Raw genomic sequence first — 72,089 nt, 5'->3', positions numbered from 1 at the left:
CCTCCTCCTGACCCAAATAAAAATTATATAAAAAAATGGAAGTCAGAAAAGATGACATCAGCGAGTGAGGTTTTATTATGTTATAAAAAAATGGAAGTCAGAAAAAACTGTAAGCATGATGACATATTTAACATAAAATGTTAATTTAGTGACTTAATAGGCAATGAAAATAGTTTTTTAGCCAAATTAATGAAAATGAGACATTTGGTTGCTATAATAATAGTCAAGTAATCCAAGATAAAAAGAGTTAACATCAATTTCACCTAGCAGCCTTGGCAACCAGGTGAAATTGATCATTAAACGTTCCTAGAGAATAGAAGTAGCTTTCTCAATATTTCATTGTAACGTGTAAGGTCATCACCTGTGAAATTAATCATTAAACATTAGACATCGCTTGAATTCTAAACTGAACCATTAACAATTTAATATTATCCAAACTATTCATGAAGTATCATGTGACTTGTGCTCAACCAAACCATTAATCAATCAATATGTGACACTCTACAAGCACCACAAAATTTAGAATTCAGGTGCATGTCGAGTGTCGACATTTAATCATTCATATGACCTGGAAAATAATTATAATAAAATTGTGCATGAAGTTTCCATATCCACACTCAGAAAGGAAAAAAGAAAAAAAAATAATAATAACAAACTTATCTCCTCAAATGAGGGAAAAGTGAACATCTGGAAAGGGTCCTAACGGTTTGAATGGATAATACCTATACTGACGACTTATCAAAAAATTAATATGCTAATATAATCCTGCCATTTTTTATTATTATGAATTATATAAACTAACATACAAAAATATTTTAACAACTTTGGCCAGCTTACCATTAGTTCATGCAAAGGTATATTCACCTTTGAAAGCATGATCTCACAATTGTATGCTCGCCTATGATTAATCTGTAACAAGGTCAAAAAAGTCAAAATTATATATAAAAAATATACATTAAACTATGACAGATAGTATATTACTATATATTACCAGTTGAACTTTTTCTGGTTTATTAGCAATTGGAGCAGATTTTGATTTTGCAACATTCTTGTCAGGGGGGAATTGAAGCTGAGAAAAGATTCTCAAGTTCTGATATATCAATCTATGGTGTCCTAATTAGTAAATTAACAATTTAGATATTTTGTCAATTAGTGCTAGGAAACAAGCACAGATTGACAACCCTAATAGCGAATTATGAAACTATATTGCGCCAAACTTTATACAATTTGTGACTTCAAGAATTTAACAATTTAGATATTTTGTCAACAAGGAAAAATAAAAAAGGAACATAAGTTTCCTTTTACTAATTGTTCAAACTTTTGTGTAAGAGTACATTAATTGTAGCAAGTGTACGACCCATGGAAAATATGAAAGACACCGTTTTGAATATTTTACCTTCTCTGAATCTAACTGATCCGTGTAAACAGTTCCAAATCCACCATTCTCTTAACAAATCAGCAATCATGAAGTTCTACTTAGATGCATCAAGTTGACAAAATGTAAAGCTTCTGGCCACATTACTTCTCTGGCTACACCATGCCTATGTTTTACGATGTGTCTGCATAAATAGGGGTGATAATGTCTTTTGATCATGAAAAGAGAATGGGAATGACTTACATTCAATGCTAATAACTAAGAATACAATGGTGGGAATTGTTTATCCAAAACTAAAGGATATTGAATCACAAACTTGGACCTTTAGTTGTGGGCCCACCCAAAACTACCATTACTCTAGCCCCTGAGCCAGGAACACATACTCCCTAACAAATGAGAAGTTATGGTTAAAGTAGTTCCAGTGAACCTTAATGCCTTTTGGTCTACAGGAACTAGCCATGTATATTTTTGAAACTCATCCAATACCTGATATGATATCAAGTTAATGACCTGAATACCTGCTAAAACGAAAAAGAGCAATCAGAAGAGGAAAAAAGTAGAAAAGGAAAACATAATTAATGACCTGATTTCCTGCTAAAAAATGCAAACAATAAGATACATTTTATTGCTGCTAACTAAATTTCAAAATCGCAACACACTTATTCCTATTTATGGATTATGGAATTAATCCAGAAATAGATACGAATGTGTTGCCCTTTGTTACCTTATATGGGCAGTGTTTAATTATTGAACTGAAATTGGGAGCATATCTGACTTTATAGCCCCAATACATTCCTACTTCTTCCCTAGGCCTGGACCATATAATTCAACACTATAGTTTAGAATATTTGTGCTTAATATTATCTACCAAACATATATAATGATTGAAATCACTTGTTGGAGCTAATGGCCATGCCTGGTATAAAAAAAATCTCATGTAAAGCCAAAAATACATACAATATTACACTTTCTTATTGTTAGGGACTTTGATTTTGATTTCAACTACAGATACGGCCTCAAGTTTGATGCATCAAGATCTTGTTAGAAAACATAAAGGATTTAAGTATTAAAATGTGTTGTTGTCTAATATCTATTTAATCACAACAATATTACTTTACAACATGATAAATTGATTAGTCCACGAACGAGTATTTAGTCATATTTTCTTTTAATTGTCAAGTAATATGAGCAAATAACTAACTTTGTATTCTTACATAGACTATCATGCGGTGAATTTGAACATTAATTCAAGGTGCCTGCTAACTTCCCTACTGTACTTTATACATGGCGAACATATTAGTTCAAAGAAAAAAAGGATGAAGTTAACCATATGCAATGAACTCTTTAAGAAAATTTTACACTTGATACAAACCAACGAAATGATTTCTTAAAGAGGAATAGATAATATAGAAGTTGTTAGCGCAGATGTGAACCAACAGATCAAAACATGGACATAGAAGAAAAAACATGAAAACAGGGGATAACAAGATTGATTGGAGCCTTAGCTTTATTAGGTGGAGAAACTAGTTCTGGAACTAAATTACAAAACAACGCATCTTCTAATTTATACTAACATAAAAAGAAATTGAATCAAACTAAAATATTGGAATAAAAACTACTGAATAAAAAAAACTTCCGAAAATGCCCCTTCCCCTTATTCTAAATTACTCCAACAGGAGGATCATACTCAATATTCAACGTAAATGGATTGTTGTTAACTTAATTAGGAGTTAATACAACTTACTATCACAACGGTTTATTCAATCCAGAAATTAAACAGACCTTATAAATTGATTAAAAAGTAAGGACTTCATAATGAAAGTCATGGATTTCCCATTACGTATAACATTTTACAAATTTACCCTCATTTATTTTTTCCCTCCATTTTCCAACTATTTTTTTTTATCCAGAAGAACAGTGGATGGGAAAATAGAAAGAAATAGAGGTTATACACATAAAGCTTAAGTTAATTTATACTCTTGTTAAATGATCGAGAGTGTGCTAAAGAGCTAATACATAATGTTTTTCCAAAGAAAGCTGCAAACATTGACAGAAAGCCTTATTTTAAATTTAATATTTGGTTAGTGGACAAATGTTTTAAATAACCTTTAATAATGATAAGAAACACAAAAAATATTAAACCTACTTCATAAGTGTGAGGATTGATGTGTAGTAAGCATAAATATTGATTCATACCCTTGTTTGTTTGACAAAATTTGAGCAAAACATCAAGTAATTAAAGATAACTTCAACTGAAAAATAATAAGAAAATAAATTAAACAATAGTAATTTATTTATTATGTAGTTGAAGTTCAAGCTATTTGATTTAAAAAAATTTAAAACTATAACAAACATAGAAAGAAAAAAAGAAACCAAATTTCAAATATTTTATACAAAGAAGTCAAAACTTTGAGGTTGGAAATCCGGATTAAGTTTCACATACCATTTGAGAACTTTCATGTTTTCAAGCTAGCTGGCCTTCGCCACGATTGTGTCGTCTACATCATGTTTCCATCTGTTGGTTAACTCCTTGGATGCCTTCAATGACTCATCAGTGGTTTCGTATCTAGATATGCATTATTAGTGATGTTATGATTAAACAATATCAAATTTATATCACTATGTTATATTAAATATTTTTCAACAAACCATTCATGCATGACAATTTTTGAAAATCTGGAATTGTATTCAGTATATTCAATGGGACAAAATCTGCAAAGATTAAACCCATATAATGAAATAATTAAAAACAAAAATGAAGTCAAAATAAAAAGAAGAAAAAAACCCATTACCATGTTGTATAGATAATATCTGACCATTTGGACTGTTATTTTGGATGTAATCTTGCTCGATTCCAAGTCGTAAGTCCGCTGCAAGTTGAATCCGCCATCACTAAAATCCGTACCTGGTGCAAACCTTACCACATATACTGCACCAGAAAATAAACAATTTTATTTTAGGTTATTGGAGATTTCAAATTTCAAACAACAAAAAAAATATTTTTACCAGATACACAAAGGAAGGGGGAGGGGGGTTGATAAGATTGATCGACATTTATATAGTTAATCAAATTATAAAAGAACTTTAGCAGAAACATCAAGTACTTATAAATCAAATGGAAAAAAATTAACTTTAATGAAACATGAAAATATATTAAGGAACATAAATAACAAGATGTCTTAAAAAGCTACAAAATTGAGAATGAAGTATAAAGATTGGGGAATCGAATTGAAAATCAACTAATTTGATGTTTAGAAAAGAAAGGTCAATTTCAATTTTCACATTGCACCCTGCACCCTGCACTGCACTCAATATCACTCTCATATTTTACAAATCAAGTAATCATAAAACGACAAAAAAGGACAGAGTTGACTCGCCTAAACTGTTGATGATACCCTAGTAAAAGAAGGAAGTTTTTTGTCCACCAGGCTTACTACTAGAGACTTGCAAATTTTCTCAGCAATCTCTTCATCCTGTTCCAAAAGGGTACATTTGTCATATTTAACTAACTACTTCATACTTTATCCAAGAAACTTTATATTGAGAATGAAAAATTTTCAGCATACCACATTCTTGGTTATAAGCCTCTCTTTTAGACCCTTCAAAGCCACTTCAAGATCTGCCTTCTCCAAAATTTCCTTCCCAACAATGTTGAATCAACAACTGTATTGTTAAAATGGCTGAATGGATAACAACATCTATATGGATAAACTGTTGTGTACATCAACTGTGATTCCTTTTGTAGACTGAATGACCATTTTACCCTTACATTCAAAGAAAGAAAATCAAATTTCACAACATTCATCAATTTTTAAGGTGATAGGAGTTAGGAAAAAACAAGTTAGTATATTAATACATTAAACTAGATTAAGCTATTAAGTCATTATGTCCAGATTAAGCAAAAACAACAACCATAAATACATGTCTAGGTTAAGTGCTTAACTCATTAAGCCCACCAACTTGCAAATGCTAAAAATGAAAATAAATAAATAAATAAAATGAACAACCAGAAATATTTGGAAAATGGAAAAGATTTATAAAACTAGGAGCAAGAAAAGCAAAATAATATACTCACAGTCTTATGAGCCTTGTCCAGTTTCCAATAGGATTAGGGGGAGAGAGATGTGTGCGAAGATCATCGATTCAAGACAAAATACAATTTACAATCCAGAAATATTTGCAGAGGCCCTAATGTTCTTACACACTCTTCATATTATCAACAATAGTAAAAAAAATAAAACTTATTACCTGTTTGGGATTGGAGCTGTAAAAGCTAGAATAGGAGGAAGATGTTGTAGAACACCAGCCATAAACTCTCCTTTAATTTTAGACATTCCATGTCTTAAGGACCTATCAGATTCAATAAATTATACCCTACAAGTTAAGAAACGGATATATTAAGAACCAAAAGATGCTTTTAGTGAGTTTAACAAGATGAAGTGATTTCAAAGAGGTGATGTAAGTTTCATCTTCATACTAGACTGTGATCAAGCTAACTTATTACTGTCTAGAAATTAACATATACATATATAAAATCAAAAACGAAAATCAAATAAATTGTGAAGAGATCGAAGACTTACCAACATAGGGTGCTCTTGGTTAATGATGGAATTACTATGGTCGAAGGAAGGGACAACGGTGGCTGGTAGGATTCCGATGACAAGTGAAGAGGTTCCGATGGTGGTTATTTATGCAGTAATTCTCTCAAATCAAGTAGACTGTTTCAGTAACAGAGATTTTAAACAAAGAAAATTAGGGTTTGTTTATCTTCAAAGAAAGGGAAAGAGGAGGATATTAGATTACCAAACGGAGGTTCTTGGTGTTGAAGTTAGAGACAGGGTGGGCGACGATGAGTAGATAATGGTTCCGTTGAAGATGAGGCATATGGCCAATGGTTCTTGTGAAGTTAGACTTGAACGTTAAGGTTTTGTTGGTTGATAGAGATCATTCGATGATGGTGTAGTTGTGAGAGCTGCTGGTGTGGCAAATAAATTCATCGGAAGAAGAATTGATGAGTGGATAGGGCTTGAGGACGAGGAAATAGGGCAGCACCAGTAGGAAAATGCGAGAGAGGGAAGTGAAAATAAGAGAGAGAGAGGGAGAGAGAGAGAACGCGAGTTTTTAAGAAAATAAATTAGAGAACGATTATATGAGTTGTCGAGGTGTATAGCAGAGATGGTATTGTGATTAGGGTTTGCAGATAGAAGGGAAGAAGAGAATGAAGGGGGGTTTAAAGCGGGCTATTAAAAATTTTTAGAAACGCGCGTTTTGTGTAAAAATATAAAGCGATACTCACAAAGGATCCTCATTTTAGATAAAGTGCCCTCCGTGTTTTTAATTTTTTACATGAGACACGAATTTAAGGGCACGTGATAATGCGTGACCTAAATCCTTAAATTTTTTGAAGAGACGACACTTTTCTAATGTCACTCTCTTTTGTGTAACATAGATCAATGAGTGTCGTGGTTTGCGCGTCGTAAAAGGTTCCTTTTCTTGTAGTGATCAAAACAAATTTTGGAGAGTGCTCGCCGTGACATCGAGCCTTTCCCTTGCCCTTAGGCTCTGAAGTACCTGAAAAAAATCAACAAACTATAAGCTAATTCTTAGTGAGTTCCCCAGAGCATACCCCACACAAACCACATAATCACATAGTCATAATAGTTATAAAAGCTACGCAAACCACATAATCCATGCATACAAACATATAAGGAAGCCATGGAAACCCTCCAAGGTCTTACACCTAGTGTCACTGGAACCTCCATGTGGTCTTAACTAACTGCCATGGGAACCCCCATATGGTCTTACTGCCATGGGAACCCCCACATGGTCTCCATGTTGTGGGAACCCCCACACTTTCTTTAAAATTAATGGATGAAATACAAACCATACAAGCAAATATACTAGAATGCCATGGAAACCCTCTAAGGTCTTACATATAAGTGCCCTGAGAACCCCCCCCCCCCCCCCCCCGAGGTATTTTATTAGAGTATCACAAAACTAGCATACATATGCTACAACCAACTAATCATAACTCATAACAATAATGGGTCGGTCTTGGTGCCTTTGACCCATTGGTGTGGTGAGGAGACTCACCTCTCGTAAATGATGAGCTGTTAAACTAAGATCAGATAAAACCCACGTGTTGTTCCAACTCAACCGCCTATAATCAAAATGTAATTAACTTGTCAAAATCCCAAAATACCATAGGTGCCCTTAAAGTCAACCATGGTCAAAGTCAAGGTAAACAGTCCATGTTGACCTTGACTAGTCGAGTGCATCCTAGCAACTCGTCGAGTTCCTCCCGAGTCCATTCCACTGAATTCCATGTCAACACGCCGAGTCACCTAAGTGACTTGTCGAGTTCATCAAGTGACCATAAAACTAAAATGTCATGTAGTCCCAAAACCCTAATCCTTCACTGTACTTATTCCGAATCTTGAAAATGGGTAAACCCTACCCGACTCGGCAAGTCAACTAAGGGACTCGACAAGTTCCTTCAGTCCCTTTTATGTTCAACCATTTTCAGTGGGATCTAAGGTCCCAAAATTCAGATCCAACTTCCCCTAATGCATTTATCACGTAAAGTTGCAAACTTTACGTGCATACAAGGCCTCATAAGGCTAAAACATCAAAAATAAGCTCCCCACAAGGTTTTAGTGCATGGAAAGGGCCTAAGTTGGATAAAGTGAGCACCTTTATGTCATTGGGGACCTAGAGAGGTCCAAATCTGGAACCATATCCTTGTATTAATTCAAATCAGAGTATGACTCCATTTTGCACCAAAAATGGTCATTTACTTCAAAGAAAAGGGATCTAAGCAACTAAAGATCAAGGTAATGAATTTATACTTCCATATGGTTGCCAATACAAAGTAGATGTCGGATCTACTGCTTCTCTCCTAGCTCCTTCTTCTTCAAGCTCCAAAATCCTTCACAAACACACCAAAATTACTCACAAAAGCTATCTCTCTCTCTCTCTCTCTCTAACTCAAGAAGGTGCAAGGATCAACTTGGGTTTTCTCTGGATAATGAAGGGGTAAGGGAGGCCACAAGAGGTGGTTTATGTTCTTTAAATAGGGTGCAAACCCTGAAAATTAGGGTTTTCCTTTACAGTGCCTGCTCGTCGAATCGGGGCCTTCCTACTCGTCGAGTAGGATTCAAAATCCGCATCCTCATAATGACTTCTACTCGACGAATTGGAGCTCCCCAACTCACTGAGTCCATGCACAAAACCCTAGAATTTGATAAATTAAATAATACTTGGAACAGGTGTTACATCGACGATTTTGGGGCCTCCAACTCGTCTAGTTTCTATATAAAAATGAATAATTATAATTTAAATACATACTAAGAACCACGCACTACACATATCCACCCTAATCAATCCTCATAGACCTTACTCCACGATCATTAGGAAGATAAACCATTTAGAAGAAGGGACTTGACTACACCGTTAGGGGCTTCCTTGATTGGTGAAAGTCATAAAGGCACTCGAGCCATCAGAGTATTTGATGATTATGATATCCCATTTCATCTATGTATGTGGGTTATAAACCCATATTAGCAACGTAATTCACAAGACTGTCTAGAATGATCAACTATTGTCATCTTACTATGGGAGATGACCATACATACCGTTACAATTGCCTAATTTGGACCCACCATTTATGGTCATCCAAAAACGAATATGATTTATACTCCGGTACATATTTCGTACCACCGACACCTGAAAGTGTCACAGAACAGAACTCTACTCTCCATTTCGTACTTACACATATTTTCCAAATAATATTATCCAATATCAAAATTAATTGAACTATGCATCCATAATAAGTCTTATCTCATTAACGGGTAAACTACTAGGCTTCCAATACCAACTTTGTTTAGGAAAATATTATCCAAATTCGTTGTATATATTTAACATAGAGTATGAACACATTTTTATCTTTCTCTTTAATAATACTTCTATTATTATTATCACGTAATACTAGATATATATCACTTAACACATACAGAACCATATGTGGTTCGCATCTCATCAAAAATATATTTCTAACTCACAATCCAAGGAATAAGCATATAGCTCATATATAAACTTTCTAACAAATATTTAATATTTTAAGTAATACTTGTATTAAATCATGTTCATGAAAGGGATTATGTACTCACTTGTTAAAAGTGGATGACTAGAAAGCTGGGCAGCGCTTCGCTTCAACATTTAGCTTTTCCTTTGATGTGACCTAGGTTCATATCACTAAGTCTCAGTCTTATATTCCTGGCGAATAATGATAGTTTAGATTCCTCACTAATCTAAATATCTACCTCAAGATCTATCAAGTAAGGAACAACTGGTAGGATCATATCGGATGTAGGGTCCATTTGGTATACAGAGTATACTGTTTGGAAGTCTCGCTTTAAACACCTCACTAAATTCAGCATGGACATCATTCCCATAAGTAGATTAATCATATGACTTAGAATCACCGATAAATCTTATTTATATGTTCATAATAATGAATATGAACATAATTATAAGTTACACTTGAACTAAAATAAGTGTAGCTTAACTTACATAGATTTTAGCAAAAATCAAGAAATTACACAGGCAGAACTCCAACCCGAAAGTTTCTATTTCCCGATGCTTTTAATGCACTAGAGCCTTGCTACAGATCAATAAAACCCTCCTGGCATTGGATCTAGAGAAATTGGGATGGTTTGAGAGTATTTTGGAAGTTTTTTTGTAGGAGAAATGACTTTAAAACGCGAGGTATTTATAATCTGCAAGGGACCCGTCGCGCCCAGATAAGAGGCGCGTCGTGCCTTATGAATGTGCTGGTCTAACATAATTTGGCCACGTGTCACATGCAGAAAGGGGCCACATCACCTCCTTCTAGAAGGTGTCATGTGTCAGCACCTTGTTGATCCATGTGTCTCTATCTTTAGGTCTCTTAGAGAGGGCGGCTACCCAACATGGCCACGTGATGCCACCAGGTGGTACCACGTTATCAGCCCAATGTATATCCTGCAAATATCCGAACGACCATAACTTTTGCATATGAGATTTGTTTTTAAAGTTCTCCCGATGAGATCTCGAACTTTCATTAAGGTCTCAACCGTTAACTCTTACTCTAACTAAAATTCATATTTATATCGGTTTAGATTGTTAAAGTCTGTGCGAAATTCATAACTCCTTCATAAGAACTCCTTTCTCGATTGTCTTTATATCGACAAACTCCTAATCATGAGATCTTCAACTCTCGTTTATATGGTTGTGGCTAATAATTAATTGTTTTGAATTTTGATTTCCTGTTCCGTATTACTAAGCTGAAACTTCAAAAAATCATAACTTCCTTATACGAAGTCAGATTTGGATGTTCTCTATATGCACGCTTTCAGTTTTACGATTACTGCAACTTTTGTTTAGATCGCTTAGGATAATAAGCAATCTATCTAAAATTCACTTTTTACGACACACATATAGCCGTGTTGATTTAATCGTGGAACTTCGAAGAAGCATAACTTCTTCATACAAAGTTGAATTTCAGAGTTCTTTATATGTATTGAATCCTTGTCATACATACTATAACTTTGGTTAAGATTATTTATCTTAAATAATCTTCTATCAAAATGTCATTTTTATTGTTTATTATATCTGAACTGTCTAACCCGAATATGCAGGTGTTACATGTTGAGGGAAAGTTGAAGTTGGACCATTGGGCCATGGGACTTGATGGATCGTTGGAGAGGACAATAGCCAACAATAATATTGTTAACCTTGTGACGACGTCGACTAGGGGTAATACCCTCCCCAATTGTTTTGACTGCAATCAAAGCCACCGCTGTCGGACCTGCCTTGTCTGGCTCTACCTCTGCCGCCATTCCTGTTGGGTTTTGAGCAATCTAACACTTCCTAAATGTGCATGCAACCCTAATAAACCTTGGATCTATGTTTGTCTAAATACATGCAAAATAATAATTTTCCAAGGTTCATAACTATCTAACATGGCATGGCGTACTTTTATACATAAAAGAGTTAGAAGAGATTACATACCTTTTTGATGAGTTTGATTCTTAAGGAGTTTGAGGGCCAAGCACCAATAGTGTGAATGACTCAAATGGAATCACAAATCACCACAAACTCTTGGAAAACTTTGAGAGAGTGTATACACACTACAATTTTCGGCCACACACAAACACACACACTAGTGGCTATTTCATGCAACATAAGCATGCTTATATAGTGTACATGATTAGGGTGAAACCCTAATAACCCATGACCTTTCCTTTTCCAAGGATCCATGGGTTAAAAGCTCCATGGATCATCCATGGACTTCCATACAAGCCTAGCCCATTAACAAATGGGTGTTAGCCCACACCATATAAAACCAATAGCCCACAATCTAATTAGTCTTCCTTTTAATCTCTAAATTAATTCATAATTAATTTAAGACTAAGACTAATTAAATAACATGACTTCATATTAATATATTATAACTTATAATATATTAATAATAATATGTGTATAACTCTCATAAAATTATCCATAAATAGTTTGGATGAAATGCAACCCAAATGGACCATACCGGTCGGGTCAAGTATATACCAAATAAGTTATGGACTTAGACACCGTATCCAACAGACTCCCACTTGGATAAGTCTAATAACTGTATTTGCCTATTACTTCAGGAACCAACCGGCAATCGTAGCTCTCGAAAACTCTGTTGAACTATGAAACACATGGAACTATGTCTTGCTTATTGTCTAGCAGTTGTTTCTCGATTTCCGATTTGTTTGACAAAGAACTCAACTGAACACATCAATTTAGTTCTGACCGAGCCCGGTACATGGGTCAACACAAAATCATCGAGGGGCCCAGATATCGCTTCTATTTCTAGAAGGAACAGATAAACTTTGACTCATATACTTGTTCTACTACTTGTTGAATTGTACACAAAGGCACGTTTTATAACATCAAGTTACTGATGTGTTTACGTGCAATCAATGCACAACCAACTCATAGGTAACAACTCATATCTCTAGGTTTGAAGATTTATATGATATTACCGTCTCACGATCACTCGAGATAAATTCCATGAAGTGATACAAGTGAGCGTGGGTTTATTCCAATACTCATAACTTATGAGTACTCATGAACGTTCTAGCAACCATTGCCATGTCTAAACACCTTTAGCCATCTACAAACCCAATTCATGACAATCTTGATTCATACCTACTTCCGACGTATGACCGATTGTGGAGGTTTGAATAAATTAATTATTCTGGAAGTCAAAACATGCAAAGCTGAAACAATTGTAAATAATTGATAATGATAGCAACTCCTTACTCATAAATAAATCACAATTTTATTCATCATCAAATGTCGATTACATTTTACAAGTCTCAGAGAATCTATCTAATTTGTAAAACCAATATCGTCCGTCAGCCCGATGCACCTCGCATGCTGAAAATGCTTAGCCCTTGTCAGTCTCTTTGTAAGGGGATCCGCAGGGTTCTCATCTGACGATATCCTTTTTGCCACGAGGAGTCCTTCTTCTATCTTGTGTCTTATGAAGTGATATTTTCTGTCAATGTGTCGGGATCTCCCATGATCTCTCGGTTCTTTAGCTAAAGCAACTGCACTATTGTTGTCACAGAAAATTTCCATAGGCTCCTTAATAGCTGGCACAACTCCAAGGTCTCCGATGAAGTTCTTCATCCATATCGCCTCCTTCGTTGCTTCACTTGCTGCTATATACTATGATTCACAAGTCGAATCAACCACCGTCTCCTGCTTGGAACTCTTCCAAGAGATTGCCCTTCCATTTAAGGTAAAGACCCAGCCCGATTGAGAGCGGAAATTATCCCTATCAGTCTGAAAACTAGCATCACTATACCCTAATACTCTCAAGTCATCACTCCCACCAAGGGTAAGGATCCAATCCTTAGTCCTCCGTAGGTACTTGATAATGTTCTTTACCGCAGTCCAATGAGCTTTACCAGGGTTCCCCTGATACCTGATGACCATGCTCAAAGCAAAGGCCACATCAGGGCGGGTACAAGTCATAGCATACATGATCGAGCCAACAGCGGAAGCATACGGTAATTGGCTCATCTCAGCTATCTCTGCCTCTGTACTCAGACTCTGAGTCTTACTCAACTTGGTGTTGCTTTGGATCGGTAAATCTCCTTTCTTGGAATTCTGCATGTTGAACCTTTTCAACACCTTATCCAAGAAGGTACTTTGACTAAGTCCAATTAGTCTTTTACTCCTTTCTCTTAATATCCTTATCCCTAGGATATAGGCAACTTCCCCTAGGTCCTTCATAGCAAAGCACTTCCCAACCCAGGACTTAACCTCCTGTAAGGTTGGGATGTCATTTCCTATAAGTAGTATGTCATCTACATACAGTACCAAGAAGCTAACTATACTCCCACTAGCTCTGACATACACGCAAGACTAATTTTCACTTCTCGAGAAACCAAACTCTTTGACCTTCTCATCGACACAAGGATTCCAGCTACGAGATGCTTGTTTTAATCCATAAATGGATTTCTCAAGCTTGCATACTCTATTAGGGTACTCTGCACTGACAAAACCCTCTGGCTGATTCATGTACACATCCTCAGCCAACTTTCCATTAAGAAAAGCGGTTTTGACATCCATTTGCCATATTTCATAATCATGAAATGCAGCAATGGCTAGCATAGCCCTAATAGACTTAATCTTTGCTACCGGCGAGAAGGTTTCATCATAATCAATACCCTGAGTCTGAGTAAAACCCTTCGCAACCAGTCGAGCCTTATAAGTATGCACTTTTCCTTCCATGTCGGTCTTCTTCTTGAAGATCCATTTGCACCCGACTATTTTACGGCTTGGTACATGGTCAACCAAGTTCCAGACTTGATTGTCATACAAGGACTATACCTTGCTGTCCATAGCCTCCTTCCATTTAGTAGACTCCGGGCCTGCCATGGCTTCCTTAACACTGCTAGGTTCATCCAAATTTACCAGTGTACTATCACTAATATACGTATCACCTTCTGTAGTAATATGAAAGCCATAATAAAACGCAGGTGTGTTCCTAACCCGTGTGGAATGCCTCGGAGGTACAAACTCGTCAGCTGGCTCAACAGGAGTTTCCTCCTCAGGTTGATTGCTAGTGTCTGAGGTTCCTTCACCAATTGATTCTTGAATTTCTTCAAGATCAATTTGCCTCCCACTGTCTCCTTGGCTTATAAATTCTCTCTCACGAAAGACCCCTCTTCTTGCTACAAAGACCACATTCTCACTGGGTCTGTAGAAGAGGTAACCGAAGGATTTCTGTGGGTAGCCGATGAAAATACACCTTTCGCTTCGGGGTTCAAGCTTATCATGAGTTTCACGCCTCACGAAAGCTTCGCAACCCCAAATTTTGATGTGGTCCAAATTGGGAACCTTCCCAGTCCACATCTCATGAGGTGTTTTGGTAACCTTCTTTGTAGGGACTAGATTGAGGATATGGGCGGCAGTCTCTAAGGCATACCCCCAAAAATATATTGGTAGCGAAACTCGACTCATCATGGAGCGAACCATGTCTAACAAGGTTCGATTATGCCTCTCAGCTACACCATTTAGCTGTGGTGTCCTGAGAGGAGTCAATTGTGAGACAATCCCACACTCCTTAAGATAGTCAAGGAACTCGGTACTAAGATACTCACCACCTCGATCGATCGAAGCATCTTAATGTTCCTGCCCAATTGATTTTCTACTTCCTGTTTGAATTCCTTAAACCTTTCAAAGGTTTCTGACTTATGTTTGATTAAGTACACATATCCATATTTACTAAAATCATCAATAAAAGTCACATAATACCGATTAGCATCCCTTGTGGCGGTTTTGAATGGTCCACATACATCAGTATGTATTAGGTCCAACAAACCCTCACCCCTTTCACAAGTTCCAGAGAAGGGTGATTTTGTCATCTTTCCAAGTAGACAAGATTCACAACTATCATCCGATTTAAGGTCGAATGATTCCAAGACTCTACTCTTTTGGAGTTGACCTATGCGTTTCTTGTTTACATGTCCAAGACGACAATGCTACAGTGATGCTTTATCTAGGCTAGTAGAAGAATCAATATACAACACATTATTTCCTAAGTTGTCTACAATCGACACAGTTTCATACACACCATCACAAGGTAATGCTTTAAAATAAAACACATTTTTAAAGAAAGCATTAATACCACCACATTCATTATCAAACGAAAAGGTAAAACCTTGTTTGTACAAAGCATGAAAGGAAATAATATTTCTCGCCATTTCAGACGAGTACACACATTTATTCAAATCTAATTTTAACCCATTATTCAGCAACAAAGTATAAACTCCAATCTTGGAAACAGGTGAAGCCTTCCTATTCCCCATGATCAAGTTTATCTTCCCGTGCTCCACATCCTCACTTCTTCTTAGGCCCTGCAAATCAGAACATATATGAATACCACATCCTGTATCAAGCACCCAAGAGTTAGAATATGGTGAGTTATTATACAATATTGTGTAAATACCTGCGTGGGTGGGTTTCACTTTCCCATCCTTCAGATCCTGCAAGTATTTTGATCAATTTCGCTTCCCGTGCCCCTTGTGCTGGCAATAGTAGCAATCAGCATCCTTGGGAATGGCAGAACCACTCTTGGTCCTTGATGAGGAGCCTTCAAGAGACTTTACCTTGGTACCCTTCGAAGGGCGCTTCCTCTTTTTCCCTTTGCCTTGCCCGATAGCCAAAACATGGGTAGATGTTGGAGTAGGAGTGGTAGAGGTAACAACCGACTTGCCCTTAAGACCGGTTTCAGTGGTCTTCACGAGTCCTTGAAGCTTGCTAAGGGTAACTTCCTCCTTTTTCATATGATATGTCATACGAAAATGGTCACAACAAGAAGGTAAGGAGTGCAAAATGATGTCAATTGTCAACTCCTCAGGGAAGTTTACATTCAGCTTCAGCAAACGGTCCACATACCTTTGCATCTTTTGCATGTGGGCCGTGATGGATTCACCGTCCTTCATGCGGGTTGTTATCATGGAGGAGATTATTTCATACCGCTCTTGACGAGCACTCTGATGGTACCTTTCCATCAGGTCTTGGTGCATCTCAAAAGGGTAGAAGTCCTCATAGGACTTTTGGAGCTCGGCTGTCATCGTGGCCATCATGATACATGCCACCTTAGTAGCATCTCTTTCATGTGTCCTGAATTCAGCAATCTCCTCAGGAGTAGCAGTAGACTCATCAGGTTCTTTTAACTCCTTATCAAGGACATATTCCTTGTCCTCATAACGAGTTACCATCCTGATGTTCCTTATCCAGTCCATGAAGTTGGAACCATCAAAGATGACTCTCCCACAAAGATTCATGAGAGAGAAAGAACCAGTTGGGTTAGAGCCCGAAGCATTAGTGTTGGAAGACATCTGGAAGTAGAAAGTACGTTTAGATTAGATATATAGAGTCCTTAATAAGACGCCCAAATGTAATATTAAGGCTAGGATCCAATCACAATATATTATACTTAGAAGAGGGATGCCGTAATCTAAGTAATAATATATTTGAAAGGTAGGTGAATGATGATTCACCAATTTCCACCACGAAAACGAAATGATTTATTAGGTTTTAATTGGATTTGAAATTCCTAGATTCTTTTGAGATTCATTGAACTTTTCAATGGCATGTTTCAATCTCGATTGTGCCCTTCAAGTTTTGTGACTGGGATGCCGAGGATCACAAAACAAGGTGTGAATAACCATGCCAATTCACTTGGTACCCTTAATATTATCACGTAATCAATGTGCCGGTTAACCACACACGCTCCATTGATCTATGACAAACATTAAGTCACCCTTCGTGATCCTTACTAGTCCAAGTTAGTGTGCAGGTTAACCACACACGCTCCACCAACGACTTGGTAAGGTACAAAGTGTGAATTCCATGGATTAGCACCATGTTCACATTTTTCCTAAAGTAACTAAGATTGGGAATTAAATAAAAGGTTTAGTTACTTTATAATATTTGGTGGTTGTCGAGGCCAACACAAATAATAACCCTAAATACTACACACTAAAATAGTGTATAGTGGTAAAGGGATCGAATCCACGGAGCTTGGTTCAATTTATAACTCTATGAAAAAAAATCTCTTTGTAAAAATACTTGTAAAATGACAATAAATATAAAATGGGGGGGTTTTGGTGTTTTGAAACACTTGAAACAAACTAGAATTAACTATGATTTAAATAGACAAATGCAACAAAAATAAGAGTTTGATGTAAAATCAATAAGGGAGAGAAGGTTGACTTAAAGTTTCGTCACTTTGACTTTTGATGAACATATCATTAGATTCCAATGGTGCAATACTTTGATTTAAATCCTTAATTTGGCTATAGTAATCCAAGGAGCTTGAGATTACCTAGACTTTTCTTAATTGCTAAAATGGCTAGAGAAGCTCATAACAATTTCCTTAGTCAAAGTCACTAATTCCAAATAGCATGTAATTAGTGAAAGTCAACTAGCATTAAGAACCAAAAAGTCACCAAATCCAAGAGGGGTCAAATGCTTTCACCACCATGTTGGAAGAAATGTTTTTATGATTGTGTGAAGCAAAAACAACACAAAAATCATTTGTTGCTTGCTAATTTGAGGATCCTTTACTTAATCAAGAAATTAGCCAACTAATCACCACAAACACATTTAAACTCATGAACTAAAACATACAAGTAATGATAAGATGTTAAAACACAAAACATTCCCATAAAGATTCAAGAACATGTTCATGGATTCTTCAACATTCAACAAAAGTTCAAAGGATTAACCAAAAGTCAACCAAGATTAGCTTAGCCAAGCATGGCTAAACCCAAAGAAACAAAGTTAAAGAAAATTGTACCAAACATTAAGCAAGAATCAAGAGGTAAAAATATGATGTTCTTCAACGGTTCTTGGCCTTCAAAAGTCTTCAAAACTCCAGAGAGAATCTCCAAAAATCGGATGTCTAAGAGTCTCCAAAAGATGGGCACCAACCTTCCTCAAATAGCCTTCCAAATGGATTTCCGAAATTACCCCTGCAGAGCCTTGCGCGACCCGCGTGCTGCTGCGCGGGTGGTGCCTGACATGGGCTTCTTTGAGATTTTGGGCCTCCGAAGCATATCCCACTAGCCCAGATCGAATCCAATCACCTCCTAGCCCATTTTCTTCAAATTTTTCTGCATTTTAAGCCCAATTTGACCTCTCCAAATCCTCCAAAGCTCGTGAACTCGCCCGATTAATAATCTACGTACGCTTGAATATTCCCCCTCATCTTGCAAATTTAAAGTTTATTTCTCTCCAAGCCTTCAAATAATCATCAAGATCACTCCATGCATCATCTCCACTACCCATCAAGCCCAACATCATTTTTGTCTACCAAATCTCATCGCCTCCCATACGTCCCGAACACTCCTGCTCCGCTAGATCCGAAAACCTGCAATTATGCTCACAAGATTTGAAAGTACCCGAAATAGTCATAAAATAACAAAAAGGAAAATATGCATGGAAATTATCTAAATTATGAATGAAATATGCTAAAATAAACTATAAAAAGAAGTAAACAAAACTAACTATCAATATTCATCATACTTAATGAGAATTTATAAGTCTTTGTCTTACCCGTTCGGCTAACGACCCTCCACCAGTCAAGCAAGCGGTGGGTGAGAGTATACACTCATTAAGTCGCCATTTTATAGGCAACAACCTTATACCCACCTTATAGACCGACTTCGTGAATGAGGCCTACTAACGGTAAAATGACTTGTTCTTATACATACATACATATATATATATATATATATATATATATATATATATATATATATATATATATATATATAATTAACCATTAATGTTATAAATAGTATAAGTGTTGAATTTTAACTTTTAAAATTCTAAGTGTTGGAATTAAAGTTTATTAAAGTGTGTGAAACTTTTCCAAATTCCAAAACTTGAGGACAAGTTTTGTAACTCTTCAAAACTTTTCATTTCATAACTTATGAATTAAAGGTTCATAAAAATGAAGACTCTTCATTTTATGTAACTTATGTGTTTTTAATGTGTGTTAAAGAAATGTGACCTTTGGATATCCATAACTTGAGGACAAATTATGGACTCCATTAAAACACATAAATGATCAAGAATTAATCCTAAACAATTCATCAAATAATTCCTATCATCTTCTAAATTCATAAGAACATGAACATGATTATCAAAGTTTCAAAATTTATATGAACACATACAAAGCATGAAATTTTGATATATGCTATTGTAAATGGATTAGAACAACCATTACACCAACCAAAATAAGTTTTAAAACATCAAAACAGTTTGGGGTAAAGTTTCTAGTCCATTTGCAGCAGCAAAAGTCGAAAATCTGCATTCTGAACCTTCTACTCGCCGAGTGCACGAATCTACTCGCCGAGTAGGTTGAACTTTGCCTTGGACTCATCGAGTCCCCCCATGGACTCGGTAAGTCCATCATGCAGACAACAAATATTTCGACCTTTTTCACTATTTTGCATCAAGTATCAAACAAGCAAGCCTAGGCTCTGATACCACTGTTGGGTTTTGAGCAATCTAACACTTCCTAAGTGTGCATGCAACCCTAATAAACCTTGGATCTATGTTTGTCTAAATACATGCAAAATAATAATTTTCCAAGGTTCATAACCTATCTAACATGCATGGGGTACTTTTATACATAAAAGACTTAGAAGAGATTACATACCTTTTTGATGAGTTTGATTCTTAAGGAGTTTGAGGGCCAAACACCAATAGTGTGAATGCCTTAAATGGAATCACAAATCACCACAAACTCTTGGAAAACTTTAAGAGAGTGTATACACACTACAATTTTCGGCCACACACAAACACACACACTAGTGGCTATTTCATGCAACATAAGCATGCTTATATAGTGTACATGATTAGGGTGAAACCCTAATAACCCATGACCTTTCCTTTTCCAAGGATCCATGGGTTAAAAGCTCCATGGATCATCCATGGACTTCCATACAAGCCTAGCCCATTAACAAATGGGTGTTAGCCCATACCATATAAAACCAATAGCCCACAATCTAATTAGTCTTCCTTTTAATCTCTAAATTAATTCATAATTAATTTAAGACTAAGACTAATTAAATAACATGACTTCATATTAATATATTATAACTTATAATATATTAATAATAATATGTGTATAACTCTCATAAAATTATCTATAAATAGTTTGGATGAAATGCAACCCAAATGCACCATGCCGGTTGGGTCAAGTATATACCAAATAAGTTATGGACTTAGACACCTTATACAACAATTCCAACCACCCCTGATGTCGCCTTTTTTATTCCGTTCACCGCCTCTACTGAATGAGTTGATGAATCGAGAGTTAGAGGGCTAATTTTGGTTCTCTGTTGCGAGAATAGTGGGTGTTGATGCATTATCTTGATGTGAAGCTTGAAATTGGCGGGAATGGTCTTTTATCATAAATCATTCTTCAAGTGTGAGCATGGAACACATCTCAAGGAAGGTGGTAAACGACCTCTAATGTCGGATGGTGGTGACAATGTGAGCAAAGTTTGAGATAAGCCATTGATGGCATAAATGACCAGTTTTCTTTCAGGTACCGGGGATCCAATGTTAGCAAGAAGGTCGGGGATGGACTTGATGCGAGTGCAATACTCCATGACTGTAGAATATTCAAATTTGATGGTACGAACTTTAGCATCTAATTACATAGATTTCGTCTCGTTATTTTTGTGAAACAAATCTTCATTGGACATCCATACGTCTGTTGTTGTGGCATAGGGTTTGAGAATAAATTGGAGAATGGTTTGAGTGAGTGTGCTATATAACCATTGTTTGACAATATTGTCAACTATCTCCCATTCTGAATCATCTTCAATCTTAGAAGACCCATCAAGATGACCATATACTTTGTATCCAATGCAATGGGTTTTAAAAATTTCTTTCTAAGAGTCATAATTCAAGCGGTCGAGATCAAGAAGAAGGGGGACATAAGACTTAATGTTGGTTATCCCGTAAATTTTATCATTGGGACTAGGTTTAGGAGTGGAAGGAGATCGAATCATAATGAAAAAACGAGAATAGACAAGCTTTAAGGTGAACGAGATGACGAGAAAAAGTAGAACAAATATAGTAGAAGAGAAGAAGATGACGACCACGGGAAGGCATCAACTAGGGTTAGAGATTGGAGTAGCCTCATACCATGTTACAAAACATAATTTTCCATAAAGAGGCATAAAGCCTTTATGTGTGTGTGTGTATAGTTAGGCTCAATGTACAACATTGGGCTAGCTAATGAACATGAAACTTTAAGGTGAACGAGATGACAAGAAGAGAGAAGATTTAAGGTGAACGAGATGACGAGAAGAAGTAGAACAAATTTCGTAGAAGAGAAGAATATGATGACCACAGGAATACATTGGATAGGGTTAGAGATTGGAGTAGCCTCATACCATGTTACAAAACATAATTTTCCATAAAAAACATAAAGCCTTTACGTGTGTGTGTGTGTATGATGACGTGACCTACACGGAAGAGTCGTGCCCGATCGCGGTAGAAAATAATGATGTGCCTCAGCGAGCACGGAAGGGTCGCGCCCGACCACAACAGAAAACGCCTCAAGGTGTAGAGTGCCCGGTCGGCTGAACCCAACACAATCTAGTGCCCCTCAGAGCAGGGCGCTCCCGAAGAAAGGCTCGGCCCCGCCTGGGTCGACTTTCGCTCTAAGACAAACAAAATGGTAGACGACAAAGCAGATGCTCAGGACACTAACATCGTAACCAATCGTTGGCCCTGACAGATTCAGGAGCATGATCCACCAATTAGCGTACTCGATCATGTCGGGTCTGGCGCCCTTGTATCGTACGGACTACAAGAGGATTTCAGTATAAAAGGCTACTCATGACGCCTTAAGAAGTAAGTCACTCTATTCTTGTTACTCCCCATTGAACCGTCAAGGATACTCACTGACTTGACCGTTGGAGCGTTATCCCAGGAGTCCCTCCCTGAGAACGACTGACGACCTCTTCTTGTTGTGACCTCGCAGGTTCACCAGGGTGATCCGATCTGGAGGACTAAGAGCGGGAGATCAGGTCACACACACACACAAACACACACACACACACACACACACATATATATATATATATATATATATATATATATAGAGAGAGAGAGAGAGAGAGTGTGTGTGTGTGTGTGTGTGAGAGAGAGAGAGAGAGAGGCTTAATGCAAGCCCGTCCTGATACCCGGGCAAAATGGGCTAAGGCCCAGGGCAACAAACATAGAGGGGCATAAATTTAACCCTTTAACTAATATTATATATTTTTAGCCCAAGCATAACTTTTATGTACGTGGCTAGAGTCTACACGCAAGGGAGCGACGACTGTAATCGCCTTGATCGCCTGATTCCCAATCGACCCTTAGAAAAATGAATATAGTAGAATTGAGGAGTCGACTGTGATCTTTAATCCAAATCAGTAATATCTAATTCTTGTTCTAATTTTCTGAATTCTCTTGTTCTTTTGATCCAAGCTAGAAAACAAATGTAATAGAAGTCGACACTTCTATTCTAAATCGAATGTCATCACCTCTCCCTCTCATGGAGGTGATACCACATTTATCAAGTCTCATGGTATTCTTCTTTTCTAATTTGGTATTAGGTCTCTTGGAGGTAATAACACATTTATCATTTTGAATTACAGTATTCTTAATCAACGATTTCTTTGTGTGGGTTGGAGTTCGACATTTGCTTTTAGGTCTCAAATGGTATTTTACTATTTTTCTTATTGGAATTTGTAGCTTTGATATCATATTTATGTGTTTTGGTTGAGGATGTTTGGTTTTTTGAAGTTTTCTGGTTTGCTTTGGATTTTGAGTTCGAATTCTCAAATTTGTTCCGAAATTTGAAACCTAGGTTGAACATCTGAGTAACAGTTTATTATTTTGTACTAGAGGTATTTGGGATTCAGTGTTTATTTTTTGGTGCTATGAGATAAGTTAGGATTTCTTGTTTTGTTTATGGTTGTAAAGTGGGGACATCTGTATGTACTTTAGAGTTTGCAATTATACAAAATTTATCAAATGTTTACTTGCTTTTTAGATTTGGTTGACATCGATTTGTTACGGCAGCATCCATGGAAAGAGGTATGTTTTTGAAGATGAAGTCATATTTACCATGTATAACGACCCCATGTATAACAACCCTAAGAGATGCCTAACAATTGGAAAATTTTAGTATTATAAGTTAGATTTAGCATCTGTTTGATTTGGATCTGACTGATCCCGGTCAGACGTAAATGTCTGACTCGGTCAGATCTATGTGTTTGAAATGTCTAACTTTTGCATCTTACTGGGTCAGCAATGTCTGAATCGGTCATATAAAAAAGCCTTGCTGACTGAATCTGATTGAAATCCATTCCACATTTACCCCTGAACCAACATTACCATCATCCACCATCGTTACATCCATCAATCTGGAAAGGAAAAAAGAAATAAAAACAGACGCATCAAACAGAAAGAAAAGGAGTCCAAGTGAAGCTAAATTACAATTCGCCCCTAAACCCTCCATGAAAACACCATTGGATCGGCGAGTACACCAGCTTCAAGAATCTCTCAAAATTGCTCGAGTCTCCCAAGCAAGCCCACCAACGAGCACTTGATGAAATTCATATCTCCGAAAGGGGACTGAAAACTAGAACTCGAACTCGATCCCGAGCTCGGATCTGCAAGAATCGGCACCATGGACAAGACCCGTATGCTCTCTTTGTTTCTTTTCTTCTTAAATCAAACCGGGTTCAAGCATAAGGGACGAAACTGAAAAGAAATAGAAGAAATGAACGATTTTTTTTCACAAAATAATTAAAATTGAACAAAAACCTGTACATAAATGGGGAAAGTCTTTCGAGATTTATGAATTGAAAATATTACAGCACCCTAAAGGTTGAGATCAAAAGGGGTAGTAGTGGGTGGAACATTTCGTGTGCAAACTACCCACAAAATGTATTTTTGTGGGGTTATGGACTTATGGTGAAGAAATTCAAGGGTTTCTGAACTTGAAGTTCTTTTTACTTTCAAGAGATGAATTTGTTGTACAAACTATCCACAAAGTTCTTTTACTTTATAAAAATTATTCTAAATATTCAAATTTATTATTATTATTATTATTATTATTATAGTTGTATAGAGCATTAGGGTAAAAAGTCATTTTGTATCAGTCAATATATTCAGTCAGATGTACAATTAAACAACATGATTTCTTACCCGATCAGAATTTATTACTCATGTAGACCTTTCCCAATCAGTTCTTCCTCAATTAGAAACTATCAGATGGAACCTTAGTTTGTATCGGCAGATATCATAGAGTCGTTGATATTTTTGCTAAGGAAATGTATTTCTTTAAGTGTAGTATGTGTCTTTTAGTTTGTATAAATATCAATCACAACAAAAAAGAAATATTGTTACACTGTTACTATAAATATTTATGTATTATTCTGGTTTGAAGTAGATCAATGTCATAGTAATGGGGCATTATTATATCGTTTTACCCGGAGCATCAAAAAAACATTGGACCGGCACTGGTTCATTGGGCTAACTAATGAACATAAAACTTGTGCTAACTAAAAATATAACATACAAATACATATTGTGTCTAACACATAGGATTGTTTTTAGTAAGTTAGGAAAGAGGTTGGTGAAAAGCAAGGGATTAGGTAGACCGGTGTTGAGATATCAACATCCATGTGTTATCAAGTCTGGATCGTTGAATCATCTCAATGACTTTTCATATTTTATAATAATTCTCACAGTTCATGAATTTCATTTTTACTGAAAATGTATTAATAATAACGTCTTTAAAAAGTGTTTAATGGAAATCGACGATGCGTCAACTAACATACCAAACTTAAAGAAATATGTATAGTCAGCACCAAATACTACGTACGTCTTTCTTAATTTATTCTTTTGTTCTTTAAATATTAAATGCCAATAATTAAACAAACTACTGACAAAACCTCATTTTTTTTATCAAATTGGGAATAAACATAATTAAACGCCACCACATATTTCAACGGTTTCCTAATCTATGATCTATTCTTAAGAGTAAATTAGAAGAATGGTCCCTGTGGTCTCGAGTAATTTACGTGTTTGTTCCCTAATTTATTTTTTTAACTCGGAAAGTTTCTATTATTTGTTTTTGTTACGTATTTAGTCCGTGTTGTTTTGTTTTTGTTATGCGTTTGGTCTCCGTTTTACCTAAAAATATTATTATTTAAATAGGAAAAGATGATAGGTTAAATAAAAGGTAAGGTGAGGGTGGGGTTGGGGTTGGGGTTAGGGTGTGTTTATTTAAATAAATTAAAAAATCCAGAACAAAATAATTTTTTTTAGGTAAGATAAGGACCAAACGCGTAACAAAAACAAATAGTAGAGACTTTCCGGGTTAAAAATATAAGTTAAAGACCAAACGCGTAATTTACCCTAAACCATAGAGACCATTCGTGTAATTTACTATATTCTTTTAAACCATAATCAAATAATAGCAAATTCAACCTAAACCTTCTTAAACTTCCGACTGTGGTAACAATAAACGGTATGTTCATTACCAACCTATTAGACAAATGATGTCACCTCTACGCCACATCATCTCCGCTACAAGTTTACTACAAGACCACTACCCTTTAGAAATACATATTATTTATCTTTTTATGTTTTTATTTTTATTTTAATATAAAAACACATGCATTCATTGGCAGGTTTTTTACCGTTTGGAAAGAATGAATTATATTGGACGTAATCAAGCATAGCAAGCTCCACTCCTGACTCCACATCACACACACTAGCCTTTGGAGTGGTGTTTACTAGTAGACTCGTATGCCACATCAGCATTTCGTGCGTGGAAATCCTCTCATACCCAAAACCTTACCGAGTAATTGTTCATTTTAAATTGTTATTCAAGTAATACGTTTGTAGTTACTTTTATTTGTGATTTTTTGTATATATATTTTTATTTAAACAACATGAAGTCGATTTATGACTTTTTAATGACTTTAATTCATACAAGATCAATCACGTGAAGTGAATCAACAATCCTCCACATCAATGATGTTTATGTAGCTTATATTCATTAATTTTATTCTATTTTCATTTCAAAATTAGAAAATTATGCCTTCATTTGCAATCATTTAGATATTGCCTTAAACACACATCATCTTTAATGTAATATTGGGTTTTCGTATCCGTTTCCGCGGAGATCTCCAGATCGTAAGACATTATCGCCTTCACGGCACTGGACTAGATTTCCGTCATTTCAGGAAAGTGCACGGACAACCGCGCTTCCCCCTTTTAGTTGGCGTTTTATTTGTAGAAGGTCTCAAATATTATTTATATGTTTTTAACTAAAAAAACAGTAATTGCGATATATTATTATATGTTTTTAACTAAAAAAACAGTAATTGCGATATATTATGTTAGAAAAATATAATACTACATGATAACTGATAATTTTTGTTAAGACACAACTTCTTTTGTCACCAACATGCAATGAGAATATTAACTATTTAGAGAATTAATTGATGAATTTAATATTGTTTATGAATAAAACAGAAGCATAATATCTGAAAAATGGTTAACAATTATGGTAATTAAATCAAGAAAAGACAATTATAAACCTTTGTAAACCACAAGTCATGTGTTTGCTTGTACCAAAGAGAAGGAAAAAAGGGCTCCACTTGACTGAGTCTCACACCTAGAGGCAGAGCTGTGGGCCTTCACTAACATGGTTGAGTGTCGGTGCTACAAAAAGATCCGCATATACAATAGCCACAGCACTTGTCATTTGATATGAAAGATTAGGGTTTATCTTTCTTTATTCGTTTTTAATCATTGAACGTTTTAGGTATGGTTTTTCATTTACAGAAAAGACTATGATGATCATGATAGATGATACTCATAAATAATAACTGCGGTAGATTTCATTTGATCAAAATCTAGACTTCCAATCTCATCTCATCTCAACTACCCTGTCGGCATTTGGGATTTTGTATATTTAATCTCTGATACAAAAGATACCAATTGGAATACAATATCAATATATTATAGCCAAGAAGCACCTCTCTCTTCTCTCTCCGTCTTTATCTTTTGGGGTTTGGGCGTTGTGGTCTATATTATAAGAGGTATTCTTTTAGTCTTGCACAAGCAGAAGCAAGCTCCATTTTCATGGTGGCTGCATTAGTATTAGAACTAGAATTAGAATAAATATTACAGCAGAAGCCAAAAGAAGTGGATCTGAGGCAAAATGGGGATAGATCCGAGGCAGATCGTCGCAGGGGTGCTTACAGTCACCATGTTTCTAATGCTTGGTAACATGATTAAGCGCGATCACTTTGATGCTCCCATTTCTCACCATGTATGCTTCTTTCTTTCACTCTTGCTTTTGCTTATACACTGTATACACATTCGTAATCGATCATTGAATCCATTCCTTATACATTCTGATCCATTTATTTGCTAACTCGCTTCACTATATCTCTAACATCCTTCTGCTATTGGATCTAAAAAGTTCAGATTCTGGTGTACTCCTTTTCTCATTCATGATAATTGAGGAGATTGTCTTTTTGTTATAGGTGAACCATGCCGGATCGACTCAACATTTTGATGACAATAATGATTCGGAGCAGAGCTTTGCACTTAGCAATGGTGGCGATGGCCCTTGGAAGGAGGAATCCGGTGGACTCAAGCGTTGTTGGTCTAAGCCAGACTCAGGTCAGTACAGAACAGACTATAACTAATTCAAAACTCATGTTAATTTCATGTCTGTTTATAACTTTCCTTCAAATTATGCAGAAGAAGTAGATGAATCCAAAGGATTTGTCACTTTCTCCTTAACCAATGGACCTGAATATCATGTCTCCCAGGTATGTTGAGTTGACTTCATCTTGTTTCTTTCCCTCCTTTCTGGATCTCTATCTGGTCTAATGTTTGACCATGGCGGATTGTCAAACTCAGATTGCTGATGCAGTGGTAGTCGCAAGATACCTAAAGGCAAATCTTGTAGTTCCAGACATTAGAGGAAGTGAACCTGGTGATTGGAGGTTACTCATTTACTCCTCATATTCTCATATTCCACTTACCATTTAAAGCTAGCATTTTTCTTGTTATTAAGTATTAAGTATTAACTCACTGACTTGATGCATCTTCCAGAAACTTTGGAGACATTTATGACATTGAGAAGTTTGTAAATAGCCTGGATGGAGTGGTGAAAGTAGTGAAAACCCAACCTTCAGAGTTATCATCAAAGAATCTTGCTGTTCTAAGGGTTCCTAATCGAGTCACAGAAGACTACATTGCAGAAAACATTGAACCTGCTTTTAGAAGCAAAGGAAATGTAAGGATAGCAACATACTTCCCTTCTGTGAACATGAAAAAGTCCAAAATCGAACAAGACAACTCAATCGGATGCTTGGCCACATATGGAACACTTGAGCTTCAACCAGACGTTCAGGAAGTGGTTGACTCAATGGTTGACCGACTTAAAACCCTAAGTCGCAAATCAGATGGACAATTTGTAGCAGTTGACTTGAGGCTTGACATGTTAGACCACAAGGGTTGTCAAGGAAATAGTGCTGGATCAAAGAAATGTTATAGTCCACAAGAGATTGCATTGTTTTTAAGAAAACTTGGTTTTGATAAAGATACTGCTATATATCTGACTCAATCAAGATGGGATAGCAGCCTTGATGCTTTAAAAGACCTCTTCCCCAAATCTTACACAAAGGTGAGATACAACATGTGAATTTTTTTGATTTGATTTGAATTAGATTTGAGTGATATTGATTGATTGATATTTCAGGAGGGAATAATGCCAATGGACAAGAAGTCAAAGTTTCTTGAATCAGAGTATGAGAAGGTGATTGACTTCTACATATGTTCACAGAGTGATGTATTTGTTCCAGCAATCTCAGGTTTGTTTTATGCAAATGTTGCTGGAAAAAGAATAGCAACAGGCAAGACTCAAATACTTGTTCCTGCAAATATTCCTCCTGCTTCTTCTGCTTCTGTTGCCAATTATGTCTCACGATATGTTTCAAAGAAGAATCACATGGCCTATTCATGTTTCTGCTAGTTTGATTTTTTCCTTCTTCTTCTTCTTCTTAAAATATAGTGTTCAAATGTGATTGTCTTCAATTTATGTAATGTAACTATAACTATCTTCTTTTTTTTTTTTTTTTTACATTCAAACACTTTTTTGTGTGTGCAAGTGTTTTCACACCTTTGTATTTCTTTTTTCTCCTTGATATTAAAATTTATCGCCTAGTGTTCTTTAAACATAATTGTTTCTACATGAAGAAATGAAATAAAATAAATGAATGAAATTCAGCGGTTACGAGAAGCAATGCAGTGTTGATATGGTTTGCTGAAGACTTTTGCCAATGGAGTCTCTGGAACTGGAATCAGTTTTCCAGCAATTGCAAGAGGCCAACTGTAAGATCATAATAAGTAATCATCAATAATGTTAATTATTTACTTCTTTATTCAACCATGTTAATGATTCATAAATAAAAAAAAAAAAAACAGAACTAACCTGAAAATTCCAATACCAATAGAGAGAATCCATAGATTGAAACTAAGTCTAACTGTTGATGTGAACTTTCCTAGGAATTGAATAATCATGACCTGTTTTGTTTGCAACAACAATTACCATACTCAAAATTCTGCACTTGTATTATGTAATTCACAAAATAAGGGAACCTTGTCTTTATCTTTACCTGAAGAATGAAGGTTGTTCCTACTATGCCCATAAAAAGATAATTTTTAGTCACTCCAGAAAATACATTCATTTCATCTGGTTTTCGAGCATTGAACTCGTTGAATATCTGTAATTACAAACCGGATTTAGACATTAACAGCTAATTTAAATGGAATACACAGAGTAATAAATGAAGTGAGCTGTACTATTTTGTCATTTAAGGAAGAGAGCTGTCACATGGTCCAAGTGCTTTTAAGAAAATATCAGCCATCTTTTTGGTATATCATAGTTACTGAGATTTGCCTAAAATAAAAATTAAAAACTGATTGTCCCACATCCACATAAATGGCAACAGAAAAGATGGAGTGGGCTCCATTCCAATAAAAGGGATCAATTCTTTGGTTTTAAAGTGTCCGGGATTAATAGTATACTTTTAAGTATTTGATCCTTTCTTCTCTACTCTTACATTAGAGTGTATATGTGTGTGAGTCAAGTGAGTCAAACTTTTGGAGGGCGAGTGTAAGTAATGATTGTAACAATTTGTCATATAATGGATTTTTCTCTATAGGCCTTTGGGATTTTTCCACGTATATTTTGTTTTCAAATTTCCTTATTTTATTTTTCATGTCAGGTTGTTGGGAATCTTTGAGATCATTTCCCCACAATAACCAAAATGAAGGTTAGGAGCACAAGATTCCCATATTCTACATTACTTCTTAAAATCGGATAAATCATAAACGCCTTACTTGACATAGGACAAATCCATTGAATATTAAAGTATTCTTCACAGCATTTCCATGTTCATTGTTCTTTAACTTAAGTATAGCTAGACCACGGAAGTTGAAGACAAGAAGAACTGCAACTTGATATAAAGCCTGTCAAACCATATAATTTCGATCATTATAATGAAGAAAGATGATCATAATATGAAAATGGTAGATATTATGATAATTGTACCTGTATAATCAAGTTCCTCCACATGATATTCGTCACAAGAGGCTCCCTGAGAAAAAAAAAGAGAGTCAACTTCATGTATGTGTATGTATGTATGTATGTATGTATGGATGGATGGATGGATACCTTCGGCCAACAGGAGATCTATGCATAAGATGATCAGTGGGAGGTTCAGTGGCCAATGCCAAAGCTCCAAGGGTGTCCATGATGAGATTAACCCAAAGAAGCTGCACAGTGTTTAAAGGTACATCTCCAGAAGAAATTGCTGCCACAACATTTATCACAAGTGCTGCAACATTAACTGTAAGCTGGAACTGGATAAATTTCTGAATATTTGCATAGACAGACCGACCCCACCGCACAACCTATATATATATGTGCCAAAAAAAATATACATATATATATATATATACTAAATAATTGACACAAAAGTTACAAAAATAAGAAATTCAAGTTCTCCTTTTGCACACACCTTTACGACTGAAGCAAAATTATCATCCAAAATGATGATGTCGGAGCTTTCTTTTGCAACTTCAGTTCCTTGAATGCCCATGGCAAGACCTATATCAGCCTGACATATATATACAAAAAACAAAAAAAAGGTAAATAAATATAAAAACATGTATAAAAAAACAAGATAAATTATTAAATTTAAACCTCATGAAGTGCAGGGGCATCATTTGTTCCATCTCCAGTAACAGCAACAACTTCCCCAAGCTTACGAAGTGTTTGCACAAGTAATAGTTTATCACTAGGGGAAGATCTTCCCATTACCTATATATATAATAATAATAAATCCACATACACATGTCAAAATTAACCACTTTAATCATTGATTATTATTATTATTATTATAACAAGTATCAAAATCTTAGAACACACCGATATATGCTTGGAAGTATATTCTCTTTCTTTCTCTGAATACTCACGAAATGTCTTTCCTTCAATAATATTTGGCTCTGTTGCATCTTCACTTGAATCAAGTATTCCACACTCCATGGCAATTGCTTTTGCTGTTTGAATATTATCCCCAGTCACCATCCGAACCTATAATTAATACATTATACATACATAATTTCTACAGATAAATCACTTGTATTTTTATTTTTTTTTAATTCTTATCTAGAAACATAAAATACGTGTGAGAAACCAAAACCTAACCTTCACACCAGCATCTGTACATAACTTTACTGCATTTCTTACACCTACTCGAGGAGGATCCTGCACAATGTACATTCAGTAAAAATAATTGTTTTGTAAAAAATATTGGCGTAATTTTGTAAACAAAGAAGATATGATGGGTACCTTTATACCCACAATAGAAAGTAGAACAAGATCATCTTCAGGTAAATTCCATTCTGCTAGCTGTTCTTCATCCACAGGAACACCATCTACATCATAGTTTCTGTAAGCAATTGCAACACACCTCAAGCTTCTTGCAGCCATCTCCTGAATAGCTTTTTCAAAATATTCCTGTAAAAATTATACCTCAAAATGTGTGTTGTAAAGAATTATCTAAATATAGTCAACCACAATGACTTAACTTAAATACTCACCATATCATTGTCAATGGAGTGCAAGGAACCATCTGTGTCAACATATTCTTTACATGAAGCCAACACTATTTCAGCTGCTCCCTTCCAATGTATACGAACTTGAGAATCCCCCTGTGTTGTTGATCATAAATCATAAAAAATTAAATTTATTTTTAAACTTTAGTTAAACAAAATCACTCACCCCTTGTAACACAACGCCACCTCGTTTTTTTGTTGAGTTAAAAGGAGAGACGTGTAGAAGGGTGGATTGATTTCTGACAGCATCAAAGTTCATCCCAATCTGCAATGTGAAGTCATTTTTCATTTATATAAACTTAAAACACACACTCACACAGAGATAAAACTTAATAGAAAACATGCAAATAGAACCTTGACACCCCAATGGAGGATAGCCTTTTCTGTTGGAGATCCAGAAACTTCTATACATGCACCATCCTATCAACAAAGAATTGATAATATTATATTAATACTAATAAATAAATAAATAAAGAGCTAGCTACACAAACAAATGACAAGATTTATAGTACCTTAGAGGAGAAAACACTGCCAGCTGTATTCTGTGCAATTCCCTCATTTAACAAAGAGGAAACAGTCGAATGATATTGCAAACCATCTTCAGGAGGATCAATTTTCTTTTGTCCCACATATGCCTCAACTACAGTCATCTGTGACATGTGACATGTAACATTTACTTTTAAATAATCATATAACATTAGGACTAATTATGTTAAATAACATTAAAAAAAAAAAACTAACCTGATTTAGTGTTAATGTTCCAGTTTTATCACTGCAGATAGTAGTTGCAGACCCCATAGTTTCACAAGCTGAGAGTCTACGCACCAATGCCTTATCTGCCATCATCTTCTTCATCGAGTATGCTAACCTGTAAATTCAAGAAAATTTAAATCAAAATCCAAAATATAACTTTTTTGTAAAATTAATTACACTCACGTCAATGTTACAGCCAATGGAAGCCCTTCAGGAACTGCAACAACCACAATGGTGACCTATAAATACTTCAGCCATTAGTTAAGAACACAAAAGGATCCGAGATAATCCACATATATAGATAGATGCATAAGAAACTTACTGCAGCAGTGAAAATTTTTATGGCATCATCAACTGCTTCACTAACACTGGTCTTTCCATGGACAAACTGGATAGTTCCATCAGGGTTTCTTGAGTTACCAGTGAAGAACCTGAACAACAGCTTTCAATAATTAGAAAAAACTAAAAGAAAAAGTATATATAGTCACAATCACAAAATATAAGAAAATAGATTTTAATTACCTAAACAAAAGGACACCAAGTACAAGTAACGCTACTGCAAGCCCAACTATACCTATAAATGTTGCAACACCATTCAAGCGTACCTATCAACCATCATTATTCATTCGTATCTGACTTCATTGATGGAATATAAATTATAGTGATAAGAAAAATTGAGATATATATAGATAGATTTAATTTAAACCTGTAATGGAGTTTCTTCACCAGTATCTTCTGAAATGCTTGCCATTAATAATCCCCATTCTGTATTTATTCCCACACCAGTTACCATCATGGCTCCTGCACCATCTGCCACCTTGCAGCCAGACATCAGAAAAGGTGTTTTTTGGTCCTTGTGAGCCTAGAAAGTGAGAGATGAAATATAAGAAATAATTCAATTTATTGTTTTTTTTATTTAAAAAGGAGGTCTAACCAGCTTACAATCTTGCTTTCCCCAGTCATGCTGGATTCATCAATGGCTAGAGAGTGACCTTTTATTAGGAGACCATCAGCAGGGACCTGTAACAAACATGGAAATTAATTCAACAAATTAATAAAGGGTCAAACAAGTCAAAAGTATCTTTGAAACTTTATGAAAATTTATTAGCCTACCTGATCACCTATTTTTAGAGGTATTACATCACCAACAACTATATCATATATTGAAATCTTCTCTCTTCTCCCATCTCTAGTTATCTGCTTCAATTTGCATATGTTAAGAAGACAACTAATGGTAGAATAATAATATATATCTCACTCATTAACGTAACACACAAACCTCTATCTGTATATTTCTCTTTTCCTCATTTAGATTCTGAAACTGCAGGGATTGTCTATAATCACTGGTTGCTATTATAGTTTACAGCAACAACAATATATATGAGAAAGTACATTTTAAATATCATAACCACTGGAAAAAAATAAATAATAAACAGCCTCACCTGTCACAAAAATAACCAAAAGAACAGCAAAGGTGATGCTTCCTCCATCATACCATCCTTCTTCAATACCCTACAGAAGGAAACCACAAGCCTTCAAATAAAAACTGAAACAAATAGGAGTCATAATGATCACAAACTCCTGAATGACTATATATATATATATATATATATATATATATATATATATATGAGAGAGTATTATTTCAAATTAACTTGCCTCTGTCTTTATTCCTAGCACCAGTGATGCTGCAGCAGCTACTATCAATATAATAAGTGTCAAATCTTGCCAAGCTTCCCAGAGAAACATCTGTGGTCAACATAATTAACATAGCCATGGTCAGCTGCAGCTGTAAATAAAAGCAAAGAAGAAATAGTTTTTGTAGAGATATAACATACAAAGAAGCTTCTTCCTTTTTTCACAGGATAAGTATTAGATCCAAAGGCATTTCTCCTGTTTCTTAATTCATCTTCATCTCTTTGTATTCCTCTGTCCAGATTGGTTTTCAACATCTCAGATAACCCTTGGACCTGAAAATATATATGTATATAAGTATAGATATCAAAAAGAGGTTTTTAATATTGATAGTGAAGAAAAAATATGTTTGATAAGTAATTAGTAAGTAACTTGCCCCTCCATATTGATGAAGAGAAGTTAGATTATGGTCCCTGGTCATGGAAACAAGTTGCTCGAGTGAAATACCATAACCACAACTTGGAGATGCAGGAATCACAGTGGGTCCAAGCACTATATAATATGAAGGGGAAATAGAGTGAAATTAATTATATATAGTAGAATGTAGCTATAGGTCAACATAAGAAGGGATTATATTTATATCAGAAGGGAAGTTGAGGGACCAAATACCAACTGCTTGTTCTCCAGCCAATTTGAATAGCAATGCAGCCTAACAGAAGGTGATCAGATGTTAACTAAGAGGTGATATATATATATATATATATATATATATATATATATATATATATATATATATATATATATATATATATATATATATATATATATATATATATAACCAAACTTGGGATTGGGAAGGTATATATATATATTTACAAAATTATGGACAAGATTACCCTTATGACTTGAGCATGTGACCTGATCATCCTTCTCCTTTTTTCCTGCTCTTCATTCTTTCTCAAGTCCAATGTGTATCGGAAGCGACGTGAAGCATTAAGCACAAGGGCAGCTTGCTGTATATATAGGACAATAAATTACAATGAGTTCAAAATCCCACTTCAATTACTAAACCTATATCCAGTAGTTGTAATCTCAGTATTTCAGCATATATATCACTCCACATTGATCTGAATACTCACACTCTCACAATCACATGTAAATCACTTTCAGATCCAAAAAGGAAAGATAACTAGATTAGATGTTATTAAGTTATTACGGATGCTAAAAAGTATGACCTTTCAAGAGGTAAATAAACTCAAATCGCAACACAGTAGATAGGAACGATTAAGATATGTATATGTTCGGTGTATATTTTGTCAGTTTGTCAAGATTGTGGTTGCATGTGCATCGTTTTGAAGTGAGGATATATATATATATATCCCGATCAGCCATGGAACACAAAATGTAATCTTTTTTAAGATGAATGACGATTGGAAAAAGTTTATTAATTACGTACCCTCCAGCGTCTGAGAGACTCAGTGGACGCATTCTTGGTGGTGGTGATGTCGAAAGGATCATCAAAATCGTCATCGGGGGCGTTGATAGGAGGAAGAACGCCAGTTTCGATGTCGGGAGGAGGAGTGTTGGATGAAGAAGAGGCGTTGGTTCCGCTTGTAGTCATTGATATCTGATAATGCGAGTGTAGGTTGGCTTTTGAAAAACAAAGACACACAGTGATGTGATGTAGATAGAGGTAGAGAGCAAAGGAGATGATTCTGAGAAGTGATGATGGGTTATGATGAGAGTGATATGGAAAAAAGAAAGTAAGGAGAGGACAACCGCCATCTTAGCGGCTTTTTGTTTTTTCTACTTATTACTCGTTACTAATAATAGTTAGTTTACAGTGTGTGTGTGTGCGCTCTTGCTGTACACTGTCAAACAAAACCACGTGGCACCTTATAACCACCTCATACTCATATCAGTTCAAATCAAATGTCAAAAAATTCGTTTATAGCAAACCCAATACTCAAATAAGTACACCCATTCATATTGTCTTGTTTCTTTTTTAAAAATGCGAAGTCTGTTTTGATTTCTTTATTTTTCAAACATAGTGACAAAATCTGCAAGATTGAGTTCAATTAAAACAACTTCAAGTGATACTAATCCATTAATTTTGTTAGTTTGTGGAAATACCCATTAGGATTAGCGATGCATTGCTTTGGTATAAATAGTTGTATAGTCCCTTAGTAAATATATTTGCAAACCGGTGAGTGCATGGAACATGCAAGCAAATGCCCAAGTGCAACAATATGTCCAATAAAATGTAAATTTATTTTCACATGTTTGGTTCTTTGGTTTTAAATTGGGTTAGACGCAAGGTATATGACACCGATATCATCACAATACAAATTATGGTATGAGATAAAGGACAAGATGGATTGAGTAAGAGGTTGCGTAGCCATTCAGCTTCAACGACATTTGCTTCAAATTGTTTAACAAATGAAGTAATTGTAAAAGATGACCTATTTATTGCATGCACATGCAGTGCTTCAACGTTTACCACACAGTAAATAATGACCCTCAAATTGCATGTTATCCGCTTCAAGTATACATATAACTATAAAATATAAAAAATACAATAATTCCCCCTCTCCCGACCCTATATAGAGGGGTAATATGTTGTATCTACCCTGTATCAGTATCACATTCAAAAAAAAATATGGAGAAAAAAGTACATCTCTTTTACAATATATTAAAAATAACAACATATGTGTTATGTTGTTTTGAAAATCCCTATGGCTTGTCAAAACGACCTTCTTTCCTAGCACGTATCCTAATATTATTAGATGATGTACCCTGTTTGGAATTGGAGGCTTCTGGTGAATCAACACGTGTCACAATTCTTAGTGGATGGGCTTCTGTATTGAAAACCCATTCATCTAAAGGTATCACTGAAGGTGGCGAGAATAAAAGATACAAATATTTCAGTGTTTCTGCCAGAAAGAAACTCTGCATCATATTGTCTTTCACACCTGTATTCACCTGCAAAAATAAACACAACAAAATCAAACAAATAATAATTGTATACAATATAAATCCGAGTGTAATTAATTAATTGATGACTTACATCCTTCAATCCAACATATCCGGATTCCACACGGGAATTCTTTTCAAATGCTTGGAATATGTCCCAACCCCATTCTTGGTATGTCTTGTTACCAGTCAAACGCCACAAATAGAAGAGTGATTCAACTGTTTCTGGCCTCAATATGTTCCATGATGTCCCCACACTCATGTCCTGTAACTTTAAACATTTAATAAAGTAAAATACCTCCGAAAAATAAAAACTGCACAACAAACAACAAACAACACATCATCATGTGAAATTACTAACCTGCCCTGAATGGAAGAAGTAGTTTTCTCCAGCCAACTTTGTTGGTGTGGACTGATAAAAGTTATAGCATGTCCAAGCAAGCTGCATATAATACACATCAAAATTATTAGCAACTAAAAAAACAACAAAAATAACACAACAAAATAACAGACCTCTTCTGCCAAATTCAGGAACTTTGAGGATTCATCAGGACCATAACCAGATGATCCCAATGCTATCATTCCTGGAGCAAAGCATGCCAGCTCATCCATCTGAAAATGTTTTCAACAAATTATAATCTCTTAACTGATTCTCAAACTCAAACAATCAAATCTTCTTACCTTGTCAATGAGAGAGCTTCCTATCTTCTCTGATATATATGCAAAAGATGATGGTTCGGTTCTTCGAACCAAGGTTAATAAACCTTTCATTGATGTCTCCCACATGTCTCTGTTTTAATAACTCATTACTTTCTTTCATATATATATAAACTACATACAGTTGTAATATTAATCAAAATTACAATGACTAACTCACCTATAAGGCTTCACAGCTGCAGTTTTGTTTCCTTGTATCCACACTTTAAGTAAATACTCATAGAAACTGCACAAAGTTACATTTTCACAAAACTTAATATATTGAAGATCATAAGAAAACAATTAATACAAAGAATATTATTAAGCACCTGTCCCCCATGGCCCCAAAAGTAATGGTGGAGTATGATGTTGTCCCTTTGTGTGGATTTATATAGATGGGAAGCAATCCATCAGCAGGGAATGTCTTATTCAGCTCACGAATAACATTCTCTACCTGAAGTCAATCATCACCATATGTTGTCAAAAATTCCAATAATATTCTTGTATATATATAATGATAATACATGAAAACAAATACCTTTTGTTGATACTTTGGGTCTCCTGTTCTTTGGCTTAGTGCTATAAACTCCAGCTGCTCTGTGCCTGAATCTGCTAGGATACTGTCACCCTGAGAAAAGAAAAGGAAATGACTAAAATGCCCTCTTGTCTTGTCCTAAATATAATATGCATAACACAGGTCAATGGATGAATGTTGGAACTTACCCCAGTCCAACCAGGGTTATGTGGATTACCATTAACCAAGTTGATAATGTTGTAGGGGATACCAGAAGGAGTATCCCATGCAGGGAGCAACCTATCAGCTATGTCTTTAGCCTTTTCAAGAAAAACATGCTCCCCAGATAGATCATATGCACTCAGGAGCCCACCTACAACTCTGTTGAAAAACAAAGGGTTAGATAGTTCAAAATTCAAACAATTAGGTGCACCTCATCTTACAAAAATAAAGTCAGGAAACTGCCTGAATTCAAGGCAATATTATAAACAAGAACAATATATTAAACCTTACAAAGCAACCTTATGGTTGTTTCAAACACACTCGCATCATAGTTCTTATTGAAATCCAAAGAATTTGTAATCCACCTGTCATACATTATCTTGTTAGACTCAAAACAAGGAGCATATGTTATTGAAAGAGCTTTAAAGAAAAGAGTTACTGAATCTTACTCTTTTGCCCTTTGGAACTCCTCGTCAAGACCCATTATATATAATGTATCAAGAGAGTCAATTAAAGTCGCACCAAGTCCACCAAAGCTATCAACACCATTCTTGGATTGTGGCTAGCCAAAAAAAAAAAGTTTTTTTTTTTTGGAAACTCAAACTAACATAAAAGATAATGGTATATATATATAAAGCCTAGAGATTATTGGATAACACTTGTCTGTCAAAATTAGAAATGATGATGTACCTGAAGTTCATCATGGCCCCATGCATATTTTTCATATGATGTCCAAGCATGAACCATAGCATCTTTTACTTTTTCTCTTCGTTGATTCTCAATGGGATCAATTGGAAGATCATCAAGATTTTTGCTTGTTGTGTTGATCTTCTTAACTATGCTATCATCAGGCTTTAATTCTTCTAGCTGCAAGACGTCAATATAAGCAGTCAATGCATGATTATGTAACTGTAAACCGGAAAGCACTAAAAGGAATTCAAGAAAACAAAAGCCATTTACGAATAATTTGAAGGGTGTATGGATCTTGACAAGAAAATCACAATATGTTACCTGATTTTGCAACTGAAGCAGTTCTTCTTTTAACTTAAAGAGCTCATCCTGCCATTCAGTGGAAGTTTTTATATATTAGCAACAAAGCAAGTAGGTTACAACTAACTAATCCAATAGAATTTAGGTTTAATGCTAATGTCAACGAATTTTGGTAGCATGTTGCATACATCAAGTATCATAATTCCAGAAGTACTGTACATATCAGTGGCACTTAAAGAGTATCTCAGATGCATTGCCTAGTAAAGGGAAATGGGATTCGTGATAATGGAAAATTCCAGCTTTCTTTGCCCATGATTATATCCCAGTGTGTGCCATTACCAAAATTTGCATACCTATCGTCACAACATAGTTGGAAACAAGTTGTGGGCAAAGAGAGATGGAATTTTATATTCAGATGTCATACATGGTACTTTAATGGAGTAGAAGAAAGCACCCGCTTTGATATCAAAGCCAAGGTAGTTCTTTTTTTTGGCAATAGAGAAAATGTATCTCTTCAAATGAGTTGAATTCAAATCACGATGCGTTTTTCTATATAAATAATGATGCGCTGTAACGCTCAGAATGGTGACCCGGGGGGAAGATCTTGACTAGTTTACATTAGAGAAAATTGATGCAGTACTTGTTTCGCTATAAAGAAGTAGATCTGACGACAAATGAACGGAATTCGAAACGAAAAAAAGTAGATAGATACATATATAATTATATATACACCATACCTCGTGTTCTCGGACTAGAGTTTGGCGATCCCACACAAAGAAAGAGACAGAGACGAAAGCCATGAAGAGTAGAGCAAGACGTTTGGGTCGTTTCAAGTAATAGGCCGGATTCACGTACCTCCATGTGTTCGACGATGAGGACGACCTGGTCCTTGCCATTTTTTCTCTCTATCTCTTAACAATGTTCGGATTAGTTAAATAGAACCCTAACCTACAAGTGGTGTGAGAAAAGCAAAACAAATTCCGACTGCATGTTACAGGCAACGGCTGGTTAAAAAGAGAAGTGGGTGGAACAAACGGAAAGATGGATCTGGTTGGCAGCCTCTCCCGAATTCGGATGAATCTGTGTTGTCGCCGGAGGAAACGGAGCAGGGTGGAGATGGAGGAAGAGAAGACGACGACAATGATGACAACGGAACACACCAATTCAATTGACTGATTACCCAATATTTTTTTTATTCTTATTCTTATATATTTACATGTACTTTTACTTTTTCTTATTGTATTTTTATCTAAAGAAAACTGTTAATTTGGTCCTTGTGGTTTGTTGATTTTGTAGTTATAGTACCTGTGATTTTAAAATTGCTAACTTTCATTTTTTTTAAACAGGTTGTGGATTTTGATTCCTGACTCCTCATCCCTCTCTCTATCTCTCTATTTCTCTTTCTTCTTTTCATAGTATACCATTTCTTATATGTGGTATTGGAATGTGGCAAAAATACACCATCATCTTCATATACTAAAATGCCTAAATTATCACCAGATAATTTTCCATTTTGTACTACGTCCGTTTAATTTTGTACATTATTAGACCATAAAGATCCACCATTAACACATTCAAACCCACAAGATGAAGCCTTTTAATCTCCATCGTCTTTGACCATTGTTAATGTATATAAAAATAAATAAATTAGAAAAGGCAAACCTAATACTTTATGAGAAACAAGTATTGTATTTACGATACTAGAACATCACTAAATACTAAACACTGACAATGATTCAACAATCTCAATTTGATTCAGAGCGAGGAACAAGAGTGGTCTCTCAGATATTTTGGTGGTGAAACACAGTGAAGAGTTTGTGTTTTTTCGATATGAACAATGGCATCAACAGTACAAGTTTTTTCGATGCCACTTAACGACAGTAGTGATCAGAGAAAGGAACATAACGACAATTATAATGTTTCAGCAGTACAAGTTTTTTTTTATGTTACTTAACGACAATGGTGATTGGATAAAGGAACAAGACGACAATTATGTTATTTCTTAAACTTTTTTACATTTTATGTTATTTCTTAAACTTTTTTACATTTTCATTAAATCCTTTCAATTTACAAGATTTTAACAAATTGTTTAAAATCTTTTTGTTTTGTTAAGTTTAAAATTGGATTATTAAATAAATATAATTAAACAAATAATTCATATAAAGTAATTAAATTTAATTGTGATATTAATAAAATTAAGATTTTATTAAATAAATATTTTCATTCGTAACATATAAAAATAATTATACACACTTGTTTATAAAAATATTAAGATTATATATATATATATATATATATATATATATATATATATATATATATATATATATATATATATATATATATATATAACGCCTACATTTAAAGAAACATAACAAATAAATTTAAGGAAATAATAAACATTCATGTGGGGATATCTTTCCCACAAACGATCAGATAGAGATTTCATTGATCAAACTGAGATTTTTTTGTCTTCGGTGTGTATATACCAAGCAAAAATTGTTGACATTGGGTATTTTCATTCACCATCGTTTCAACCTCTATAATGACTTTTACAGCTTCGATTGGTGCATAAAGATCATGTACGTCTTTGAATATCATATTATATAAAATAATGCATGTATGTGTTACAAATAATTAAAAAGTGAATTTTAAATATATTTGAAACATTTATCACATTTAAAATATAACAATACAATTAAATAAATACCAAATATATAAAGTCAAAATTAAAACAAATTAAATAAAGTAAATATATATAAATTCAAACTTGACCGACCACATATGAGAAATAAAAGTTAAACTCTACTTATAGAATAGATGAATAATGTAACTACAAATTTAAAATTTATTATTCATAATTTTATATTTGGTTTAAATAATAGAATGAAGTTGGAAAACACTAATTCTATTTTTACACTAAATATAGCATAACTCTACGATAAAACAGGGGTATGAAATGTTATAAGACCTTCAAATCACTCCTACAGAATGCTATCATATATATTCTCCATATCAATGTTCTATATTTTTGAATTATATAGAAGAGATAGATTGCTTGGGTGATCATAGACCTCCCAAATATGAATCCAAATAGATTTTTTAATATTTTGTTTTTTATCCTAACCTAACCCCTCTTACCACATAGACTGCAATTTACCGCACACTATGGTGGTGTGCGGTAAACATACCCCCAATTGAAGAGTGTGGCATGTTTGTCATGAGTCATGGTTTTGTTGCATTTTTTTTTCTTTTTTAAATATTAAATCATATATTTATTAAAAAGTTATAAAATTTATATCAAGATTATAGTTTTTAATTCCTTATAAACAAAATATAATATTATATATTATTTATATATATTTAAAATTAAATAAAAATATGATAAAATATGATATGATATTCATCAATTTTGTAAGACGAATGAAAAAATAACATAACAATACAAACATATGGTAAGGTACATCTACCGGCCTATGTTCTCCCGTAAAATGTGTTTGTGTTTATTTGTTTTATCAATGACCATTTAAAAAAAAACCACACCGACATCTTTTATTAACCAATGTTACGACCGACAATGAAAAAGTAGATCATAATTGTTACCGGAATTAAGGTTTACACTGATGACCATATAAACACCCACGACATTCAAATGCGTTATATAAATTCGTCTTTGATTTTCTCTTTAGTTTTAATAACATGGTGTTGAAAACATTAATAAGTTTGAGTTACTTTGAGTTTGCCCCTCCACGTGGCTCAAAAACACTACTCTAATAAGTACTTTGAGTTTGCCCCTCCATGAACCAAAGAATATATGCAAAAGAAAAAGGATTAAAAAGAATAATCGGTAGCTGCCGACTTAAGTAATATATAATATATAATAAAAAAATTGAATTAGATCTGTAGTTACAGTCTTACAGATATGATGTGAATCTAAGTTAATTCCTTGCCTACAATCCGTGATTCCGTTTCTTCAAAGCGATCTATCTCAGATCTCAATGGGCCCTCCACCTTTCTTTCACCTCAAATTCACATTCTCTCTCATGGCAAATTCGTCTTCCCTACTTTTCAATCTCACTCACCTTGCTTTGCAGTTGCGCATATTAGCAACAGACTCACTCTCCTCACAACTCACACGTAAGTAACCACCAGATCTTGCGCACATTAGCAACAGACTTTTGACTTACGATTATGAATCACGACTGTTTCCTGTAACCACCATTTGTTCAGAATCCATGTTTCCATTCTGCGTTACATTTACAGCGTCAACCTAACGGGTCAACTATAATTCATAATTATAATCTGTATAATAATTATTATTATAATTTATAATTCATAAAATAAAACCCCACCTCATCCTCATGTCGTTGGTTCAAAGAGGGACTCTTTCCCACAGGAGTTGCTGCAACTGCCTTTGACAAATCCCTTAAAGTTCCCTACATATCATCATTCCATCATATTCATAACAATTAACAATTAACAATTAACAACACACGTTCTTCTGTATATCATTAATATATTTGAATTATCCTGTGCAAACCATAACCTAGTTCTTTTTTTTAATAAAGCAATGCAGACGGTTTGTAAGCATTTGAATATAGTCTAGGCAACTTTCCACCCATTTGACTCAGATTTAGGTAAAATGGACAAATGGTATGAGTATGAATATCAGCATATGAACTGAATCAAAAAAGAAAAGAAGCCACCTTATTTGCCCACATCAACCCACATGCATTACAGAGTGTCCTAGGTCCATCAGGTCCTCTGCGCATCAATGGAGTAGATTTCTCATTGATCCCACAATGCCTACACCTGACAATCACATACATATTCACATTCCAAACTCACATAGCATAATAAACAAAGAGTTTCCAAAAGGTTTTGTTTTGTTTTTTTTTTTAGCTGTATATATATTATATGGAAGCTGTCTTACGCGGTTTCTTGATGCTGGGAACCACTACCATCTGAGTGCCAACCACCTTGGTTTGAATCCCAACTTGTAGCTGCAGAATCTTCATGAACACTCTTTGAAGAAGTAAATTGCCCTTTATTCCTTTGCATCCTACAATCAAACAATATCCCATTATAACCACATTTTCTTCAATTCCCAAATAATCACCTATGATTATGATATTACCTGAGTGCCACTTCCTTGCGAACAGTGTAACGAATTTTCTTCTCAAAATTCCGTTCTTTCCTCTTCTCACGGAATCTCATCAGTGATGCCAGTCTCTGTGGAACATTTAACCGTTGTGGAGTACTCCCCAGATCCTGTTAAAAAAGTAAATTAAAAATATAAATTATAATAAAGTAGAAGGTAAACCTGTATCATTGACTCATACATATTACATACCCTGTTACTTTGCAGATAATGGGTTAATGACATGTAAGGCATGCTTGAGGATGTTTCACGCCCACCCAGTAGTAAAAGAACAGCTTGAACCTGATCAACATAACTTCATTTCTTTTATACATAACTCATAACTCATAAGTGAAACAGATTCATATACCTTCTCAGGAGAGACTGAATCAAACACATAAACCTGGCCCTGGAAAGAGAGTGTAAGCTGGTTTGTATCCTCAATGCTGCCACGTGCCATCATTGCATTATGGTTATCTGATGACAGGTTTCCTGGATCAGACCCAATATCATCCTGATCCTCATTCTGAATCATGTTCCCATTACTTAAATCATGTTCTTGCTCTTGTATGTAATGTGTGTGTGGATGGTATGTTGGATTCTTGTTTGGCATCTGCATTGCTGATTCGTTCTCATGAAGCTCGTCCATATCTCCAAACAGTTTTTGTATCCGATTGATTACAGAATTCTGATTAATGAAAGAACATCAATAACTATGCATTCATATCAAATTCAGTATATGATCAATCGTGAAAACACTAGAGATATCAACTGCATGTCTAGTACTTTCCAAATTTCCAATTAAGTTAGATTCCTTCTCACATGTAGCACTAAAATTATCCTACTTCGTGAATCTCATTCTTAAAAAATTAATAAGTCCAATGTGCTTAAGAGTGGCAAACAGATATCGGTCGAGGGGAAGGAAGATTGTCGTAATTTTGGCATTTTGCAAAAGATTATACTTCGATTGCCAACAAAAGAACAAAGTAGCATACAGGAACACTCAAGTAATGTGGACAGTGATACACTTACTCGGCGATCAGGCTAGGCAACTATCCGTTGTGGTTACTTTAATACGAGAAAGGCATTTGCAGGATCCACCAAAAGTCTAGCTTTTTTGTTGGTTTTCCTCGGTTTCAACGGAAGGATTTGAAATGGAGCTACCATGGAATTTCAGGACGAAGAGGATAGAAGGGGTTCGAAGATGAATTTTTTATGAGAGATTTGATTAGGGTTTCTATCGACGCACCTGCGACTGTTTATGATTTCCCCCTTGTTGATGATATTGAAAAATGAATAAACCAAATATAAATCAATGCTTAGTTTTCAACATTATAGTAGTTAATTGACTATTGTTTCTCTATCAATCAATTTATCCGGTGTGAAGGATAATGTTTTAGGTTGTCAAAACTACGAAAATAATAATAATAATAATAAATTACAGGATTCGTCCTCGTCCAAATGTCAAATTTTATTTTTAATCATTACTTTTAAAATTTAACTTTAACTATCTAAACATAAAATGACTAATTTTACATTTATATATTTTTTTATTTGTTTGTTATTAACAATTCAAAAAAAAAAAAAAAACAAACAAACAAACAAAAAATAAGCCCACCACCACAAACACTTACCCTCTACCCTAATCTTACCCACATCTTTCAATCCTCATCATTCATCTTCTTAAGTTCATCTTTGGAGCTAGAGAGAGATAGGTTGAAGCTACCACTTCCATCACTTCACCCATCATCAGTTCATCTTCTTTCTCCTTCCCCCTTTCCTTTATCACTTGCATCTGCAACCGCTGAAGACACCTGAAGTTTGAAATGTTTGTTATAATCTCCCTCTCAAATTCTGGTGTCGTCATCACCATAGTCTCCGATGAACTACTGAACGTTACCATTGTCTTAAATGTGACATCCCCATCTGTTACAGTCATTTTAAACGTTTTGTTTTTACTTTGAAATGTTTGTTATTGCGGAGTTGGTCCCAAAATATCATTTACGTGATATAATATAAAAAACATGGCATTTCAGAAGATTTTAGATTTTATATTTTAAAAGTCTGAATTTCATAATGATATAAGAAACATAAGGATAAACGGAGACTTACAATGTCTCAATATACTAAACGGAGATACATCATTATCCAAATATCTTTATTTAATTATCTGTGACTCAAATAAACTGAGTGGATTAGGTTGGGAAACATGATGAGTACATATGGTTTTCAACCCACAATAATATAATTAATATGTTTAATTATCAAACAATTAACCCGATTACCCATCCTCGTTTTCTTCTTTATTCTTCCCTAATGATCTATCATAAGGGTTATCATAGTCATCGTTGCTGGCAATATTGTTACATGGATTTCTCCGCAATACATGTCAATAGGTTTTCTTTTTGTTTTCATTCCTAAGGATCTGTCCTAAAGATTCATCTTAATCATCATTGTTGATAGCATTATTACAAGGATTTGTCCGCAATACGTGTTAGTAGGTTAGAGTACATCAAATGGGCACAAAGTCCATCACTGCTTGCATTCCACGGGACAGTCATCAAATAGTTTGGTGGTCGTCACCTATACTATTTTAGTGACTACATCGTTGCTATGCTAGTATCATTCCTACATCGTTGGCACACTAGTACCATTTCTACATCCTTGGTATGTCAATGTTATTTCTACATCATTAGTATGCTAATACCATTTCTACATCGTTGGTATGCTAATACCATTTCTACATCGTTGGCACACTAGTACCATTTCTATATTGTTGGTATGCTAAAACCATTTCTACATCGATCCTTATACTGGGGCATCTTATCTTTCATCATACTATGGCCTCATCATACCATGACATCTTATATTTTCATCATACTATGACATCTTTTATTACCATTCATTACCCGATATATTATATTCATAAAAATACATATACGGTATAAACCATATAAAATTGTCTTATACTATTTCATTTAACACATAACATCTTTGCATATAAGCATATATAGCATTTAATTATTTAAATACTTCATATCTATATATAAGATGAAAGTAGCTATGCACTCACCTGATAAAAGTGGATGATTAACGATTTCGGTAGAACTTCGCCTTGGTACTTTATCTTTTCTTCTAACGTGACCTAGGTTCACATTACTAAGTCTTAGTCTTACATTCTTGGCGACTAATGATAGTGTGGATTCCTTACTAATACCAATGTCTACATCAAGATCTATAAAGTAAGGAACAAGCAAGTAGGATCATATCGGAGATAGGATCCATTTGGTACATAGAGTATATTGTTTGGAATCTCACTTTAAACATCTCACTAAATTCAGCATAAACATCATCCCCATAAGTAGATCAATCAGTTTAATGACTTTGGAATCACTGATAAATCTTAATTATAGGTTTATAATAATGACTATGACTATAATTGAAAGTTACACTTGAATAAAAGTGTAGCTTAACTTACAAAGCCTTTTGATGAAAACCGGGAATTCTGCGGGTAGAACTTTGATCAGGGAGCTTCTGTTCACCGACTATCTGACACCGCAGGGATTCGCTAAAGTAATCAAAAACTCAGGAGTATCGGGACTAAGGGGTGGAAAGAGCTCCAGAGGATTCGGGTGGAGTTGGGATAAGAATATGGTTGGAACTTGAATGTTTATATAGGCTGAAATGTGGTGTGCGCCGCACGCAGGATAAGGGTGTGTCACGTCTTCTATCGGACAAGGTTAACATGGCAACTTATGGGTAGTGACATATGTTAAGCAACTGGTGGAGTGTAAATGCGCGCCGCGCATGCTGTCTGTGCGCACAGAAATTTTCATTTTATTAGAAAATTCATATCTTCTTCATACGAGCTCCTTGTTTGACAAGGTTTATATACACATGTAGCTATCAACGAGATCTATAATTTTCATTTAGACTTTGTTGGCTAATTTTGACTTTATTTTTAAATTTATACTTTTAACAATGTAACGCATGTTCCAGGTTTTTATTAATTCTCTAAGTTTTAGGGTTTTGTGCTAGAACTCGACGAGTTGGGGAGATCATGTTGGGTTTTGAGCACTATAATACTCCTATGGTGCACATGCAACCCTAAATGCTTTGGATATATGTTTTCTCTAATTATACATGTATTTACAATTTTTCCAAAACATTCTCCCTAGGTAGCATACAATTGAAGCTATACAATATAAACTTAGTTTGGATGCTTACCTATTGAGTAGGGTAGAGTTCTTGACCTTTGAAAGCTTGATCACCCCAAGTGTGATGCCTCTAATGGTTCACAAACACCAAATGCAAGAGGAGGCTTGATAGAATAGGTTACTTAGCACAAAATCAATTTCACTCTCTTAGAATGAATGTGATGGCCGATTTTAGCTCTATGGGTGAGTATTTATAATGTGGCAAATGCTAGGGTTACACTTTGTAAACCCTGATGACCTTTCATATACTTAGGCTCCATGGGTTAACCTCCATGGACTATCTCAATGGTTTAGCCCATCCTAAATAACTATGGATCATTAGCCCACATGATAGGAATGATTGATTTACACAATCAATCCCCACATATTTAATTAGTCTCTTTTGATCACAAAATTAATTCCAAACTAATTCTTGACCAATACAAATTAAATAATATGATTTCTCAATTAATATATTATACTTATAATATATTAATAAATCACAAATAACCTTATTCTCAAAAGTACATCCTATCAAATTACACTGATGAAGGCAACCCAAAAGGATCATGCTACAATTGGTTCAAGTACATCCTAGTTATAGTTATGGGCTTGAACACCAAATCCAACAGTCTCCCACTTGGACAAGTCTAATAACTATAGCTGCCAATGTAACTTCAGGATCCGACTTAGCAATCGTACGCTTTCAAAAGTCGCTATCAATTATGACACAGTCAGTGACGCATACTTTAGATAGGGGATCATATACTCCGTTGTTCTCAAGATATCAGCCGGACAAATACATTGAACAATGTCATACTTATTGTCCAGTAGTTTGTTTCTCGATTTCCGATTCGTCTGACATAGAACATAACTGAACACATCAATTTAGTTCTGACCGTTCCCATCACATAAGTCAAAATAGAATCATCGAGGGGCCTAAGATATCGCTTTTAATCCTCTTAGGATAAAAGGAACAAATAAACTTCAACATTATATACTTGTACTAACTACTCATCAAATCATGCGCAACGATACGTTTTATAACATCAAGTTACTGATGTGTTTTCATGCCATCAATGCACAACCAACTCGTAGTCAACAACTCATATATCTTGGTTTGAAGACTATATGATATTATCGTCTCACAATCACTCGTGATAAATTCCATGAAGTGATTTAGGTGAGCGCGGGTTAACCCAATACTCAAATCTTATTTCAGAAGTACTCGTGAATGGTGTAGCAAATTGTTGCTATGCCTAACACCTTAGACAATCTACTAGCCAACTCATGATAGTCTTCTTTCATACCTACTTCCAACGTATGATCGACTATGGATGGTTTGAATAATTATTATTATTCTGGAAGTCAAAGCATGCAAAGTGAAACAATAGTAAATAATTGACACAAGACAGTAACTTTACTTATAAATAAAACTCATTTTATTCATCATCAAATGTCAATTAGAATTTAGCTATTACAAGTTTCACTTTATCTAATCACTAAAAGTAATATCGTCCGTTAGCCCAATGCCCCTTGCATGTTGGAAGTGATTAACCCTAGTTAGTCCCTTTGTAAGGGGATCTGTTGGGTTGTCTTCTGACGATATCCTCTTCACCACGATGTGTCCTTCTTCTACTTGATGTCTTAAGGCAACTGCCCTTTCATTATCACAGAAAATTTCCATAGGCTCCTTTACGGATGGAATAACTCCAAGGTCTCCGATGAAGTTTTTCAACCATATCGCCTCCTTCGATGCTTCTCTTGCTGCAATGTAATCTGATTCGCACGTTGAATCAACTACAATTTCCTGCTTAGAACTTTTCCATGTCACTGCTCCTCCATTCAGGGTAAACACCCAGCCTGACTGAGAGTGGAAATTATCTTTGTCGGTTTGGAAGTTGGCGTCGCTATACCCTATTACTCTCAAGTCATAACTCCCACCGAGGTTAAGGACCCGGTCCTTAGTCCTTCGTAGGTACTTAAGAATGTTCTTAACCGTAGGCCAACGAGCTTTACCAGCATTCCCTAGATATCTTTTGACCATGCTCAAAGCAAATGCCACATCAGGGCGAGTACAAGTCATAGCGTACATGATCGAGCCAACTGTGGAAGCATATGATATATGACTCATCTCTGCTATCTCAACCTTTGTACTCGGACTGTGAGTCTTACTCAGTTTAGTATTGCCTTGGATAGGCAAGTCATCTTTCTTGGACTCCTCCATGTCGAAATGTTTCAACACCTTGTCGAAGTAGGTGGTTTGACTAAGTCCTATTAGTCTGTTACTTTTGTTTCTCAATATCCTTATCACTAAGATATAGATAGCTTCTCCGAGGTCCTTCATAGGGAAACACTTTCCAAGCTAGGTGTAACATCCTAATTTTCGAGACCAAAAATTTCATTTTAAATAAATACTTCACAACATAGTTTACCAAAACATTACCAAGGTCATGTCATTTTATAAAAATAAAAAAAAACTATAACAACGTGTTCGAAAACCACCTCAACACAAGTAATATAAATCAGAGTACAATCCCATAAACTCAATGCGGAAACCATGTGTGTGTGTGATGCGTTGCTATACCGCCGACTCCTTCCCATTAGACGAAGAGGTACTTGAAACCAAAACTGAAGCTATAAGCACAAAGCTTAGTGAGTTCCCCCATCATACCACATACCATACAATCACATAGCATACATACTGTCGGGCAATTCTAGGGTGCCCGACCTACCCATGTCAAGCCATTATGGGGTGCTGACCTACCCATGTCAAGCCATTCTAGGATGTTGACCTACCCATGTCAGGCCGTTCTGGGGTGCCGAATACCCTCTGGTTTATCTCAACCGACAACGGAGACTATTTCACCCCTACCTCTATCATACAATAACAAAATATAATCATACGGTCAGGCATATATGGGGTACTGACCTACCCTTTGGTCCTAACGACCGAATCAGGGAAAAGCTATTCCTTGCTACTACCACTAACTCACATAACATATCACATAAGCATATCTCATAAGCATACCACATAAGCATATGTCATAAGCATATCACATAAGCATACCAAGATAATTATCACAAAGACAATTATCTATCAATTACTCTTGTTGGTGGTCCGGCATTGTGGTCTTAGACCCACCTCTACTGGAAGGTAACTCACCTCGATGTTGTGTAGTGTCTGAATTATCCTAGGCATGCAAATCGACTCTTCTCGACTCCTCAATCCCTACACGACAACCCTTCTAAGTTATCAATTTGAATATGCAACCCTAACCAGGGCCAACTTAATTTAGTTAAAGTCATCATTGGTCAAAGTCAACATCCAGTTGACCTGACTCGCTGAGTTGGTCTACCAACTCGTCGAGTCCATACTCCTTTAACCCGGAAAAATCCCTGAATCTACTCGTCGAGTCTAGCAAGAAATCGACTGGTCCTCCTTCAATCATACCATTGGGACCATCTTCATCCGACTCACCGAGTTCATCCTTGAACTCGTCGAGTTCATCTCCCTCATAAGAATGCGTCCAGTCTATGACTCGCTGAGTTGTAAGAACTGTTGGATAAGGTGTCTAAGTCCATAACTATTTCTGGTATGTACTTGACCCGACCCGGCATGGTCCATTTGGGTTGCATGGCACCATGCAATTGGATAGACTAAATGAGAGAAATAACACTTGGAGATTATTAATATATTATAAGTTCTAATATATTAATAATATTATTTGATTAGTTTGATCAATAATTAATTTAGAATTAATTAAGTGATCAAAAGAGAACTAATTAAATATATGGATTGATTATGTAAATCATCCATATCTTGTATAGTGGGCTAAGAGGCTCCATGGATTATCAAGTTGGGTTCTACCCATAGGATGCTCCATGGGAGTTACAAACCCATGGGTCATGGAAATGAAGAGTCATGACACATTAGGGTTTACATGGTGTAACCCTAGATGTGTCAACACTATATAAGGATCTCATTCTCCACAAAAATCGGCTACACTAAGGAAACAAGAGGGCTAGGTCGATTTCAAGAAGTGTGCATTCTCTCAAAAGTCATTCCAAGAGCATTTGGTGTTGTGTGAAGCATTTGAGGCATCACACTTGGGGTGCTAGGCTCATAAGGTTTCAAGGAACATAAGCAACAACAAGGTAAGTTATTCTATCTATCATTCAAGTTAAAATTGTTCCCCATGTATGCTAGTTAGGAATATAGCCTTGGAATTCAACTTTGCATGATAATTAGACAAACATAGATCCAAGGTTATTAGGGTTGCATGTACACTTAGGAAGTGTTAGAATGCTCAAAACCCATCAGTGGTATCAGAGCCTAGGCTTGTTTGCTTTTTATTTGTGCTTAAAAGTTGAAAAAAAGTCGAAAATCTTGCTGTCTAACGAATAGACTCGTCGAGTCCATGGGGGGGACTCGTCGAGTTCACGTGTATCTTCAACCTACTCGGCGAGTAAGTTCATGCACTCGGCGAGTAGGGTCGACAGATTGCAGAATTTCGAATTTAGTTGCTGGAAATGGACTAGAAACATTACCTTAAACTGTTTTGGTACTTGAAAACTTGTTTTGATGGTGTAATGTTCTTTCTAATTCATTTACAACAACTAGTTATCAAAATTACAAAGTTTTAAGTGTAATTTTGATTTATGAATGTGTTCATATTCATGTTCTTGTTCTTATGATGTTTTAGATGATCATAGGAATTATTTGTAACCTATGTGGTAGATTAATTCTTGATCATAATGTGTTTTAATGGAGTCCATAACTTGTCCTCAAGTTATGGAAAACCAAGAGTCACACTTGAATTAAAACCATTAAAAAGAACACAAGAGTTAGAAAAATGAAGAGTCTTCATTTTATTACTCTATTAAACTCATAAGTTACAAGAAATGAAAAGTTTTTAAAGTTACAAAACTTGCCCTCAAGTTTTGGAACAAGTAAAGTTAAGTTAAAACTTTAGTTCCAACCCTTAGAATTTTAAAAGTTAAAATTCAATCCTTATACTTATATTATGATGATTTAATAATTATATATATATATATATATATATATATATATATATATATATATATATATATATATATATGTATGTATAAGAACAAAGTCGTCTTACCGCTAGTACGCCTCATTCACGAAGCCGGTCTTTAAGGTGGGTATAAGGTTGTTGCCTATAAAATGGTGACTTAATGGGTGTCTACTCTCACCCACCGCTTGCTTGACTGGTGGAGGGTCGTTAGCCGACCGGGTAAGACAAGGACTTATAAATTCTCATTCAAAATATGATGAATATAATAAAGTAACTAAATGTTTATTAAATTCATAAGTTATGAAATGAAAAGTTTTGGATGGTTACAAAAGATGAAGAGTCTTGTCCTTAAGTTATGGAGGTTCAAGAGTTACTTCATTAATAAATATATAAATAAAGTGTAACCTTAATTAATTCCATAAGTTATAAAATAAAGAAAAGTAATTCTTTTATTAGTTTAAAGTCTTCAACTTGAAGAGTTTTTGGATTAAAACTACTTTAAACACATAAATCATGGAATTAATTAGTTTTGAATAGTTTCAAAATTTTCCCTCAAGTTTTGGAATTTGAAAACGTTTCACACACTTTAATAAACTTTAATTCCAACACTTAGAATTTTAAAAGTTAAAATTCAACCCTTATACTATTTATAACATTAATGGTTAATTATATATATATATATATATATATATATATATATATATATATATATATATATATATATATATATATATATATATATATATGTATAAGAACAAGTCGTTTTACCGTTAGTAGGCCTCATTCACGAAGCCGGTCTATAAGGTGGGTATAAGGTTGTTGCCTATAAAATGGCGACTTAATGGGTGTCCACTCTCACCCACCGCTTGCTTGATCGGTGGAGGGTCGTTAGCCGAACGGGTAGGACAATGACTTTAAATTCTCATTAAAAGTATAATAATTATTATAAAGTAACTAAATATTTTTTTATTTAATTCCCAATCTTAGTTACTTTAGAAAAAATGTGAATTTGGTGCTAGCCCATGGAATTCACACTTTGTACCTTACCAAGTCGTTGGTGGAGCGTGTGTGGTTAACCGGCACACTAACTTGGACTAGTAAGGATCACGAAGGGTGACTTAATGTTTGTCATAGATCAATGGAGCGTGTATGGTTAACCGGCACATTCATTAGGTGATAATATTAAATGTACCAAGTGAATTGGTATGGTTATTCACACCTTGTTTTGTGATCCTCGGCATCCCAGTCACAAAATTTGAGAGGGCACACTCGAGATTGAAACATGCCATTGAAAAGTTCAATGAATCTCAAAAGATCTAGGAATTTCAAATCCAATTAAAACCTAATAAATTATTTTGTTTTTCATGGTGGAAATTGGTGAATCGTCATTCGCCTACCTTCAAATATTTTATAGCTTGGATTACGACATCCCTCTTCCAATTTATAAAATGTTGTGTTGGGTCCTAGCCTTAATATTTCATATTAGGTGTTATATTAAGGATTTTGAATCAACTAACTTGATTTTCTCCCATTATTGATGTCTGGTTCAGACAACTATGATCTTCCCAAATCTCTTGAAGATGGTGTCACTCAACATCATGCTTCACTTCCTCCACCTCCTCCAATTATTCTCCCTCACCCACAAGTTCTTGAAAAGTTTAAAGTCACTAAATCCCTATTGGCAAGCATAGTCTATGTGTGCTCACATCTTGGAGATAAAGTCACATATTGACAAGCCGGGAGAGTTAGGTGTCAAAGTCTCGTGAAAGTTGGATGTTAAATCACTTTCTTAGTAACATAGTGAGTCTCTTTGGGACTACTATGAGACAGACTATGACATGACCCTTAATGGTCTTATCTATTTGCTTGGTGTTGTGGAATCAGCAATGATTTGGAACACCAGTAAAGCAAATTTGATTAAATGAACAACTTCCCAAGTCTTAAATGGACATTGACAATGGTAGCATTGGATATCTAGAAAAGATTTCTCTTCCCAATGGAAAGGGATCGGCCATAGTCAACTCGGTTGACCAAATGGTAAAGAGAAAGGCTAAGTCTGAGATAGTCTCATGTGCCATTACCAAAGGGTCCATGTGTTTTGTTGCCAAAGGAAGGGGCATTGGTTGCGAAGCTGCCCTATTCACCTGAAAGGTCATAATGTTGATCAAGTCAAGAGGTTTGAATATACTTAGGGTAAAGTCCACTGTCTAACTCTATTAAGTTCCTATTTGGAGATTCTTATTACATAATGTGAATGGGTCACATGCTGATGTTTTAAGAATCAAAGAAAAGATAGGAAGCTTAAAGTAAGCATATGTTGATTCTGATTGCGAAGGTGGGTATCGATCGCATGGTTTGGTAATCAGAATTTTGAGTTGTTGCTTAAGAGTTATAATATATTGCTTAGGAATGGATAACAACAAAGTTTTCATGTGGATTGTAAGGATAAGTTTTTCCGCAAAGTTTTAAAATAAAAGAAAAAAAGGGGTTTTAATTTTATTTATTTTAAAAATATCCTTACAATGGCATCTGTGGAAAATTGTTGCTTATATGTTTCCAGTAATAGCAATATTGGAAAGTGGATTTGATTCTTTCATTTGTGGTAGTGTCTGAATTTACTAAATGAAGAAAGTTTTTCATCACCCAAGTTTCAATTGGACAGAAACTTGGAATCGTACAAGTTGTATTGTATGATGAATGAGAATTTTCATCTTTGAAAATTAAGACTAATTCTTTAATCACATGTATATGTGAGTCAATTGAAGGACTAAGGAATTAGGTACACTGGGTGTGCGTTGGTCATGGTCCACCACAAAGATTGATTTGTCATGATTTACTAAATATTAGTAAATATGATTATACTTATGAGGTTAAGTATAATTCTATAACATTGGAAAGGTTACAATGTATGACAAAACAAATGAGAAGAATCAAATTAGGCAGAAAGATAAAAGTTTCTCAAATCTGAAAGGATGGGAGAGTACTTTAGTATCATATTTCATGATCATCTTAATGATTATGAAACCATATCACAAATTCATACTCTAAGGACGTTTTAGTGCATTGTTATGGCTAAGAAGAGAGGTAATGAATTGTTGGATTGGTTAAAATCAAGAAGATGAGTCATACTTCGTTCCAAAAACAATTCTTAGAGTCATACTCCAAGATTGTAACCTTGAGTGACATAAAGGAAGATTTATTAACACTAGTCAAATGTAAGAGTAAAATGTTTTCTACTCTTGTACATTTGAGATTGGTAAGTTGTGATGTCTTGGATGAGACAAAGACCAACTAAGACCAATTGTGTGAAGTGTTAGTCTTGATAAGAATCTGCACTATCCCTTGAATATTTGTTTTGTCAAGGAATGGTTCTTGACCGGGGAAACTTATATGTCAAGGGGATAGTGGGAGCCTTAAAGATCCTGAAAGAGTTTCAAGATTTAATCAAGAGTGAGACCTATAATTATCCCTAGCACACGACTTAAGGTTTGCAACCTATCGTGTTGACATAATTCTTATTTCTGTACCTACTTCAAATAAGTTGAATTTGCATGTGAGTTATCAGAGTTCAACTTGGAAGCATTGGTGGGCCTTGTGCTACCAAGGTGACAAGAAACTAAGATTGAACAAGTTTAATCCATGTAAGGCTGAATTTGTCACTAACCTTATCTTGTGATTATGGTTTTGACAAATTCACATGGATAGGAACTCATACACTATAAAATCTAAGTGTCATAAGGTTTCTCTCCGATTCATGAAAATGATGGTGAGGAAACGCTTTCACTAAGTAGATTTTAAGTAGATAGCAATTGTGTCATTTGCAATTTCAAAAGTCGTTAGTGGAGCGCGTGTGGTTAACCGACACACTAACATGGACTTGTGAGAAATGGCAAATGCCTAAGCAATTGAGACTATGATTACGGCATCCCTTTTCATAGTTCTGAAAATTGTTTATACAGACATGTGAGCTATCTAAGAAAGGGTGTATGAATCTAAATTTTAGAAGTCCAATCGATTTCTGAATACATGTCAAAGCTAGTGGGAGCATAAGTGTTATGCTAATAATCATCATGTTAGTGGGAGCATGATTATTACGTTTAGTGTTGCAATTCAGAAATGTTATTTATAGAAAACAAAGTTTCAATTCGTGAAGTTGCAGGGGTTGAAAAGTTGTTTTGATATAATTAAAGGAGAGGAAATTATACTTCATTTCAATTCTAAAGCTTAGATTGAGATTTTAATCATCTTTAGTCAAGGACATATATATGAATTTTATGTCTGAATGGTTCGACTTAAGGAAATTCTATATATATTGCGTTCTCAAAATTCAATTATGACTACGACATCCCTCTTCATAGTTAAATTTTGAAAAACATGGCAAATAAAAAAAAATATATTGTAGCAAAAGACTGGTCTAGTATCATGTCTTTATGTCAAACATCATGAATCGTGTCCCATATGCTTCGGATATAGGATCGATTGCATGTGCTATAATATTCATCTTTTCTAAATTTTCCAAATGCTTAAGGCATTAAGAAGGGAAAAGTCTAGAACTGGATATGACTAAAGTGATTAAGCAATTGTCGAGGACAATCTGAGGTTTGCCAAAGATTGGTTGCTCAGGGACATTTGGAAGTCTAGTGTTAATTTTGGTAGGACCATATTGACATTTTCTGAAAAGAGGTAACTCTTGTTCGGAAGTGATAGTCAAATGGGACTATGGAAATGTCTCCATAGGTGGAAGTTATTCAATCTATGTAAGATTAGAAAACCTTAATGCAAGAAGGGTGTTCAAAGCAATGTACTTTGAATATGAGACTTCCGTTCCATAGAGGTTGACCTTCTTTGGAATACTCTGTAATGACTGGTGACAAGGTTTTGGTGACTTTGTGAATAATCATTACAAGAGGAACATTGCATAAAAGTTTAAAATCTAACAGATTTTTTTTTGGTAAATGATAGGAATCGGGGATTCTCACATTTACAATAAGGATTTGGGATTGTGAAATGAGTATCAATGGAATCATGTTCAATTGATCTACATCACAATGTAAGGATCATAGACAAACATAGTGTGCATACTTGGGGTATGGCATAACTATTGTTTAGAAAACAAAGTGTACATGCTAGGAGCATGGGACGACTGTTGTTTTTTATTCAAGTCTTAAGTTGATTATTTGAAATATTGAATAATGTGTAATCAATATGGTGATAAACAAAAGGTGGTTTTATTTATATTCAAAAGGGTTCTGAGACCATATTGGATTCGATTATTATTGTGTTTCACTTTGCATGTTTTGACTTCCAAAATAGCTAGGTTATTCTTTTCGAATGACTAAGTTATTTAAACACTCCACAGTCGTTCATATGTTGGAAGTAGGTATGAATCAAGATTGTCATGAATCGGGTTTGTAGATGGCTAAATGGGTTTAGTCATAGCAATGGTTGCTACAACATTCATGAGTGCTCATAAGTTATGAGTATTGGAATAAACCCACGCTCACTTGTATCACTTCATGGAATTTATCTTGAGTGATCGTGAGACGGTAATATCATATAAATCTTCAAACCTAGAGATATGAGTTGTTACCTATGACTTGGTTGTGCATTGATTGCACGTAAACGCATCAGTAACTTGATGTTATAAAACGTGCCTTTGTGTACAATTCAACAAGTAGTAGAACAAGTATATGAGTCGAAGTTTATTTGTTCCTTCTAGAAATAGAAGCGATATCTGGGCCCCTCGATGATTTTGTTGTGACCTATGTACCGGCCGGTCAGAACTAAATTGATGTGTTCGATTAAGTTCTTTGTCAAACAAATTTAAAATCGGGAAACAAACTGCTGGACAATAAGTACGGCGTTGTTCCATGTATTTGTCCGGCTGATATCATGAGAACAGAGGATTATATGATCACTTATCTAAAATGGCGCTTCATAGTTCAACAGAGTCTTCATAGTTCAACGGAGTTTTCGAGAGCTACGATTGCTGGTTGGTTCCTGAAGTAACATACGCAAATATAGTTATTAGACTTATCCAAGTGGGAGTCTGTTGGATAAGGTGTCTAAGTCCATAACTTATTTGGTATATACTTGACCCGACCCGGCATGGTCCATTTGGGTTGCATCTCATCCAAACTATTTATGGATAATTTTATGAGAGTTATACACATATGATTATTAATGTATTATAAGTTATAATATATTAATATGAAGTCATGTTATTTAATTAGTCTTAGTCTTAAATTAATTTAGAGATTAAAAGGAAGACTAATTAATTGTGGGCTATTATATTTTATATAGTGTGGGATAATACTCATTTGTTAATGGGCTAGGTTTATTTGGAAGTCCATAGATGATCCATGGAGCTTTTAACCCATGGATCCTTGGAAAGGAAAGGTCATGGGTTATTAGGGTTTCACCCTAACCATGCACACTATATATGCATGCTTATGGAGCATGAAATGGAGCCTTAGTGTAACTAGTGGAGTAGTGTGTGTGAGCTTGTGTGTGGCTGAAATATACAAGTGTATACACTCTCTCAAAGTTTTCCAAGAGTTTGTGGTGTTTTGTGATTCCATTTGAGGCATTCACACTATTGGTGGTTGGCCCTCAAACTCCTTAGAACCAAACTCATCAAAAAGGTATGTAATCTCTTCTAACTCTTTATGTTGAAATGTTCCCCATGCCATGTTAGATAGGTTATAAACCTTGGGAAAATTATTATTTTGCATGTATTTAGACTAACATAGATCTAAGGTTTATTAGGGTTGCATGCACACTTAGGAAGTGTTAGATTGCTCAAAACCCAACAAAAACAACAGCCCGCATCTCCAAGTCGTGCGTCGGATAGTTCGCCTCGTGAGGCTTCAGCTGCCTCGAAGCGTAAGCGATTACATGCCCTTTCTGCATCAATATCACGCCCAAACTTGACACATCGTTATATACTACAAAATCCTCCATGCCCTCCGGCAGGGCTAAGATTGGCGCCTCACACAATCTCTGTCACGAAGTCTCCAACGCGGCCTGCTGCTCAGGCCCCTAACGAAAGACCACGACTTTCCTCGTCAGCCGGGTCAAGGGCACAACTATCTTAGAGAAGTCCTAAATGAATCTTTGATAGTAGCCTGCCAGTCCCAAAAAGCTCCAAATCTTAGATGGAGACCTCGAAACCTCCCACCTCATCACGGCCTCCATCTTGGCCGGGTCAACCGAAATCTCGTTCTTGTTGACAAGGTGCCCAAGAAACTGCACCTCGCATAACTAGAACTCACACTTGGAGAACTTAGCATGCAAGCTCTCCCTCCTCAGAGTATCCAGAACCTCCCGTAAGTGCTCCTCATGCTACTCTCGTGTCTTGGATTAATCCAAGATGTCGTCGATGAAAACTATCACAGATCCAACATCGGTCTGCACACGCGGTTCATGAGATCCATGAATGTGGCAAGAGAATTATTGAGCCCGAAGGCATCACCACAAACTCATAGTAACCATAACGCGCCTGAAAGGCAGTCTTCTGCACATCCTCCTCTCTGACCCTCATCTGATGTTAACGCAAACACAAATCGATGTTAGAGAACCAAGATGCTCCCTGTAGCTGGTCAAATAGGTCATCAATCCTCTGGAGTGGGAAACGGTTCTTCACCGTTACCTTATTCAGCTCCCGATAATATATACACATCCGATGCGACCCGTCCTTCTTCTTCACAAATAAAATCGGGGCTCCTCAGGGTGAACTGCTCGGTCTAATGAATCCCTTATCTAACAGCTCCTGCAACTGTATGGACAGCTCTTGCATCTCAGGAGGAGCTAACCGATATGGTGCCTTGGCTATCGGAGTCGCGCCAGGGACTAGGTTGATCCTGAACTCTACCTATCTTTCCGGAGGTATCCCAGGTAGCTCCTCGGGGAATACATCCACGAATTCTCGTACTACTGGAACATCGCCCACCATCACCTTACCCGCCTCCCGGGTATCCATAACATAGGCGTCATATCCTGCGCAACCCTGCTGAAAGTAGAGCCTAGACCTCGCCGCTGAACATAAAGCTGGTCCTTTTTATGGCCTCTCGCCCTAAATCACCATCTCTCCCCCACTTGGGGTCCTGACCCGCACCAACTGTTGCGGGCATTCAATCACCAACCCATTGGGGCTTAACCAATCCATACCTATAATAACCTTGTTCACCTGCAAAGGTATGGGAACCAAGTCTACCATGTAACGCTCCTTGAACAATCTCAAAACACAATCCATGAAAATCTCTTATAGTTGTACTGACCGTTCGTCCGCAATATCAACCTCTAGAGGGCAGTCCAACATCCCCGAGGACTCAGGAAACTTCTTGCTAAGCGCAAGAGAGACAAACGATTGGGTAGCACCTGAATCAAACAACACCAGAACTGGGATGTCGTTCACATGGACGATCCTAAACAGAGCATACATATATCATATCAAAATCATAGTGACATAACATAAAAGAGCAAAGAGAAGAAATCATACATGTCACCATATCGGGTGCGGCGTGTGCCTCTTTGGCTGTCAGTTGAAATGCTCGGCTCCGCACTACTAGAGCCTTTGCGTTGATCTTCTCTACTGGTGAGTGTTGGATTAGTGTCTAAGTCCATAACTATTTTGGTATGTACTTGACCCGATTATGAACATGGTCCTTTTGGGTTGCCTTCACCATAGCAATATGTAGGATGATTTAAGGAGAGAAAAGTTTAAATATGATTTATTAATATATTATGAGAATAATATATTAAAGAAGAAATCATATTGTTTAATTAATATTAGTCAAGAATTAATTAAGAACTAATTTTGTGGCTAAAAGAGATTGATTAAATTAAGGGGACTGGACTGCAATTATTGAATAATTGAGTTATTGGGCTAAGGAATGCTAAAGGAATAAGGGGTGAACGAAACTATGATGGAAGCCTATCATATTTTTCGTCCATGGCCTTATCCAGAAGGTTCTATGGGCTGCTTGGAGTTTAAGCTGTCCATTAGGGTTTTGACTGAGACCCTAGCAGCCCACACAAGTATATAAAGGACCCCTTAGGCCCCAAAAACGTGGATAATTGATTCTCTAGGGTGTCTAGTCGTTTTTGGGCAGCCTCCTTTCTTCTCCTCTTCATCCAAGTTGTATATGGTGTTTGTGACTCCATTAGAGGTGCAACACTTGAGGCACTAAGCTTTTGAAGCCAATTACAGCAAGGACTGATTGTTATTTCTATATAACAATCAAAGGTAATTCTATAAACCCTAATTCAGTTTATAATATGTTAGATCTAAGTTTATTAGTCTTGGATTCAAAGCATGTACAATAGAGAAACCTAGATCCAAGCATTAGGGTTTGTATGAGCACATAGGATTGTTCTTATGCTTAAAACCCATTAGTGGTATCAGAGCCTTGATTGGTTTCAGTTGTATGTGATGCTTAACTGTTTTGTTTGCTGAAAAACGAGTTTTTTGCCTCTGGCCGACTCAACTCGGCGAGTCAGTATCTGGACTCGGCGAATTGGCCCTACTCGGCTAGTCCAGGTCTGACTTGGCGAGTCAGTGCATCAGGCAGAGGGTATTTCGGGATTTAGCTGTTGTTTTGACTTGGATTTGATGCTTAAATTGTTTTATGAAGTTAAAATATGAAATTTATCTTAATTATATGTTTATCCTTGCCAAAACATTAGATAATTTCAAATCTTTTAAATATTGGTTGTTTATGTGATAAATATGGATTATTTAAAGTTATTTGGTAATGATCTAATGACTAAAATAAGATTAGGTCAAATATAGATAATTATGAAATTAATTGTTTAATTTGAATTATTTGTTGTTTGATCCCTAATGTTTTGAAATGTTTCAAAACTTGCCCTCAAGTTTTGGAATTTAAAAGTTGATTAAAAGTTTAATTTTGAAATGTTAAATTCTAAAACCCTAGTAATTTGAAAAGTTCAAATCCCACCCTTATGGTTTTATTAATTAATTAAAGTGTATAATTAAAAGTGATTTAATAGGCCCATAAAGTTTTGGTTAATTAAATTAAAAGTATAATTTTACTAAATTAAACCACCTAGTATTTTAAAAGTGTAAAATACACCCTATACTATATATAACATTAAAAGTCTAATATTGTATATGTATGAGTAAGCAGTCAGTCTTACCGTTAGTAGGCCTCATTCACGAAGCTGGTTTATAAGGGGTGTTTAAGGAAATTACCTATAAAATGGCGATTGAATGGGTATCCACTCTTACTCACCGCACTCTTGACTAGTGGAGGGTCGTTAGCCGAACGGGTAGGACAGGACAGAAACCTTCCATCATAAGTATAATGAAGTACAAAGTAACTAAATGCTAATACAAATTCCCAAATCATAATTACTTTAGGCAAAATGTGAAATTGTATGCTAACCAATGGAATTACACTTCGTACCCTTATCAAACGTTAGTGGAGCGTGTGTGGTTAACCAGCACACTAATTTGGGGATGACATTGGTGGCGAAGGGTGGCACGATGTTTATCATAGATCAATGGAGCGTGTGTGGCTAACCGGCACATTGATTAGGTAATATTAGCATTGGGTGCACCACGTGATTCGTATGGTTATTCACACCTTGTTTGTGATCCTCGGCATCCCAGTCACAAATAGTAGGGCATAACCGAGATTAAACATCCCATTGAAAAGTTCAATGAATCTCAAAAGATCTAGGAGTTTCAATTCATTTAAAACCTAAGTTTCTTTTTCATTTTTCATGGTGGAAATTGGTAAATCGTCATTTACCTACCTTCAAATATTTTGCAACTAGATTAGGGCATCCCTTTTCTAGGTTGTAGAATATTGTGTCGGATCCTAGCCTTAATAACTCATTTGGGTGTTTTATTAAGGACTCAATCAACTTAACTTGAATTTTCTCCCGTTTTGTAGATGTCTGACTCTAACCGTGGTATTCCCGAATCCCAAGGAAAAAGTGTTCCTAACGAAAGTGAAAGCTTGATTCAAAGTGAAGGATCACTGTGGACTAGCTTGATTTCACTTCCTCCTCTTCCTCCCGTTGTTCTCCCTAACCCTCAAGATCGAAGATCTGAAAGGTTCAAGATCATCGAATCCATATTGGCAATGGAACATCAAGATGGTAAACCCGTGTGTGCTCACATCCTAGGGATGAAATCACACATTGATAGGTTGATTATGTTGGGTGCATCTATCTCCAATAAGTTGGATGTGGACTGGATTCTTCAATCACTCCCTGAATCATATGATGAGTTCATAAGAGAGTATTATATGATGAAGCTTGACTCAACCCTCATTGACTTGACTTACATGCTTATTGCTGCTGAATCATAAATGATTTGGCGAAGTAATGGAGCATATTTGTCTGATAATTCAACCAACCATTCTTCCGTGGACAATCTAGGAGAATCCACATGTTCCTGCTGCCAAGGAAAGGGGAAATGGATACGAAGCTGCCCGAAGGACCTGAAGAATCTAAGAGATGGGAGACTCGATAAGTATGACTCTACTTCAGGTATAAAATCCACTATCTAACTCCATTTAAATTCCTATTCTTTATTCATAATGTGATAAGATTACATTTGCATGTTTTGCAGGATTAGAGAAAATAGAGGAAGTTTGATGGAAGAGCAAGATGAGTCTGATCACGAAGAAATGGATTGCGGTCACATGAATTCGAAGATCAGATTTTGAGCTTAGGAAGTTATGATAGATTTGTTAGGAGTATATGATTACGTAGTTTTTCATTTGAATTTTGCATTGTAAGGACATGTTTTCCGCTGTTTTTAATGAATAAAATAAATTTTGGTTTTTATCTTATTTGTTTATCCTTGCAATGAAATGTATGAAAAAATGATGTTTGTGTACTTCTATTATTATCAAAATGGATTTGATTCTTAATTATGTTATTTGTGGAAATGTCAAAAGTTCACCAAATAGGGAGAGTTTCTCATCACCCAAGTTTCAATTGGACAGAAACTTGGAATCATGCAATGTGTATTATATGATGAATGAAAAAACCTTCACATTTGGGAAACTTAGACTAATTCTTTGGCAAAGTGTCAATTGAAGGATAAGGAGATCAAGTACACAAGGTTGTGCATTGATCAAGTCCACCACAAAGAGTGACAAAGATATTCACCATGATTTACTAAAGTCTAGTAAATATGATCATACTTATAAGATGAAGTGTAATTCTAAGTTGATTGAAAGAGTTTCAATGAATAGTAGAACGAATAAAGAAGAATGAAGTAGGCAGAAAGATAAAAGTTTCTCCTTTCTAAGAAGAAGGGAGAGTACCTTTTATTGTGTTTTATGATAAGTCTTAAAGATTAAGAACCATGTCTCAATAGATCCTCTAAGTGAGTCTTAGTGCAATTGCATGTCTAAGAAGAGGAATCAAGTATTGTAGAAATGGTTAAATCAATAAGTCAATCATACTTCGTTCCAATGTCAAGTCTTAGAGTCAAGATTGTGACACTGAGTGAAAAGTTTTAAGTAGGTTTATAACACTAATCAAATGTGGAACTTGGAAAAGTTTTCTTATTCTTACACATTTGAAATTGGTAAGTTGTGCTGTCTTGGCTAAGATAAAGACCAACTAGGACCAATTATGTGAAGTGTTTTTGTCTTGATAAGAACTACACTAACTCTTGAGTATTTGCTTTGTCAAGAAATGTTTCTTGACAAGAGAATCTTATATGTCAAGGAGTCAGTGGGAGTCTAAATGGTCTTGAAAGGTTTCAAGAACAAATCAAGAGTAAACCTTATCGATTATCACTAGCACACGACTTGAGGTTGACAACCTATCGTGCTGACATTATTTTGTTTTTGTGCCATTCCAATTGAGTTAATTATGTATGTGAGTTCTATGAGTTCTCATTTGAATGCATACTAAAGCCTTAGTTGATGGAAAGTACATTGATATGTAAGGATAAGTTACTAAACTACTTGGAAGACATGGTGGGCACTCGTGTTACCATAGGGTAAGAAATCAAGATTAAGAAAGTTTATTCCATATGAGTTTGGATTTGTCGCAAACCTTGGGTTTGGCAAATTCACATGGATAGGAACTCATACACCATAAAATATAAGTATCATAAGATTTCCTCCTTCATGAAAATGACTGTGAGGAAATGCTTTCACTAAGAGAGATTTTAAGAAAATAGCGATTGTGAAAATTGTATTCTTAAATTCGATTATGGTTACGGCATCCCTTTCCATAGTTCGAATTGTGAGATTTGGCAATTAGTTTGAACATTTGGAACTTAGTAACATAAGTGCTAAATTGTTTAAGCACACATATGAACTATCTAAGGCAAAGGTGTATAAGTTTAAGAAGCTTAGATAAAGGCTTATCGAAGCATCTGGTATTAAAAATATGAATTTCAGAAATTCAATAGGCATTGTTTTTCTGGAAGCTCATTTGTTTTCTGAATACATGTCAAAGCTAGTGGGAGCATAAGTGTTATGCTTGTATGATAATAATCATCATGATAGTGGGAGCATAAGCGTTATGATTGTATGATTATTATGGCGAGTATTGCAAGTTAGCAATATTAATTATAGAAAAACAAAGATTCAAATTTGCATAGTTGCATGGGTTGAAAAAAAAATTGTTTTTTCTATAATTAAGGGAGAGAATATTATACCTCGTTTCAATATCTAAAGCTTAGATTGAGAAATTTTAATATTTGTAGTCAAAGGATACATTGTGTGTTCTTAAAATTCGATTATGATTACGACATCCCTCTTCATAGTTCGAATTGTGAGAACATGACACATAAAATATTATGGCAAAAGATTGGTAAAGTATCATATCTTTATGTAAGACATTATGCATCGTGTTCCATACGCTTCGGGTATAGGATCGTTGCAAATGCTATAATATTTACCATTCTAAATTTTTTCCAAATGTCTAGCGCATTAAGAGGGAAAAAGGACTACAATTGGTTTTGACTAAAATAATTAAACAACTATCAAAGGACGATCCAAAGTTCGCTGAGGATTGGTTGCTTATGTGTAGTTGGGAGTATGGTATTGGATGGACCATATCGACATTATTATGAATAGATAAGATTCTATTAAGAATGAGCTGTCATATGGCAAATGTGGAAATGTTTCCATATTGGGAGTTGGATATTGAGAATCTATGTCTAGATTAGAAACTTTATGCAAGAAGGTTGTTCAAAGGAATGTACTTTGAATATGAGACTTCACGTCTATGGAATTGTCTTGTAACAATTTCTAAGAAAGTACTTTGTAATTTCATTAGCCAAGTCTTGGTGACTTTTGTGCTCCGACTTTACGAAAGGATCGTTGCGTAAAATGTTAGAATCTAGCATATTCTAGTAGCGACAAGAACCTTGTGTTCTTACACTAATAATTAGGATTAGGGAATTGTGAAATGAGCTTCATTGGAAAAGTTTTCAGGTGATCTATTTCACAAAGCACGGACCATAGGAAACAAAGTGTGCATGTTTAGAGCATGGGACAATTGTTGTTGTAATTCAAGTAATAAGTTGATTATCCGAAACATTAAATGATAAATAATGAGTAATCAATATGGTGGATAAATAGAAGTGTTTTATTTATTCTCACAAGTTTGGGGCCATATAGGATTAAGTATTATTGTTATGTTTCAGTTTGCATGTTTTGACTTCCAGAATAACTAGGTTATTCAAACATCCACAGTCGGTCATACGTTGGGAGTAGGTATGAATAAAGACTGTCATGAATCTGTTTGTAGATTGTCTGAATTGTTTAGACATGGCACAAGTTTGCTACAGAATTCATGAATGCTTTGATAAGATTAGAGTATTGGATTAAACCCACGCTCACTTGGATCACTTCATGGTTTTATCACGAATGATTAGTGAGACGATAATATTGTATATTCTTGAAACCGAGACATGTGAGTTGTCATTTGTTGGTCGGTTGCACATTGATAATAAGTAAATGCACTAGTAACTTGGTGTTATAAAACTTATTGTTGTGTATGATTCGAGCAGTAAATACAAGCGAGCTTTTGAGTCGAAGTTTATCCATTCCTTTTACCCAAAGTGGGATAAAAGTGATATCTATGGGCCTCTCGATGATTTAGTGATGACACCTAAGCGCTTGGCCAAGCCAGGACTAAGTTGATGTGTTCAATTGTAGTCTGTTATCTGTCGTCATAAATCGGAAGTCGGGAAACAATATAGAGAGAATGATTGAAATTCATGTCTTTTGTCTATACGATATCTTGAGAATGGAGGAATATATAATCCCTTATCTAGAGTACACACTATCTGATAAGATCATATTTGACAGCGGCTTTTGAAAGCTACGATTGCTGATCAGGTTCTGAAGTCATACGGAAAACAGTTATTAGACTTATCCAAGTGGGAGACTGTTGGATTAGTGTCTAAGTCCATAAATATTTGGGTATGTACTTGACCCGATTATGAACATGGTCCTTTTGGGTTGCCTTCACCATAGCAATACGTAGGATGATTTAAGGAGAGAAAGGTTTAAATATGATTTATTAATATATTATGAGAATAATATATTAAAGGAGAAATCATATTGTTTAATTAATATTAGTCAAGAATTAATTAAGAATTAATTTTGTGGCTAAAAGAGATTGATTAAATTCTGCAATTATTGGATAATTGAGTTATTGGGCTAAGGAATGCTAAAGGAATAAGGGGTGAACGAAATTATGATGGAAGCACATCATATTTTTCGTCCTTGCCCTTATCCAGAAGGTTCTATGGGCTTCTTGGAGTTTAAGCTGTCCATTAGGGTTTTGACTGAGACCCTAGCAGCCCACACAAGTATATAAAGGACCCCTTAGGCCCCAAAAACGTGGATAATTTATTCTTTAGGGTTTCTAGTCGTTTTTGGGCAGCCTCCTTTCTTCTCCTCTTCATCCAAGTTGTATATGGTGTTTGTGACTCCATTAGAGGTGCAACACTTGAGGCATTAAGCTTTTGAAGCCAATTACAACAAGGACTGATTGTTATTTCTATATAACAATCAAAGGTAATTCTATAAACCCTAATTCAGTTTATAATATGTTAGATCTAAGTTTATTAGTCTTGGATTCAAAGCATGTACAATAGAGAAACCTAGATCCAAGCATTAGGGTTTGTATGAGCACATAGGATTGTTCTTATGCTTAAAACCCATTAGTGGTATCAGAGCCTTGATTGGTTTCAGTTGTATGTGATGCTTAACTGTTTTGTTTGCTGAAAAACGAGTTTTTTGCCTCTGGCCAACTCAACTCGGCGAGTCAGTATCTGGACTCGGCGAATTGGCCCTACTCGGCTAGTCCAGGTCTGACTTGGCGAGTCAGTGCATCAGGCAGAGGGTATTTCGGGATTTAGCTATTGTTTTGACTTGGATTTGATGCTTAAATTGTTTTATGAAGTTAAAATATGAAATTTATCTTAATTATATGTTTATCCTTGCCAAAACATTAGATAATTTCAAATCTTTTAAATATTGGTTGTTTATGTGATAAATATGGATTATTTAAAGTTATTTGGTAATGATCTAATGACTAAAATAAGATTAGGTCAAATATAGATAATTATGAAATTAATTGTTTAATTTGAATTATTTGTTGTTTGATCCCTAATGTTTTGAAATGTTTTGGGGATGTCACAGAATTACCGAGCGTTAGATGGGTGGTGTGGGGGAAAAAGTGTCTAGTGGAGAAGGGGGGGGGGGGGGGGGGAGGGGAAGCGAGAACGAAGTATGAGATGTGTATGACTTTTGTTGGGATTGTTGGTTTTTTTTGTGGTAGGTGACCAGAGACGATATAAGAGGAGATCATTTTAGAGTCGGTGGTAGGTGGTCAGAGATAGTGGCTAGTGGTCGTTGACTAGCCAGAGAGTAAAAAGTTTGGTTTTGAAATTTCAAAGGAGTGGTTGGTTTAGGTGTGGTGTAGGTGGTGGACTTTTTTTTTTTTTTTTTTTTTTTGAATTTTTCTAATATAAACTAGAAAATAAATAATAAGTAAACTAATAAAATAAATAAAATGGGTAAAATAGACATTTTATGTTCGTTAAGGATGAACCGAGTGAAAAAAAAAACAATAAAGGGATGGTCCGAGTTAATTTTTGAAAATAGGAACCCAACACGTAATAAATCAAAAGGGTAAAATAGACATTTTATGTTAGTCATTTGGGCAAATTTGTATGACGTCTTTGATAAAAAAT

The 72,089-nt window shown here is 35.4% G+C and overlaps 4 protein-coding genes and 1 long non-coding RNA gene across 9 annotated transcripts; 1 reads left to right on the top strand and 4 right to left on the bottom strand.

Annotated features, from left to right (window-relative positions):
- Positions 1 to 23,824: 23,824 nt before the first annotated feature.
- Positions 23,825 to 24,517, bottom strand: LOC145038794 (uncharacterized). The gene is made up of 2 exons (XR_013679575.1): positions 24,323 to 24,517; positions 23,825 to 24,259 (listed from the first exon to the last, which is right to left on the bottom strand). It is a non-coding gene; the product is annotated as an uncharacterized LOC145038794 (long non-coding RNA).
- A 2,760-nt stretch (positions 24,518 to 27,277) lies between these two features.
- Positions 27,278 to 29,772, top strand: LOC145042745 (protein MANNAN SYNTHESIS-RELATED 2-like). Its single transcript, XM_078991217.1, has 6 exons — positions 27,278 to 27,848; positions 28,066 to 28,204; positions 28,286 to 28,356; positions 28,448 to 28,533; positions 28,643 to 29,216; positions 29,292 to 29,772. Exons 1-6 carry the CDS (start codon positions 27,738 to 27,740, stop codon positions 29,562 to 29,564), a joined length of 1,254 nt encoding a protein of 417 aa, XP_078847343.1. The 5' UTR covers positions 27,278 to 27,737; the 3' UTR covers positions 29,565 to 29,772.
- Positions 29,652 to 34,322, bottom strand: LOC145042743 (calcium-transporting ATPase 9, plasma membrane-type-like). The gene is made up of 20 exons (XM_078991216.1): positions 34,173 to 34,322; positions 33,989 to 34,071; positions 33,789 to 33,897; positions 33,650 to 33,705; positions 33,455 to 33,581; positions 33,226 to 33,363; positions 33,068 to 33,133; positions 32,880 to 32,978; positions 32,699 to 32,809; positions 32,448 to 32,615; positions 32,304 to 32,363; positions 32,025 to 32,189; positions 31,800 to 31,916; positions 31,615 to 31,713; positions 31,269 to 31,507; positions 31,146 to 31,191; positions 30,935 to 31,063; positions 30,208 to 30,315; positions 30,024 to 30,115; positions 29,652 to 29,921 (listed from the first exon to the last, which is right to left on the bottom strand). The coding sequence occupies exons 1-20, from the start codon at positions 34,296 to 34,298 to the stop codon at positions 29,816 to 29,818; spliced, it is 2,244 nt and encodes a 747-aa protein (XP_078847342.1). The 5' UTR covers positions 34,299 to 34,322; the 3' UTR covers positions 29,652 to 29,815.
- A 3,286-nt stretch (positions 34,323 to 37,608) lies between these two features.
- On the bottom strand, positions 37,609 to 41,688 carry MNS1 (alpha-mannosidase 1). 2 transcript variants are annotated; one of them, XM_078991214.1, is made up of 14 exons: positions 41,234 to 41,688; positions 40,518 to 40,565; positions 40,197 to 40,373; positions 39,956 to 40,068; positions 39,806 to 39,871; positions 39,494 to 39,665; positions 39,309 to 39,398; positions 39,100 to 39,224; positions 38,952 to 39,017; positions 38,756 to 38,864; positions 38,588 to 38,686; positions 38,436 to 38,516; positions 38,169 to 38,345; positions 37,609 to 38,083 (listed from the first exon to the last, which is right to left on the bottom strand). In XM_078991214.1, exons 1-14 carry the CDS (start codon positions 41,390 to 41,392, stop codon positions 37,835 to 37,837), a joined length of 1,731 nt encoding a protein of 576 aa, XP_078847340.1. In that variant the 5' UTR covers positions 41,393 to 41,688; the 3' UTR covers positions 37,609 to 37,834. The 2 variants fall into 2 exon arrangements, with proteins under 2 accessions (XP_078847340.1, XP_078847341.1); XM_078991215.1 differs by having other exon boundaries at positions 38,169 to 38,339.
- Positions 41,689 to 44,327: 2,639 nt separating this feature from the next.
- LOC145042741 (GATA transcription factor 24-like) lies at positions 44,328 to 46,979 on the bottom strand. Of its 4 annotated transcripts, none has more exons than XM_078991212.1 (8): positions 46,669 to 46,979; positions 46,007 to 46,324; positions 45,850 to 45,939; positions 45,634 to 45,767; positions 45,430 to 45,558; positions 45,203 to 45,308; positions 44,849 to 44,932; positions 44,328 to 44,705 (listed from the first exon to the last, which is right to left on the bottom strand). In XM_078991212.1, exons 2-8 carry the CDS (start codon positions 46,283 to 46,285, stop codon positions 44,661 to 44,663), a joined length of 867 nt encoding a protein of 288 aa, XP_078847338.1. In that variant the 5' UTR covers positions 46,286 to 46,324; positions 46,669 to 46,979; the 3' UTR covers positions 44,328 to 44,660. The 4 variants fall into 4 exon arrangements, with proteins under 4 accessions (XP_078847338.1, XP_078847336.1, XP_078847337.1 ...); XM_078991210.1 differs by having other exon boundaries at positions 44,328 to 44,766; positions 46,669 to 46,978; XM_078991211.1 differs by having other exon boundaries at positions 44,328 to 44,742; positions 46,669 to 46,977.
- Positions 46,980 to 72,089: the final 25,110 nt, after the last annotated feature.

The sequence above is a fragment of the Lactuca saligna genome, chromosome 4 (genome assembly GCF_052625555.1).
Source record: "Lactuca saligna cultivar CGN05327 chromosome 4, ASM5262555v1, whole genome shotgun sequence".
Taxonomy (NCBI): Eukaryota; Viridiplantae; Streptophyta; class Magnoliopsida; order Asterales; family Asteraceae; genus Lactuca; species Lactuca saligna.
Note: the sequence above shows the minus strand (reverse complement) of the source record. Positions and strands in the feature narration are given on the sequence as shown.

Excerpts from the sequence above, each read along its gene's own strand:
- LOC145042743 (XM_078991216.1), bottom strand. The coding sequence starts at position 34,298 with ATGTCTGGCTGCAAGGTGGCAGATGGTGCAGGAGCCATGATGGTAACT. Across the intron at positions 34,072-34,172 it reads GTGAAGAAACTCCATTACAG|GTACGCTTGAATGGTGTTGC; the intron begins GTTTAAATTAAA and ends GATGGTTGATAG. Across the intron at positions 29,922-30,023 it reads ATTGGTATTGGAATTTTCAG|TTGGCCTCTTGCAATTGCTG; the intron begins GTTAGTTCTGTT and ends ATGATCTTACAG.
- MNS1 (XM_078991214.1), bottom strand. The coding sequence starts at position 41,392 with ATGGCAAGGACCAGGTCGTCCTCATCGTCGAACACATGGAGGTACGTG. Across the intron at positions 40,069-40,196 it reads GGGGCCATGATGAACTTCAG|CCACAATCCAAGAATGGTGT; the intron begins GTACATCATCAT and ends TTTTTTGGCTAG. Across the intron at positions 38,346-38,435 it reads ACTTCTTCCATTCAGGGCAG|TTACAGGACATGAGTGTGGG; the intron begins GTTAGTAATTTC and ends AAATGTTTAAAG.
- LOC145042741 (XM_078991210.1), bottom strand. The coding sequence starts at position 46,285 with ATGGACGAGCTTCATGAGAACGAATCAGCAATGCAGATGCCAAACAAG. Across the intron at positions 44,933-45,202 it reads GGTTGATGTGGGCAAATAAG|GGAACTTTAAGGGATTTGTC; the intron begins GTGGCTTCTTTT and ends GATGATATGTAG. Across the intron at positions 44,767-44,848 it reads ACCAACGACATGAGGATGAG|GTTGACGCTGTAAATGTAAC; the intron begins GTGGGGTTTTAT and ends TTGACCCGTTAG.
- LOC145042745 (XM_078991217.1), top strand. The coding sequence starts at position 27,738 with ATGGGGATAGATCCGAGGCAGATCGTCGCAGGGGTGCTTACAGTCACC. Across the intron at positions 28,205-28,285 it reads TTGGTCTAAGCCAGACTCAG|AAGAAGTAGATGAATCCAAA; the intron begins GTCAGTACAGAA and ends CAAATTATGCAG. Across the intron at positions 28,357-28,447 it reads CTGAATATCATGTCTCCCAG|ATTGCTGATGCAGTGGTAGT; the intron begins GTATGTTGAGTT and ends TGTCAAACTCAG.